Below are 68036 nucleotides of genomic sequence, written 5' to 3'. Positions count from 1 at the left end.
GGTATCGACTGCTGCGCCCGGGGCCCTGCATCGCGCGTCCCGGTGGACGGGAAAGGATCGCTGGGTAACGAATGACCTGCTCCCGATCCGCTACAATGGCCTGAAGAGATTTCACTTAAAAACAGAGAACCGTGGCGCTCTCTTGACTACCAGCACCGCTTGAGTGCCATGCCCTCTGTGCGCGCTCAGAGGCACCCTTTGCACCGCAGGCTTCGCGACTGAACTTTCCCGGCGCGCAACGAGGCGCCATGACCGCCTACAGACTCAACTTGCGCGTCTTCTGGCCGCTGGTGACGTGCGGGTGCACCGCGATCCTGTATGTCTTGCAAGCGCTGAGCAGCAGCCAAGCCGGCGCGGCCCTCGAGGGCTCCGGCTTGGGCGCCCCGCTGCTGAAAGCCTCGCTGCTCCTCTTGCTCCTCCTGGCCTGCTTGGCGCTGCGCTATCGCGCCCGGCTGCCCGGCCGCGCCCAGAGACCCGCCGGCCTGGCGGAGAGCCCCGAGGGTGCCTGGAGTGAACTTCGACGGCGGCGGCAGCAGCGCCGGCGCGACTTGCTGGAGGAGTTTTACGAGCAGCAGTTGCGGCTCTCGCCCCACGTGCTGGGCCACAGCAAGGCGCACGTCAGCCTGGTGGTGGGCGAGCTGGTGCGCGCCGGCAAGGCCCCCGACCGGCTGGCGTCGCGCGGGGACTTCGTGCAAGTGGGCAGCGCCTACGAGCAGCACAAAGTGCGCAGCCCGGACTGCTTCGACGTGCTGGTGCCTCTGCGGTTGCCGCCCCGCCTGGAGTTGCGGGTGCAGCCCCGTCGGGGGACCGAGGCGGGCCTGCTCGGAGCCTTCGTGTGCGCCCTGCAAGTGGCGGCCGGTTGCGCGCACGACGAGGCGGGCAGCGGCCCCTCTCCGCGCGCGGCGGGGGCGCTGAGCGAGGCGCTGTGCGTGGAACTGCCGTCGGCGCAGGGCGGCGGACGCCACCTGTCGGCGGCGCTGGTGCTGCGCTGGTTCCAGGGCCACGTGCAGCGGTGCCTGGGGGCCGTGCGCTCCCGCCTCCAGGAGCGCTGCCGGGTCAGCTTGGCCGTCGGGCCTGGGCGCCCGCTCACCTTGCATATCGCGCCTCGCTCCGACTACGTCTGTTGCCACCTTTCCATGGCCGTGCGCCTCACCCCGGCCATCCCGTTCGGCGAGGCGCTCTACCTCACCCCTTTGCCGTCGGCCCAGCCGCCGGCTCCCGGGAAGCTGGGAGCCTTCTGGACGCTCAACGTCTCCAAACCGGAGCAGAAGCTGCTGGGCTTCTTCAAGGAGCAAGCTCCTGCTGACTCCTGCCACCTCAAGTGCCTGCAGATCCTCAAGGGGCTGAGGGACCTGGGGGGACGCTCTCTGGAGCAGCCTCTGGGCTCTCAGTGGAACCGGATCCTTTCCTCCTACGTCCTCAAGACGGCACTTTTGTGGCTTCTCCTGCGGGGTCCCTTGCAAGCTTGGGAGGACCAGTTCCTGGTGGAGAGGCTGGAGAACCTCTTCCTGTTCCTCGTGGAAAGCCTGCAGAGGCGTGAGCTGTTGCACCTCTTCTTGGGGAACCCCAAGCTCCCCGAAGCCCTGAGCCTGCCCAAAATCCTCAAGGAAGCCGCTCCGGTCAACCTGCTGGCTGACTTTGATGGCCCAACCTTGGACAAGGTGGCCGGCCAGCTCTTAAACACTTGGAAGCAGGCGCCCAAGATGATCAGGATGTACAGTGGCCACAGATACAGGAGAAAACATCCTGCCTGAGAACAGAGCAGAGGACTCTCAGTTTAAGGGAGCACCATTTGGGCTGTGCGTGCCTTTCCTCAATCTGTGGCCTTCATAATATTAATTGCAGAGTTGGAAGGGGTTGTAGAGGTCCTCTAGTCCAACCCCTGCTCAAAGCAGGATTTGAAGTGTGAGAATAAGCATCTACAGAGAGATCACCACCAGCCCTCTGCTTAAACACCAGCAAAGAAGAGACCCACTATCTCCCTAATGGCCTAGCAGCTCTTACCATTAGGATGTCCTAAAGCTTAGCTGAAATCTGCCATTTCCATCCTTTAGGTTCTAGCTGTGCCTTCTGAAGCTTCAGAGAACAAGTTTTCTGTGTCTTCTTAGTGAGAGCCCTTCAGATATTTGAAGACCATTATCCTGTCTCCCGTTATTCTCTTCTCCTGGTGTTAGGGCTTGTTTTCAGACTTGTAACTATCCTCTGAACCAGAGCCTCCATGTCTTGCTGAACTACAACTCCCATTATCCCTGGCCTATTGGCCATGCTTGGTGAAGCTGATGGGAGTTGTAGTTCAGCAACAACCAGAGGACCAGAAGTCTCCCACATCTGTGTTGTCTTAAATGCATGATCATACTTACCATATCTGTAAAACCTCTTCACACCTTTGAATGACGGTTTCTTGGAATCACAGGTGAGAAGAGCCCAGTTGGGATCAGATACTGCTTATAGGTTTCCCATGGGCATCTTGTTGGCCACAGTGAAAGCAGGATGCTGAAGTAGATCGATCATCAGGGCTCTTCTTATGTATGAACAGGAATCTGCTATTGACATCAACAGCAGCCTCTGTTCCATATTCAGTAACAACTTTTGGGGAAGAGAGTTTTGTCAGAACTTATGAAGTCCCTCCCCCTTACAATCCTGATCCTCTCCAGTTGCTATTTTAAAATATATAAAACACATGTTTACTGTAATTATGCATTTGATGTAATGTGTAGTTTGGCCCATAGGTACTTTCCTTTGGAATGTGGTTAAGCCATCACAATGGGTCTGTCCTACTCTCATGTTTTTCACATGGTTTTTGCTGTCTTTCGAATGCACCACATACCAGATGCAGAGCATAACAGAGCACATGGTCTCCTGATTGTGCTTACCTCTGATATCTTAATGCACGCCGGTGCATTTGGGAGCAAATGGTCCACAGTGACAACATGTCACTGTGCTGTTTTAAGAAATGACATCAAAAACAAGTGCAAAAGTTCCCCTTAAATACACAGGTCCGCACTACTGCTGGGTTATTTTAGGGGCTTCAAATTAAATAGAATAGTTCTGATATTGCTAATCAAGTAGTGGGATAATTTTGGGGAAATACTGTGCCTTGCACCCTGAGAGTAAACACAGGTTTGTCTCCAGCCGAGTTCTGCTCAGGGAATTGAAATGACAAATTTGTCATTCTCATTCACTTCAATTGTTGTGCTCATAATAAGACTGAAGTTTGACGTAACTCTGATTTTTGGGGGGAAGTGAGTCTGGTCCATTTCCTCTGGATGCATCAAGGTGCAGAATTTCACCCTAATAACCACTTGCAAGCCTTCTTCCCCCAGCATTTCTTATTACAAGCTGTTGTGGTGAGGTGGGTTCACCTTTTGGACATTTGTATCAGCAAGCTGAAATATATGTTATGCTTGAAGAGGGAACCCGTGTATGGAAGTAGCGTGCAGCAGCTCCTCTGGGCAGCTTCCCTTTCAGGCAGGTACGGGGAACCTGTGCCCCCCCCCCGAGAGATCACTGAACTACAATTCCCATCAGCCTCAGCCAGCATGCCCATTGGTCAGGGAGGATGGGCATGTTCCTGGAGTCCAGGAACAACTAGAAAACCACAGGTTGTTTATCCTTGCTCTAAGGCATTACTGTGGAAGAATTTGGCTGTGTGTGCACTATATCTTGGAAGCACGTGTCCTTAAAGAATTCTGGGCTCTGTTAAGGGTTTGTTAAGCGTTGCTGGGAATTGTAACCGTGTGAAGTGCTCAATTCTTTTGAAGGGAGTGCATGGGCTTCAAATGTTTATACACAGCCGACAAAGCCAGAGTTGTGTACGATATCCAGAACCGCTCTTGGCCTTGACTCGGAATGTGCTTATAGCTACAAGAGCCCTTTATCTCTAGTGTGGGCGAGGATTTTTACATGCCACTGCGCTCAAACTATTTGAAGTGATGTGGTATGCGAACTCACAGTCTGCACTTATCTGAACAGCTCATGTGACCCACGATCACATTTCCCCCCCGCCTAGCTGGAAACAAAATTGGGTGTCCTCTGTCATGTGATTTGGCATTAGGCCTGAGGACCTGAACGATTTTCCTAACGTCTTACATAATGTGGGTCAATCATGAACACCAAAGATGGGATGCCGTGCTGGGTGGTGATGGTCAGGGAGATGTTGGTGATGGGATGTGAAATGGTGACATTTTCCCAAGAGGGCATGAGAGATCTAGCTGTAATCCGAAGGGAAGTCTCATTTTGGGGGACTTAAATACAAATATGCATTCAGAGACCAAAAATATTAGCACTTTATTTTCATAAATGCCCCTTATTTTCATTCTTGCAGTGTGTATAGGCTGTGTTAAGCATTTTTTCTCTGAAACGCCTGAGCAATACTAAGCAAAGAATTGGGTAAAAGAAACAGGTACGCAGATTTTCAATAAACTGCCTTTAAGAAGGCAGATCCAGAACACTTACAGTACCTTAAGAAGTGCTGTCAAACCTAAATCAGTATTTTGCTTTAACCAGCTGCCTTGTTGAAAGCTACTTTCCGGTGTGTGATTTAGAAGAATCCAGCTCAGGGGTGTCTGGGAGGTGTGTATAAACCCTCTTGTTGCTTCTGACAACAAACTTTGTCTGTTGACTGTTCCAGTGAATCTCTTGGTGCTGGGCCAGGCTAAAGTCTTCCCAGATTAAAATCAACAGGAGCTTGGTTTTAACCCCTTAGTGCACAAAAGCACAGCATACCAAAGACTTGAGGACCTCGTGCTATGCTCTCCTGTGCATGGCTCTTGAGAAGCAAGTCCCACTTAGTACAATTTCCTCCTGAGCGAATGAATGTGCATAGGATTGGGGCCATTGTGGGTGGTGGGAGCAGACCCTTCCGCTCGGAACTGCTTGCAGTGCTTAGCCACAAAAAGGAAATAAAACTGAAGGGGGTCTCTGTAAGGGCTCTGGCATCTGCCTGAAGGTGCCAACCCCAGCTGCTTCACATAGAACATTGTCCACATAAATATAGGTACAGTGGTACCTTGGCTTAAGTACTTAATTCGTTCCGGAGGTCTGTTCTTAACCTGAAATTGTTCTTAACCTGAGGTACCACTTTAGCTAATGGGGCCTCCTGCTGCTGCTGCGCCGCTGGAGCGCAATTTCTGTTCTCATCCTGAAGCAAAGTTCTTAACCCGAGGTACTATTTCTGGGTTAGTGGAGTCTGTAACCTGAAGCGTATGTAACCTGAAGCATATGTAACCCGAGGTACCACTGTACAGGGATATTGACATGGTAGCAAATAATGTCATCAATCATAGCTGGCAGACTGGTCTGGTATCAGCACGGAAGTCAGTTTGCTTTCAGTGGTTTGGTTTCCTGCCACCTGAGATGAACTATCGCTGATTCCAGCTGTTTTTGGACTACAATTCCCACCATCCCTGACCACTGCTCCTACTAGCTAGGGATGGTGGGAGTTGTCCAAAAACAGCTGGAGACAAAAGTTTGGGAAACACTGGGCTACCTGGGCCTTTTATGATTTTGGAGGCCCGATGGAACGGCGCCTTACTTTCTGTTTCCCATGTGAGGTTGCAGAATGATGCTTTGTGTCTCGTGCCTTTGTAATGCCAGTTTTGACACCTAAGTTGCTCAGCAGCTTTCTTGACTGGTTTACATGTAACATGTTATTTTATTTTGGAGGTGTAGACACTTTGCACCCACTATTTGCTAATAATTAGTTTCCTTAGGCTTGTCGGCGTTTTGGGGAGCCTTTTCTAGACAGAGGGCCACATTCCTTTGTGGGCAACCTTCTGGGGGCCGCATGCCAATGGTGTGCAGAACCAAAGGCCCAAAATGGGCAAAGTGATGAATGAGGCTTTGTTATAATAGGCTGCATTCCAGCCAAGCGAACAACCTCTGTTTCTACACACACAGCCCTCTCTCAAGCCTTCTGTGCAAACAAGAGGTATTATTAGAGTTCAAGGATGCACACTGAGGAGCATGTAGATCTGGGCTGGTGAGATATGCTGTCTGGGGGAGAGTGCATGGGTTCTGGAGTGTCATATGGAATGGCCTGGAGGATCACATGTGAGGTTCTGAGGTTCCATACTCCTGATGTCTCATGAGCCTTTGCATAGAATGGAAGGTTGCAACAGCAAGAATGCTGCCATCGCTGTTAACAGGGAAGTGCAGTTGGCTTTGGAAATGAAGGGAGATGGGAAGGAAATGTGTTGGAAGACGTAGTTGGAGCAGTAGCCGGGAAAATTGAAATCAAATGTTTGTGGAGGTTGGAGAAGGGACTGGGAAGGAGGTATAAATGAAAGCATTGCGAAGGGGTGGGCGGTTTGAGCACGTGGCAAATTAGTTCCTAAGTCATTATAAAATATTCAGTTGGCTAATACCGGGGTCAGGACCTCCTTACTGGGACTTTCTTAATGGGAAGGCCTTCCTGCTCTGAGACAAGTGTTGTGGCAGGAAAGCTCCAATGGTAGAACACGAGACTCTTAATTTCAGGGTTGTGGGTTCAAGCCCCACGTTAGACCAATAATAATAATAATCCTGCATTGCAGGGGGTTGGACTAGATGACCTCGTGGTCCCTTCCAACTCTGATTCTATGATATTCTTGGCACTTTATAATTGAATTTTGGCTTTGCTCCATCATGTCCAACTTGGGTGTATATGAGGATGTAATGCTCACTTAAGGTGGGGTGGGGAGCCTCAGGCCTAGGGGGGTAAATGCTCCCCCCCCCAGGCCTCTCTGTCTGGCCTTGGGTCTCACTCTGCTCCCCAGCCACACACCTCAAGGAACCTTGCTTTACACCCTTCTTGAGTGATTTGGAATTTGTCCTTCAACTCTGATTCTGCCTCTCAGTTGTGTTAGCTTGGTGAGCTGTGGTTCCTGCATTTCAGGGGGTTGGACTAGATAACCATTGGGTCCCTTCCAACCCGATGGTTCTGTAATTCTGTGGATGAAGGATAGAGAGGTGTGTGCATAGAAACTGGCCTGTGGCGCATAGGTGAAACTTGTTTTCATTGCCCCACCCACTTTCGCCTCTGGCCCCACCCATCACTTGCATGTGGCCCCTGGAAGGCCGCCCAGAAGGATATGTGGCCCCTGGGCTGAAAAAGCTTGGACTAAAGTAAAGAAGGGTTCCAGGAAACCAGTGCCCAGGCGGAGGGAGCCTGAATGTGAATACTTGGATTTAATTATCCAAAGGAGATGCTTGTTATGGTGGACCAGAGTGATCATTTTCAGATGTGCTTGACCACACACCAAAATGTGTGTGTACGTGTACGTGTGTACCTTGCACACATTCATTTTCCTGCTGTTGTTTTTGCATGCCTTACTCTCCAGCCGTTCAGTGTGAGTCATCTCTCCATCTCTGCAGAAATTCATCATTAGGAGTTGTTATGGGTGGGTTGAGAAAGCTGCAGGATGGAGGGCTTGTTTGTCAAATAGTCTCGTAGTCTAATGAGAGACTAAATTGAAGAGCCACGCAAAGAAGCACATCATTTTGGACACTGCTGTGTGGCTTCTTCTTTTTTTACCCCTCCACCCTGCACATCATATTTTGGAAGCACTAGAATCTAAGCCCAGGCTCTTGTTTCTCAACCATCGAGGGATACAAATGCATTTACCTGTACACACTTAACCTGGGAGTAAGCCCCACTGAACACGGCAGGACATCAGAGTGAAACATACATAGAATTTCATTATAAGATAGTCTTGCAAAGCAATCACTTCCTTAGTCTCCTGTGGTGAGCAGTGATTGCCTCCAGGTGACCACATATGTAAACATTTACAAAGGTTAGTTACCCGGTCCACTTTGTGCCACAGATGATTAACATAGGCACTAGTAACTTTTGCATACTGATTTCCAAAATTGATTTCATATTTGCAGTATTATAAGTACTGTACATCTTGCAGGCATGGCTGGTGTTGGTTATAATTTTCTCATTCATAGACTCACTCAGTCTGGACTCTGGAAGTGTTCCTATACCTCTAGAGTTGTGTAGAAGTAACAATCTGGCTCTAGTGACTTTTCCCAAAATCATAATCTTTGGTAAGCAACTCCAAAGGTGGGAGACATGGAGCTGATACCTCTCCCCATTCACGTAGTGAAATAGTTGAAATGAGAACTTGCTTTATGTACCCCCCCCCCCCGAAGAAACCATTCCTCTTTCAGGTTTTGCATCTTGTTGCAAAATAATGCAAACAAAAACTTAACTTCACAACTGACAATTGTGGTATGATAATGGCTATTCGTTATCTGTCAGACCAAGTGTGTTTTGATGCTTATTGGAAGATGCAAAAGCACAGTGTTATTTAATTGTTTAAAATTTGGAGGAGCGAAAAGTGGTGTTAAGATGTTAATTAAGTTTTTTAATGTCATGAATTTTTCTTGTTTATGAAGTTGATAATAATAATAATAATAATAATAATAATAATAATAATAATAATGTGTTCACTTTTTCCAATAAAAAGCTAGTTGTATTTGAATCTTGCCACTAACAATAAACAGCTGTTTGAAGCCTCCTGGGCTTGATTCTTTGCGTGCCAAAAGTTGACTTGCACACAATGGTGAACGTGCTGCAACAGGAAGTTTTCTCAGAGAGGGCCGTTGAACAGGAGTGGCATGAAAGTCTCATCACTTCAAGAACGCGTCTGCAGGAGAAGCACACAGCAGTTTGTGCTTCACTGCTTTTTCTTATTCTCTTCTCAAAACAGTTTCACACCAACCAAGTTTGGGTGTCAGAGGTAGGTGTGTTGCCAGGCACCTAGGGGAATCTGGACAAAGGGCCATGACACCTTTTGCATAAATATATCAAGTGCTCCCTAGACTGGTTTCCAAGTAAGAAAGGAGGCAGGTAGTTGGCTGAGAGTAGACTGAGCTTGGTACAGTGCCCAACTTTCCCTAACAGACCAGCCTCCACTGGGATAGGGATCTGCTAGCAACTCTCAGCACCCTGAACTACAGTTCCCAAGATTATTTGGGGAAATTCATGTGACCAGAGATAAAGTAGAGCTATTGAGTTAATGGGTCTGAAGTCAACGTAAAAATGCTTTTTATTCCCATAGTTCCAAATATTAAAAGGGTGTGTGTGGATTCCTTATGCATGTAATAATGGCAATCAAAGCACCTTTATTTTGTTCTCATATATTTATATAAAAACAATTCCCCCCCCCCTTGATGCATCTATTTTATCAAAAGCTTAGAGTGACTGGCATATTGTTTGTTATGACTAATTGTCTCGACAAGAATAAATTGGACTGGGTATTTTTGTTAGAGCCAAAGACATTCCCTCAACAGTTACCAGATGGAAGCACAATACAACATATAAACGGGCTGGTACTGTACAAGGATGTCACCAGCTCCAATCAACACAGCATTTTTGGCAACAAGGGCTTGCCTTTTTTATTTTTATCAATGACAATTGGATGACGGGGCGGGAAGGAGGGAAGCAACTAGGGGTTTTATATAATTTATTTAACTATGCACTGTAATATAACCACCTTTCTGTCAAGGCAGTTTACAATTTAAAATGTTAGAACGAACGAACGCTTTAAAATATTCTCAGGCCAATATCAGAAGTTGGCCTGGACTCTCTCCCTTCTGCCTTCCCTCAAGGCAGGCCAGCCTGAGTAGCCTAAACCAATTCTATGATCCTAAGCCCCAACAAGCATGGCCAATGGCAAGGGATGATGGGAGTTGTAGTCCACTTCCCCATATCAGAAATTAGCAATATGAACTGAGGGCATTGCTATCAGGGGTGCCAACTTGAATAAATTAATGGTTGAGGGGACAGGTAAGCCTCACCTTGCATAATCGATCACATGACATGGTACACACCCACCATCTTGAGTGGCAATGCCCATCAACTTTGAGGGGGCCTGATCCCCTCAAATATTTTATTGGGGTGGCGGCGAAGGGACCTCAGCCCTTAGGAGTTGGCTTCTATGATTGCCATGCGAGTTTCTATTGGGCTGATAGTTTCTATTCTAACATATAAGTGTGCTTTGGATGTCCATTCTTTATTGTTTTAAAACTTCAGTTATTGTTTTTGCACTGTTCCCAAAACTATTTTTGGCTATGGTATGTTTGCCAATCCCCTTGAGAGGCTTGTAAAAGAGGATTCATAAATAAAATACTACCATTACTACTTACTGTCTGCCCCTTGGCTGTTTTGAATAGGCAAGCCTCTTTCCACATGGCATTATGTGCCCTCAATGGAGTCCTTCTGCTCAGTTGTAGAGGATCTTACTGGCGTGGAACCTAGAAATTCAACTTCCTGAATAAATGAAGCATTAGATCAGCTGTTATAAAGGAAATGAATCATTCCTCTGTTTATCTTGAGATAGTTGTCTAGCCACTGCCTAATGCATCTTGGTTTGGTTTGGTTTTTTGGTTTTTTAAAGTTGATTTCATTCCAGTTCTGGAAATACACACACACACAAACACACACACACTATAATCCATCCAATAATTTGTGTTTAACAACATCTGGAACACCTACTGCGCCCATTACTAGGGTTAACAGGGTTTATAGGATTCAGAGACATTTTGCTAGGCTGGTGCCGAACACGTCAAATATCCTGGGGCGTTCCTTGGAGATGACTCTCGCTGCCTGACAGATGGTCTTGTAATTCATGGCTCTTGTCAAGGAGCCAATCTCACATATTAATCACTCAAAGACATTCTTGCATCCATCTGCAAGGAGTAAGACAGAAAGCCCATGCCGATCTGCAACGTTAAAACACTGACAGCAACAACAACAGTGCCACAAATAAAACCAATATATTATTTTAATTTGTAGCACAGAGTCGGGGTGCGGAGTGGGGAGGCAAGGTTAGAACGCAGGCTTGATATACACCAGTTTAAAAGAATTGAAAACAATACTTATTTTATTGGCGTTTCATTTCTAGAAATGAAGGAAGGAAAAAGAGAAAGAGAAACCAAAGTTACAAAAGAATAACTTCTGATTTTCCATCTGCTGGTTACATAAAAAAGAAAATATGGCTATTTAAAACCTTCAGTCCATTATCAGAGTTGAGGGACATATTCCAGCCAGGCCAAAATACGGAAGGAGAGTGAAAAGTGGGGTCAGTAAGAGGTGTGGCTGGAGAGCGGTTGTGTAGCTGTGTGTCTTGAGGAGAGAAAGGCTTTGCGGGTTGCATTTGTCCCCTGGGCCTTTCATGATGGTTTTGAAACCGTGACTTGGTTTTACCTCAGAAGCTGCTTCAGTGTCTTACTGTCCTAGGATGATTTGGTTTCTTTGTGGAACTTGTGACATGTTTCTGATTCAGTCCAAGGGGAAAGGTTTGGGCACTCACATGAGGCTTACAAGCAGCCCTGTTTAGGGAAGTTAGCAGCCCTGTTTAGGGAAGTTTTTAATGTCTGATCTTTTATCGCGTTTTTAATGTTCTGTTGAGAGCTGCTCAGAGTGGCTGGGGAAACCCAGACAGATGGGCAGGGTATTTTTTATTATTCTTATTCCTACAAGACATTGCTGAATCACTGAAGATCAATCCTTTTATCCAGGCTTCCTCAACCTTGGCCCTCCAGATGTTTTTTATCCTACAACTCCCATGACCCCTAGCTAGCAGGACCAGTGGTCAGGGATGCTGGGAATTGTAGTCTCAAAACATCTGGAGGGCTGAGGTTGAGGAAGCCTGCTTTTATCTGTGCACAAGATGGGTTACATTTGGGATATTTGCCATGAGGCAGTGATCTGCCTGTGGTTGATGCTCCACATATTTATATTATCAAACGAGTGCCGGATTTTCAGTGTGAGTCATGAATTGTTTGAACTTGTCTCCACTGAGAGAACAGTTAAGAGCACAGTAAGTGGGGAATGGCAATACGAAAAAGAGACGAATCGCTGTGATTTATGAAAGGGAATGCAGGGAAGTGGCCACCTGTGGTTTGGAAACCGTATTTAAGATACTTTTTACTGTGCTGCTGAAAGAAAAGAGGATTAAACAAAAACACACACAGGCACCTCCAATTAGGATGTGGCGGATGGCCTGATAACAAGCGAGATCCATCTCGGAAGCTGGACCAATGCTGAGGCAGCTTCTGAGGTAAAACTGGGTCGTGGTTTAACACATCATTAAAAGGACATAGGAAGGGGACAGAATGCAGCCATCTTGTTATTTGCTTTATTAATGTGCAGAATTCAAAAAGCAGAAAATAAAATCAGCAGGAGGATAGTATGGTTCAAGAACAAGAGCAAGGAACCTCAAGTCAAGGGCTGGATGCGGCCTTCTAGGCCTCTCTCTCTGGCTCTTGGGTCTCTCTCCAGGCCAATCCCCTCACTAGTTCCATTGGGCATGCCAAGTGTTTTTGCCTGGCTGGAATATGTCCATGTACTCTGATCATGCTTCTTGCATGTCTCAATGGAGGGTAGAGAATGTGCATGCGTTAGAAATCATGTGGAGACAGATGGTGTTCATGTATTCATCCCATGTCCAGAATGGAAACTAACCCAGGAATACGATCAGTATTGTCTATTGCTGCTGTTTTCAACCCACAAACAATACATGTTTGATTATGTTTCCTCCCTGTCCACTGCCATTTTGATTTCTTTCCATTGGTCAGAATGGGGTAGAATAACATAATGGTAATGTGATTCATTTCATAAAATTATGCCACAAGATAAATAAGCTTTGTTGTTGTTGTTGTTAACAGCACTGCATGCAGCAGAATGGAAACAGCACTGCGTGCAGCAAACATAAGTTGGAAAGAAAACAGATGCCTTCTTACACCTGTAATTCTGCATTAGACCAATGGTCCATCAATGTCATGTCATAGCCAGGGCATTCTTCATCAGAGGAGGACCTGGAGACCCCAGCCTTACACCAAGCCCTGGATCAGGCTTCATATGGGGGGGTGAGGAGTCAGGATCCTGCAGTGATGCCAAGGAGGGGTTATCTGCACCCAGAGTGACATTGAGGCCAAACAGGTCCCAAGCCCAAGGGAAAGGCAGATGGAAACCCAGTGACGCACCTGACCACAAGCAAGGACTATTTGGGCTTTAAGGGGTCCTGGGAAGTGAGACCCTCCTCTCAAGGAGACCTTTGGAGGAAAAGGAGTTGATAGGAGTCAGCTGAGGCTGGAATATGGTTCCAGCAGCTCCAGCTCAAAACCCCCAGTGTTGGGCAGAAAGAGCTGCTGAAACAATGTGGTGTAATGGTTAGTGTGTTAGACTGTGTCCTGGGACACCAAGGTTAAAATCCCCTCTCAGCCATGAAGCTCACTGGGTGACTGTGGGCCAGTCGCCATCTCTTAGCCTAATCTATCTCACAGGGTTGTTGTGAGGATGAAATGGGGAGGTGGAGAACCATGTACACCACCTTGAGCTCCCTGGAAGAAAAAGTGGTATATAAATGTAACAACAACAACAACAACAACAACAACAACAACAACAACAACAACAACAACAACAACAATAATATATGACTCCTTGGGTGGTGTTAAGGCCCAGCCCAACCATGAGGCAAAATGAAGCAGCCACCTGAGGTGGAAAGATCTTCCCAGCAACAGGGCAGGGTGGGGCGGCACTCCCCATTTTGCCTCAGATGGCAAAATGAGACGCACAGGCCCTCCTGGTGTTGGTTTGGCCGCTTAAGTATAAGTGCTTTAGTCTGGACATCAGGAATTGAGGGAATGACAACTGGCAAGGAAGAGCTAAAACAGTGATGGTGAACCTTCCAGATGTTTCTGAAGTACAAGGCACACCATCCGAAACCACTGGCCATGCTGCCTGGGGTTCATCGGAGTTGTAGTCCTCTAGATGATGTTAAACTCTTTGGATCCCCACTCCATCCTATGCTCAGGCTGTGTAGATAAAACCATCTATCCTAAAGACACCACAGACTATGCTGAACTTCATTCCAAGGAAACCAAACCCTGGGCAAAGAGCTTGGAGCCTCTTACTGCTTAGGTGGCGTGTAATAATATATTAAGGAAATGTATGCACAACACTGGTGAAAATCACATACTAAAGTGCCTCCTGATAGGGGAAATGGCTTGCAAAGATGCGTATTACCAGTCAAAACTGCATGAAAAGTGTGCTTATTGGGAGAAATTTGCCATAAAATACTGGTGAATTTTCACGAGGATTTAAAACAAGCAAGCAAACCCCAAATTGCTGCAGAAATGTGGAGGCTGAACTGAAGGCTAGAAAAAATGAGACGCTGAGAGAAACTGAACCTGGTAGGTTCACTGATCCCCTCTGAGGAAGGGTGGCAACAGACTCAGCCATTGCTTGGAGCACGGCTGCCACAACCACCTATGCCCTCCAGAGCCCACTGGAAGAGGAGGGAGGGCCCCACTAGATGGCACTTTGCCCATAGCTCCCTTAAACCTGGAACCAGACCCGGTGGTTCACTAACTCCATTCAATATAAAGTGGGAGTTGGGAAAATTCAGCTCTGTGCAGCTCAGTATTTTTTCCTCTAGATGTCACCCTTCTGCAATCTGGCCCCCAGAGGTGCCGCACTGGCTCCTTTGAAAGCACTCTTCTAGTCCACAAGAAAGAGCGGGAACTAGTGGGAAATCCTACCCTTCTCTGTGTTAAGCAATAGTGTCAACTAACAGCTTATTTAAAACAAAACAAAACCTGGTGTGTATACACACATACAAATAGTTTTGAAAAATCCAAGTTTGTGAATACCCATGAGAAAAGGCATTCACTTTCTGCTTGGCAAACAAAGGCAAAGATGAAAAGGTGCTGAGGAGAGGTCAAATGCAAGGCTGGGGCAGAAGGCCTGAGACCAGCCCACCAGCCCTGCATCCCTTGTGACTAAGGCCACAGTCACAACCAACATTTAAAGTGCTGTGATACCACTTTAAAAGGTCATGGCTCCCCCCCGCAAAGCATTGTGGGAGCTGTCATTTGTTAAGGATGCTGAGAGTTCCCAGAATTCTTTGGGGGAAGTCATGACTGTTTGTCCCCGTAATCAATGTAGCTGCTGTGTTCTGCATCAGCTGCTGCCTCCAGACCAACCCCAAGGGTATAAGTCATACCCAGAACCTGTTCATTAGTGTGATACAGTGAGTAACAACTGCAGTTTTGGTTTGGAAGAGGAAGAGTTTCCAGGTCAGAGGTTACTACAGGTCCCTCCAGACTGGTTTCTTCTTATAAACAAGCAAACGGTATATTCTGCAACGTGCCACTGATGATGTAGCAATAATGAATTCGTGGTGGACCATCCACACATCGTTCTGGATAGCCAACACATCATTGTGCTTTATTAGTTGTTCTGCAATGCTTCCCTAGTGTTGCTGCATTATTGCCATCTGGAGGGGGAACTTTTTCACTACAGTGTCGGACAAAACAAACTGGAATAGTTTATATGCTCTATGTGGGGCTTCCCTTGCACCAGATCCGGAAGCTGGAGTTGGTGCAGAATGTCTGTGGGATAGCTCAGTCAATAGAGGAAGAGACTCTTAATCTCAGGATTGTGGGTTCGAGCCCCATGTTGGGCAAAGCAATTCCTGCATTGCAGGGGATTGGACTAGATGATCCTCATGGTCCCTTGTCAGCACATGACATATCTGCTCAGAAATCTGCACTGGCTGCCAATTTGCTGCTGGGCCAGGTTCAAGGTGTTACTATTAGTATATAAAGCCCTAACAACTTGGGACCAGTTTACCTGCTAGATCGCCTTACTGTTTATATGTTCACTCAATCCAAACACTTCAGTCTGTGGTCCATATTTGTTATCAATCTTTTAATGTGGCAGGACCTACACTTTGGAACTCCCCGCCTATGGATACCAGGCAGGCGCCCTCACTATACTCTTTTTGGCTCCAGCTAAAAACATTTTTGTTTGGCAAACTTATCCAGATATCTGGAATGCTGGTGTGCTTTTAATTTATTGCTGGTTTTAGTTTTCAATAGTTGTTTTGTTTTTTACTAACAGTTTTATTTTTGTATTCTTTTTGAAAGCCACTTTGAGGCCTTTTGCAATCAAGTGATGTGTGAATGTTACGAAATAACATTTTGTTGTGATGTAAAAAGTTACAGCAGGAAGTTACAGGGCACACACTGATTGGCAAACAAAGCAGCATGCCTACCCTAAAACTTTTGCAGGTGCAAAGATTATTGAAAGTATGGGATTGCAGATACCTGCCCCAATGCTTTCATGAACGCAAAATGCACAATAAGACATCTGGATGGGCTCTAAGTATCAAGTAGATTTGGCTTCTGCTGCTGTCATATCACAAATTCAGTACTTAAATGAGTTGAGCTGGATCAAACTGTATGTAAATTTCACATTGGTTACCTCTCTGCATAGTTTTAACACCCCAATCGTTCTCAATCTGTTGTATCCATGACAGTTTGCCAGGGAGCCAAGATTTCCTGTTTGGTTGCCGAAACGTCCCTTCAAACTCCCTCTCCCTCTCTGCGTTGACCCTCCCACGTGTTGCTATTTGGCAACTCCTCCATCTGCCAACAGACAGATGGAGTGCTTCTGTTTCCAGGAGATGCTTCCTCCTGATACATCCTTGGGGTTTTAAACCGAGTTCTCCTTTAAAAAAAAAAATGCACGGAGAGAGAAGGGAATCCAAGTTTCCAAAAAAACCCCACCGTACTTGGGGTGCCAATACAAGCTAGGGGAAATTTGCCACGTGCCAAGGAGAAGCAAGAAGAAATGGGTGTCTGTGGATTCATGCAGTGACTGGGGGCAAGGGGGAACCCACCCCTTCAGGAGGAGAGAGCCTTGCATCCTGGAACAGCAGGCGACAGGGAAGAAGAGAGCGGACCCCAAAGTGAAATCCATTATGAGGACTGCAGGTGGCTGCCCAGTTCGTGAGAGAGAGAGGAGAGATGATTATCCTTACTGAACGAACAAATCATGTCTTTGTTGGCTGTTGAGGGCAGAGAGAGACACCAGGATCTGGATATGCCAGGGCCTGAAGAAGATGGCAGATATATGCAGGTAGGTCTTGAGTAATATTGGGAAGAAAATGATGTGTTCTGGGCAGGAAGCAGGTGCAGCATGGAGGTTAGCTTGTTGGGAGCAAGTGGATGAGTTGCATGTTCAACTAGGCCCTCCAGGCCGCTCCATATGGCCTTCAGATCTTTTGTCAGACCACACCCCTCTCTGGCTCTGCCTTGCCTGGCTGGAAGGTGCCCCAGAATGCTGATCATGCTTCCTGCTTGTCTGGATGGAGGCTAGAGGGAGCTGTGGGAGGGTTTGTTGAAACTAATCTGCTGTACAAAGGTAAAATTTGCATTGTTCGGCCCACTTTTGCTTCTCACCATGTCCACAAATGGCATGTGGCCCTCGGAAGGTTACCCACAAGGGAATGTGGCCCTTGAGCTGGAAAGTGTTCCCTGGCCCTGACCTAAGAGAAACTGGTGACTCCATCTCACACTGGAAGAAAGAGATGAGGAATTAGCACTATGGGGCTCATTCACCTGGGAAGGTAGCTCATCTAGGAGAAGGTACAATATACCTTCCAACATTTTCGTCCCTAAAATTGGGACGTCAGGAGGGGCGTGCATTCCAGTCTGGCACTCTGGTGATTGTCAGCAGGGTCACAGCAGAACACTAGACTGAAAAACGGGACATTCTGGGGTCCGAACAGAAGCTGGGATTGGCTTCTGCGATCCAGGATGTCCCGCTTAAAATGGGACACTTGCAGGGTATGCATACAAGAGGGAACTTAGGAAGAGGCATCATTCAGAGTCAGACCATTGATCCATCTAGCTCAGGATGTCACCAGCCCTACCTGGAGATGCCAGAGATTTCACCTGGGGCCTTCTGCATGTAAACCAGATACCCTACCACTCAGCTACAGTCCTTCCCCTAACTGAAGGGCTGGCCAGCCCAAACAGAGAGACAGCCTCAAACTTCCATGAGTTTCATTGTCTCTCAGACCTGGGACCCAGAGAGGCATCTCCCAATGGCTGTGCTCTTTACAGGAAGGCCTCTACTTTCCTCCATCCTGACATTGGGGTGGGGGCTGGAGGAGGCAGCAGCCCTGGCGGGGCTGTTGAGCTGCTGTTGGCACTTGCCTCCTCGTGTGTGAGCAAAAAGACAAGGTGCGAGCATGCTCAGTTATACAGTATGCATTTGGCAAAGCCTGAACAGCATGCTTCTTTCCTGTCTCCACATTCTTTTCTGCCTGCGTTTCTGGGACTGATAGATCTAAATGTCTTCTGTGTTTGAGAGAGCTGGAATTGTGAGTACTTGCTCTTATCTGGGGTTGCATAGAGTTGTTTCCAGAAGGCAAAAGGATAAGGGGTGTTGTGGCTGAGCTTTGCAGGGAGGGAGACAAGCTTCGGGACTCAGGGCAGTAGCTCAGTGGTGGAACATCTGCCTTGCATGCAGAAGGTCTCAGGTTCAATCCTCAGCATTGCCAGATAGCGCTCAGAGAGAAACCTCTCCCAGAAATCCTGGAGAGCAGCTGCCAGTCCGTGCAGACACTACTGAGCTAGATTGGACCAGTGACTCAATACAAGGCAGCTTCAAAATGCTGTTGTTCCGTTGTCTGTCTTTGTATTGTATTGTCACTCTTGATTGTTAGTCATAATCCCCAAGCCGCCAGGCTCTTTTCTCCCTAAAAATATCTGCCTGGCAGAGGCAATATTTGTGTGGCTGAAGCTTGTGGTCTCCTGACTCAGATTAAACCCTTTTCCTGGGTTTGTGGAAAACACGGTTTTTGCTAGAGGCAGTCTCTGAAAAATACTGGCATTGATATCACACTGGCTTTGAATTCATAAGTGCATATGTGGTGGGAATGCGAGAAAGTGAAGGGTTTCTGGGGAAAAATATATGATGAAGTAAGGAAAATGCTACAATATAGCTTTGTTAAGAAACCAGAGACCTTTATACTAGGGAGAACCAGAAGGGAAATTAAAAGGAAGGATTTCAAACTTTTCCAATATGCAATAACTGCCGCGAGGACGCTGATAGCTCAAAGGTGGAAACAAGAACAAGTACCGACTCTGGACGAATGGAGAAATAAACTAATTGATTATGCGGAATTAGACAAACTAACGGGGAAAATTAGACTTCAAAGAGACCATAAGTTTTTGGAGGATTGGGGAAAATTTAGAGAGTATTTGAAAACTATATGTGAGGAGAATACAACGCTAGTGTGTTTTAAAGAGGCTTTGTGAAAAGTGAGGAACATCGCAAAAATGTAAATAAGGATATAAAGAAATTACTTAAAGGTGATACTATATATTAAGAAATGTGTAAATAGGAGAATTATTATGGATGACTGTCAGAGGAGTGGAGGGAGGTTCAACAAACTAAAATACGTGATGTGGAAAATGGAAAGATGGAAGTTTTTATAGAAAATGTAATAAAAAATATTTGCAAAAAAAAAAAAAGAATTCATAAGGTCCCACGTTCAACACCTGGCACATCCAGGTAGATCTGAGAAGGACTCTAGTCTAAAATGCTGGATAGCTGCTGCCAATCATTAGAGACAATGCCAAGATAGATGGACCAGCACTCTGACTTGGCACCGTGCCATCTCCAAAGGATTCCCACAGTCAGATTCTCAACAGCCTGTTTCCCTGAAGGAAGCACTACCGAAATGCTTAGGATTACTACTGAGTTAGATCTGCATAGGATCGCGACTGAGCCTGTGCTTCTCTGGCCTAGCAAGGTCTCAGTGTCATAATAATCAGATCCCTTTAATAAATGTCCTGAGTGGTCGTTTGACGGCTTTGTCGCTGCTGTCTGTTGACATCCTATGCAAACAGCTTTGGAGAGCTGCTCAGATGGTGGCGGGGGGTGGGGTGGGGGAGAACCATGTAGAAATGTTTTAAGTAATTAAATACAGTGGTACCTTGGTTTAGAACCATAATCTGTTCTGGAGGTCTGTTTGTAAACCAAAACAGGTTGTAACCCAAGGTGGGGTTTCGCCAATGGGTCCTCCCAAAAAAATTCATTCGTAATCCAAAAAAAGGTTGCAAACCGGGACACGCACTTCCGAGTTTGATGAGTTTATAATCCAAAACGTATGCAAACCAAGGTACCACTGTAAATTACAGAAGCAATTAATATTGTTTTAATTAGACTGCACACACCTTTTCTTGCTTTAAAGAATCTGGCTGCAGAAGTGGGCCAAGTACCATGGCAGGGGAGGGGAGCCTGCAGCCCATGCGATATTACTGGACTCCAACACCCATCATCCCTGACCACTGGCTGTGCTGCCTATTATTGATGGAAGTTGGGAGTCCAGCAACATATGAAGGGCATTTACCAACTGCAGGGCCATTCTGTCTACTCAGAAGTAAGTTCCACGGAGTTTAATGGGGCTTACTACTGGATAAGTGGGTGTAGGATTGCTCTGCCTATCATTCTTTCAGTTTATAGTTTTTTAAATTAGTTTTTTATTAAGGATTTTCTTGTGTTACAAAACAAACAAACAAGGAAAAGTACATATAGCTTTCCCGTGTTCAATTCATTGAGTCTTTTTCACGGTTCATTTACATTCAGTATCATAGAATTGTAGAGTTGGAAGGGACCACAGGGGTCATCTAGTCCAACCCCCTGAAATGCAGGAATCTTTTGCTCAAGGTAGGGCTCGAACTCACAACCCTGAGATTAAAAGTCTCATGATCTGCCAACTGAGCTATCCCATATAGTTATGACACTGTTGTCATAGACAAGTTGAAATAGTTAAAGGGTGGTAAAAGAGTGATAAGGGAGGCCTAGACCTATAGCACCTCTCTGTGTCCCATCTGCTTTGCTCCAGAGCAGTGGTTCTCAAAGTGGGTAGGTCTGCCCCCTGGGGGTGATGGGATTATCTGGGGGTGCTAAAAGGCGAGGGAGAGGCAGGGGAGATGTAAATGTCTCTCATACTTTGAAAAGCTGGTATCTCTGTGTCAAGTTCATCAGTTCTGTTGAATTAAACTTAATAGTTTTAACTGGATGTTGAATGAATGTGCAATTACCGTATTTTCCCATTTATAAGACGCCCCCATGTATAAGACGCCCCCTATTTTGGGGAACTCGATTTAAGAAAATGGGGGGAGATGGACCAGAGTATAAGACGCCCCCTAATTTTTGACATTATTTTTTAGGGGAAAAACCTAGTCTTATACATGGGAAAATATGGTAATTGTTGCAGTTTTGAATTTTATTGTGTGATTAGTGGGCCATGCAAACCATTATTCTGAATATATATATTTTAATAGGTTAGGGGGCACTGGGGATGTACCAAGGGGGTAGTGGCTGAAAAAAGCTTGGGAACCTCTGCTCTAAAGCACCGGTGGGGAGCCTCAGACCTGGGGCATCAGTCCACAGGGAATGGTAGTTGCCCCTGCCAGCCCCGATAAACCCTAGTAAACTCCAGATTCTCAGCTTTCATTTTAAAAACAGAGCAAGTTTCTAGCATTCGTGGAACCTGAGATATGAGGCAAAAATGTACAGGCACTATTCTTCTTATGTGTTTGTGAGAAAGTTGCTTGCTCCCAACCCTGGAGCAAAAATTTCTGACTTCCATGGCCTGGGGCCCCAAATACAGCCCCCAAGGCCTCTCTCTATCTGGCCCTCAAAATTCTCCCCAAGCCACATCCCCTTACTTGCCCCACTTTGCGCCCCAAGTGGGTTTTCCACCCTGGCTGAAATGTCTTCTTCAACTCCAATAATGCATCAATCTTGCTTGTCTGGATGGAGGATAGAGAGGGGTGTGGTGTGATGGTTATGTGTTTAGAAACTAGCTCAGGGGTCAGCAAACTTTTTCAGCAGGGGGCCGGTCCACTGTCCCTCAGATCTTGTGGGGGCCGGACTATATTTTTTTTGGGGGGGAATGAACAAATTCCTATGCCCCACAAATAACCCAGAGATGCATTTTAAATAAAAGGACGCATTGTACTAATGTAAAAAACCACTGGTTCCCGGACTGTCTGTGGGCCGGATTTAGAAGGTGATTGGGCCAGATCCAGCCCAATTTACTGTTTGATTGTACTGACGCCTGTAAAAAAAAAAAAACCCCACCCAGGTATTTAAAAATATTCAAAAGGTTATTAAAATCAACAGTAGTTAAACAGAGATAGAACATATGCAATGTCTATATGTCTACATAGCCTTGCTTAAACAAAAAAATGTTTTAAGCAGGTGCTGAAAACATATTGGTAGCAGTGTCTAAGCAAGAATGTTTTTAGCAAGCACTGTAAAGAGGACTGTGGTAGCAATGTCAATAGGCAGGGAGTTCCAAAGGTTAGGAGCTGCCACACTGAAAAAACGATTTCTGACAAGCGTGGAATGAGTATTATGTTCCACAGATCAAAATGGCCGAGCGGTCATATATGGGGTAAGAGGCTCACACAAGTCTTACTGATCCCCCGCTTTATATACTAATAGTAACACATACTGAATATCACTCCAAAATAGCAATGCTCTGGATACACCTTTCTTCACTGCTGTACCCCACCTTCAGCAACAGCTGGGTGCAGAACAAGATTTAATGAGCTCAAGTTATAGGGGAGGATATTTTGGTTAAACATTACGAGGAATCTCTTGTGCACTAGCACCTTTAAATAATGAAATCCATTTCTTGGTGGGCTCAACGATGCTTCAGATTGAATTCTGGGATTTAAAATATTTTTATTCCCTATATTATGTCTTCTTTTTTAAAAAAACTAAAACAAAAAAACTTCCATATACCAGCCTATAGCAACCTGGTGAGATGTATTGGTCTGGAGAAGGCTGCCCTATAGAAATGACTGGGTCACACCCGCTGTTTCAGTTCAGCGCCTGATGCTCCAGCCGCGCCTGCGGTTCTCTCGCTCCCCCTAGCGGCGGGTGCAATATATATATTATATACAGTATTAAAATTAACCATCCTTGCAGAGAATTCCTCTTTCGGCTGCTCTCCTCCGCTGCTTAACGCTGCACGTGTTGCGCGCTGCAGGCAAGGGAGAGAAGCCACCCACTCTCTTCGTTTGCCCTTCCCCGGTTCTCGCTTGTAAAGGTCATTCCCCTTCCCCTTGGCTGGAGAGGTCGGGGGATCAAGAGGTTCCCCCCCTCCCGGGGAGGGGTGTGGCAGAAGGCTGGGAGGCAGATTGCTGACCATGCCTAGAAGGTGGCTTGTTAAAGGAGATAGATATAAAAGAAATCTGAATTAAAGCATCCGGCGAAGGAGGTGCAGAGTGACCACCCGTTCTTCCAGCCAGCCCCCTGGGAATCCAGCTCATGCAACCCCCAGTTAAGCCAATGCAAAAGGAGCAAAAGCAACGAATCGGTGTTGGGAGCCGGCATGGTCAATCAAACAGTCCTCATTGAGCAAGCCAGGCACGTCTGTGTTCTATTGTTGAGGGCAGACGCCATGCACAGCCTGTGCGGGGACTAATGTGAGAGACCCGAGGAAGATGGCGTATATACAGGTAGGTCTGAGCAGCACCAGTGGGGAGAGAGAGAGATTATTGGGGGTGGGGGTAGCTGCAGACCCAGAGGTTGCGGTGTGGGGAGAGGCAGAGGGAGGGCAGCCTTTGCTTGCAAGGAACAGAACTAAAACAATGGCAAAAATCTTAATACAAAAAAAGCTGTCGAGGTTTTCTCCTTAGTTGCTACCTGGCAAAAGGGAGGACCCCCCATTACTCTGAAACTTGAGCGACTCGAGTTGTGAGTTTTCGAGTTGCTGACTTTGCTGGAAGAAATTGCAACCTGTAGCATACATTTCTTTTTTAAAAGTAGCTGGCTGTAATTTTATTCTGCCTTGCCCTCCCTTCCTCCTTTCAATTGTATTGACTAGCAATCGTCAGAGTAGGAAAATAAAAGCCGTTGTTTTTGCTGGCGGTTGGGAGAAGCACTTGGAGGTTAATGGAAGAGCTCCATGGGGGGAAAACAAGGGTGGTTTTTTAATGAGGGAGGTGGGAAATGAGTCCCTGAGATGCTGCTCAAAGTTAATGGCATGATTGCGTGCAAAAATGGGGTTTGGTGAGAAATAGGTCTCTCAATTCATGCTGAAAGTGTGTGTGTGTGTGAGAGAGAGAGACAGACATTTATATATATATATGTATTGTGCATGACTTTAAAAGTACATGGCTGCTACCCCATGGGTCTTTCAATATGTGTGCATATAAATGACATGTGGATAGGTGGTTTTTGTAAAAATACTTGCTACGTGTGTATTAGTGATTCTGGGTGCTCCATGAGGCTTCCCTTCTCTCCTCCCAGAGATGTGGTTGTGTGACGATTTGCATGTATGCTGTGGAAACCTGCAACTGAAGGAGAAGGTGTGTGTGAGAAATGTAAATAGAACACAATTTGCACTCGGGGCTCTGGAGTAAAGCAGGTGAATCCTATTTGTGTGTGAAAACTCCTTTCGGATTTCACTTTGCTGTGACAGTCCAGAATTTTTGACTGCAGGCCATAGGCGTCAATTCCCTGGGGCCCTGGGTGCCTGAGCACCCACAAAATTCTCCATGAAGGAGCTGGGTAGCTGCAAATTTAGGTGCCAGGGCTATGCACGCTGCATGGCACCCATGGCCCCAGGCACCCACGGCCATGGGGCCAAACTGGTACTCCTGCTGCAGGCTATGTGATAGCAACACTGCGTTTCCCCTCCTTTTAAGGGACGCTTAAGGTTACAGTTAAACAAAACAGTATTAAAAAGGTGGTCTTTCCTCCCTTGAAAGCTTTTAAGCAGAGGTTGGATGTCCATCTGTCAAACTCACTGCTGGGGTGCATGGATGAGGTTGCTGGATTCTGCATCGGAAAGGTGGTGAAAACACTATCAAGCAGGAGCTGTCTGCAAGGAGGGCAAAGGGTCCTCAGACGTTTTAAGAAAGAAATCCCCAATTCTTCTGATTGAGTTTATTGTGAGCATTCAATTCACTAAGGAAAACATTTATTAATTAGCTAGCCTTTCTTCCAAGGCAGACTTTCAAATTTCAGCGGTATCTTATGTGAGGCCAAAATTCGGTGGTGCCCCGCCTCTCACCTTCCATCCTGCTCAATTCACTGTGTCATAGTTGTGGTGCTCTGTGGCGCCCCCTAGGCTCGGTTCCCCTTGTGGCGGAACCGGTCATGTGGACCAAATCCATCTCTGAACCTGCCTTATACCAATGCGATATGTCAGGTGAGGGGAACATTTAGCCCCCCTTTCCAGCTGTTGCTGAACCTGCACCACCCCTGACCATTGGTCATGCTTGCTGGGGCTGAAGAGAGCTGTAGTTCAGCAACATCTGGAGGGTCAAATGTTCCTCGCTCCGGATCTCAGTATCAGCTACTCTAACTGGCAGAGGCTCTGCTGGGTTTCAGACAAGGGTAATGCCCAGTCTTACCTGACTATGCTGGGGAATGAACCTGTGATGTTATGCATGCAAAGCAGATGCTCTTCCACTGAGCTGTTGTTCTTATTATTTATTAAATTTGTATGCTGCCCTTCACTTGACGATCCCAGTTCACAACAAAAAAAATACAGAATGAGAACATGAAATACACAAAAAACCAAACCAACCAATAACTCCTCTCCCTCCAACTCATTTGAAAGGCAATAGAATGTTTAACCTGCCAATGGCCTGGTTATAGAGAAATGTATTCACCTGATACCTAAAGATAGGTAGTGAAGGCGCCAGAGAGAAATTCATTTCAATTGATATATAAAGGTCAGTCTATCAAAGCGACACTTTCCAAAAACAATATGCAAACCGAAAGACAGGTATCCTTCAGTATTTGCACTTATCCACATTTTGCAATGCACTTTCCTCACCAAGCAGTGTGTCCAGAAATGGATTTATTTGCGGGAATGTGAAGATAAAAATGAATATATATACTGGTAAAAATAACATAAAAGAATGCATTATATTGGGAAAGTGCTTGCAGAAATGGGTGCACGAGTCAAAACTGCATATAAAGATGTGTTTATTGGGAGAAATTTGAACCTAAACTGCTGGTGGATTTTCATGAGGACTTTTTTCCCCAAGTGTAAATTTTTGCAAAATGTGAAGAGCTGAATTTAAAATTGGGGAAAAGAATGAGAAATTGGGAGAGCCAAAATTGGCAGGTCTTTCCATCCCTTTGGATCACGGTGTGCACACTGGTGATTTAGGTCACCTTGAGTTGGTACAAGGGACTCACTGGTGGGGAGATGGCTGTTGAGTTCAGGTCCTGCTTATGGGGTTCCCAGTAGCATCTGGTTGGTCACTGTGAGGACAGGATGATGGACTAGGTGGGCCTCTGACTTGATCCAGCAGAGCTGTTCTATTCTTCCTCTCATGGTTTATTTGCCTTCTCTGTGGTAGCTAAGCTTGGTAGCAGACTGCTCTTCTCTGAAAACGCCAGATCAACCCTCAAACCTCAGATCAACCTTTTCAGACTTGCTAAGCACCAGGCCACACTGTGGCTTTGCATTGAGCCAGCATTCAATCCCTACAACAGGGACAGGAAACCTGTGGCCCTCCAGATGTTGCTGGACTCCAACTCCCACTGCCTGGGGCTGATGGAAATTGGAGTCCCATAGGATGCTGCCTTATGCTGAGGCAGACTGTTGGTCCACCCAGCTCAGTAATGCCTACACAGACTAGCAGCAGCTCTCCAGTATTTCAGGCTGGGTCATCTGTCAGCCCATCCTCTGGAGATGCCGGGGATTGAACCTTGGACCTTCTGCATACAAAGCAGGTGTTCTGTCACTGAGCTATGACCCTTCGTCAGCAACATCTGAAGGATCACAGGGTCCCCTTTCCTTCCCTAGAAGATTTCTTTAGATGACGCTATCGGTATGCAATGTGCTTTATGGAGTGCCGGAGGTGCAGTTCTCTGTCCCAAGGAGATTGCAACCTGAAATTCAGCAGAGGAAGCAGCAACAGGTGAAGGGGAGGCAGTGGCAAAGCAGAAGGCAATATGCAGATGTATCGTTTTGCATGTGTTTTATTTATTTATTTTAACAACTCCTATACTGCTTAACGGGACGCGGGTGGCGCTGTGGGTTAAACCACAGAGCCTAGGGCTTGCCAATCAGAAGGTCGGCGGTTTGAATCCACACGACGGGGTGAGCTCCCATTTCTCAGTCCCTGCTCCTGCCAACCTAGCAGTTCCAAAGCATGTCAAAGTGCAAGTAGATCAATAGGTACCGCTCCGGCGGGAAGGTAAATTGTGTTTCTGTGCGCTGCTCTGGTTTGCCAGAAGCGGCTTAGTCATGCTGGCCACATGACCCAGAAGCTGTACGCCGGCTCCCTCGGCCAATAAAGCGAGATGAGCACCGCAACCCCAGAGTTGGCCACGACTGGACCTAATGGTCAGGGGTCCCTTTACCTTTTTATACTGCTTAACACCTCAGTCTCTTTAAGCGATGTAAAGTGAGGTGGAAAACGGTACAATGAAGATGAAATCAGTTAAAATTAATTATGAAACCAGAAGAATTTCTTAAAATGCCTAGTGGGATAGCTCAGTTAGTAGAGCACGAGACTCTTAATCTCAGGGTTGTGGGTTCGAGTCCCACCTTGGGCGAAAGATCTGCATTGCAGGGGTTTGGCCCAGATGTAGATCTAGAAAATTTCCACTTCCTGCCTACCTTGAGAAACACCATGCGCCTATTTATGACCTTTAGGTCATCAACCCTCCCATCTCGACTCATGGAGATAAAGGATACTCTATGGTGGTCCCACTCTCTCCGCCCAGTGAGGGTATTTAAAGACGAAACAAGGAGGCAATTGGTCCCTTGCATAGAGTCAAAGCTAATGCGGATAAAGGAAACCAAGCTCAACACTAGAAATACTAATTGCCCGAAGGAAGAAAAGAACTCTGTAAGCCTAGAATTACAAGACCTGAAGAAGAGGCTAATGAGTATAAAGACTGAGATTTCTACCCAAAATATAAGGACAGTAGAGCCTAGAGCACAATATTTAAAGACGTCCAATAGCTCTTTATCCCATAGAAAGACATCAGTGCAACTCCCTGTTCCCTTTTCAAACGACACCAAATTAGATGAGGAATTTGGCACCTCCGACATTTCTATGGCAACAACACCTAAAGAATTCTATGTTGCTGACAATCTGGAGATATCCAGCACCAACTCTACATCTGGACCTTTGCCTAATGTTCCAAAAACTTATCAGAATGATCAACCTTCTCTACTGTACTCCTGGCGAGACAGGATGGACAGATCTTCCGAATTCGAATCTGGCTCTTTGTTGGCCAGTGATCCACATTTTATAACACATACCTCATTAATACTTCCACAGCCACAGATAGAACCAACAATCCTCCAATTAACCCAGGAGGGAGAGGGGGATTGACAGTTAATGAAACACCATGGGACTGTCCCCCCCGCTTGGGGTGCGGTTGGTTGGGTTTTATCTTCTAGGGATACTTACCCTATCAGACCTCCACCTCTTTCCCATACCATTTTGACGCAGGAGTCCTGGCCCAAGGATGACTTCTTATTGAGGGGATGTTACCCATCTATTGGGGAGGCTAGTATGGGATCTAGGATTTCCACAATTGAAGGGCTAGGGAGGAATGGCGGTAGGGCTAGATATCTCTATCGGCGAAGGGTTTCGAGATGCAGTGATCCTCGAACCCCTTCCAATCTACGCCCCATCCCAAGGGATGAGGGTAGGGAGAACAAGGATTACACACCTCCGTCATTGGTGCTGTGCAATGCCAGGTCCATAGGCAACAAAACTGCCACCATGCGTGACTTTTTTGTCTCGCAGGGGATTGACCTGGCTTGCGTGACGGAGACCTGGGTACGGGAAGGCGAAGTAGTCTCCCTACATGAGATAACACCACCAGGTTTCTCTGTCCTCCATCAATCGCGGACTGTAGGTCGGGGGGGAGGAGTAGCATTGTTATTCCGGGAGGATTGCTCTTTCAGAGCTCTGCCATCACCGGCGATCTCCGGCATTGAATGTGTTGGTCTCGTGTGGGGCACCAAGGAGAGCTTGGCTGTCTGGCTGGTGTACCGACCACCCAGCACATCTGCAGCCACCCTGTCAGATCTGCTGGAGGTGGTGGCGGGCTGGGCCTTGGAGTTCCCAAACCTACTGGTTTTTGGAGACTTCAACGTCCATGCCGATGCCGCTCCCTCCTCACAGGCTCTAGACCTAGTGACTTCCATGGCAACACTAGGGCTCTCCCAGTTTGTTTTGGGCCCCACTCATCAAGCAGGCCACACGTTGGATCTGATCTTTGGGGCTGGCATAGATGTGATCATGCTCCCCGCTGTGAAAGTGCCATGGTCTGATCACTACGCTTTAAAAGCCAAGATTGACTTCCCGCTCCTCCCCGGCTCGGGTGGCGAACCTATTTGGGCTCGTCCGCGAAAACTGATGGATCCTGATAGATTCCGACAAGCCTTGCGGAACCCTGCTCCTCCTGGCGACTCATTAGATGACCTTGTTGAGGACTGGAATAACCGGCTCTTGGCAGCCATTGATGAGATCGCGCCTAAGCGCCCTCTGCGACCCCGTCGAAACCGGGCCCCTTGGTTTACTGAGGAGCTCCGGAAAATGAAGCGGGATCTCAGACGGCTAGAGCGAGTATGGCGACGGACTCGTGACGGAGCCTCAAGAACATCTTATAGGACGCTTATGAAAGCCTATGAGATGGCTATGAAAGCTGCTAAGAAATCTTACTTTGCAGCTTCCATTGCATCCGCTAGCTCTCGCCCGGCACAACTTTTTAGAATAATTAGGTCAATAACGTCCTTAGGAGGACAACCAAATTTAAGCACAAATTCGACCCACAGCTGTGAGGCATTCGCGAGCTTTTTTGCGGAGAAAGTCCTGTTGCTCCGCCGTGACCTCCCTGCCAATTTAGATACAGTGACTGAACTGGAGGCCCCTCGACTGACTTCAGGTCCAGTGTTGGACCATTTCGATCGGATACTCCCTACTGATGTGGATAGATTCCTCCAAGTTGGTAGGCCCACCACCTGCCTCCTTGATCCGTGCCCGTCTTGGCTGATTAGGGAGTGTCCAGATGTTGCGCGGACCCCCCTGGTTGAAATTATCAATTTGTCCCTTGACACGGGGACATTCCCAGGGGAACTGAAGGAAGCAGTGGTGCGTCCACTCTTAAAGAAAACTTCATTAGATCCCTTAGACCTATCCAATTACCGCCCAGTTTCAAATCTTCCATACCTGGGTAAGGTAATTGAGAGAGCGGTTGCTGAACAGCTTGGTAGGTTTCTGGAGGAAACATCGGCATTAGATCCATTTCAGTCCGGTTTCCGTCCTGGTTTTGGGACGGAGACGGCTCTGGTTGCCCTAACAGATGATATCCGTAGACAACTGGATCGAGGCGGGTCAGGACTGCTGATCCTTTTAGATTTGTCAGCAGCCTTTGACATGGTCGATCATGATCTTCTGGACCATCGCCTTGCAGACGTGGGGATACAGGGCATAGCCCGTAACTGGTTGTGCTCTTTTATCTCTGGTCGGGGACAGAGGGTGGCACTAGGGAGGGAAATGTCGTCACGCCACTCCTTGGTGTGTGGAGTGCCGCAGGGCGCAATTCTCTCCCCAATGCTTTTTAACATCTTTATGCGCCCTCTTGCCCAGATTATCCGGAGCTTTGGGCTGGGCTGTCATCAATATGCTGATGACACTCAGCTCTATCTACTGATGGATGGCCACACCAACTCGGCCCCTTACACACTGACCAGATGCTTGGAAGCTGTGGCTGGATGGTTTCGTGGGAGCCGATTGAAACTAAATCCTTCGAAGACAGAGGTCCTATGGCTAGGTCGGGATAGCATGGGGATGAGGGACCAACTCCCTTCTCTTGCGGGGGCCCAATTAGTGCCATTGCCTTCCGTTAAGAGTTTGGGTGTAATCCTTGACGCCTCCCTTTCCATGGAGGCGCAAGTCACAGCAACAGCCAAGGCGACATTTTTCCACCTTCGCCGCATCAAGCAGTTGGTCCCTTACCTTTCCCGCCCCGACCTGGCCACAGTGATCCATGCGACAGTCATCTCCAGGCTTGACTACTGTAACTCGCTCTACGCGGGGCTGCCCTTGAAGCTGTCCCAGAAACTCCAGCGGGTACAGAATGCTGCAGCGAGGCTCCTCTCTGCCATGGGAGCATATTCATCCAGTGCTTTTCAAGCTGCACTGGCTCCCGGTAGAGTACAGGGTCAGATTTAAGGTGCTGCTTTTGACCTTTAAAGCCCTTCACGGCCTAGGACCCTCGTACCTACGGGACCGCCTCGCCTGGTATGCCCCACGGAGAGCCTCAAGGTCCATAAATAACAACACCCTAGTGGTCCCAGGCCCTAAGGAAGTTAGATTGGCTTCAACCAGAGCCAGGGCCTTTTCAGCACTGGCCCCAACTTGGTGGAACGCTCTGTCTCATGAGACCAGGGCCCTGCAGGATCTGATCTCTTTCGGCAGGGCCTGTAAGACAGAGTTGTTCCGCCTGGCCTTTGGCTTGGAGCCAATTTGATTCCCTCCGCCCCCTTTTTCTTTTTTCTTTTCCTTCTCCTGCAATGAGGCTCCATTTTAATATTTTAATGTTCCATTATTTTAATGTTGTATTTTATTTTTGTTTTTAAGTTGTAATCACTCATCTTGTTTTTATTATTGCTTGTAAGCCGCTCTGAGCCCGGCCTTGGCTGGGGAGGGCGGGGTATAAATAAAAAATTATTATTATTATTATTATTATTATGACCCTCGTGGTCCATTCCAACTCTACAGTTCTGTTTCTGTGTTTCTATGAAATGGTAAATAAAGGTCATTTCTAAGCACTTGGAAAGCCAACAGGGAGGGGGCCTGTCAAATCTTCTCTGGGAAGGAGTTTGTAGGAAAAGGGAAAGTTGTCTTATACTGAGTGTAGGCTGTTGGTCCATCTAGCTCAATACTGTCTACACTGATTGGCAGCAGCTCTGCAGGATTTCTGACAGGGGACGTTCCCAGCACGACCTGGAGAAGCCAAGGATTGAACCTGGGACCCTCTGCTTGCAAGGCATATCCTCTGCCACTGAGCTGTGGCCCTCCCCACAGACAGTTTAGGCTTAATTATAGGATTAGATGTTGCAGGCACAGGGGGAACCAACATGATGCTTGCCTGGTGCTGTTGGATTCCCAGTGCCCATGAGCCTGCATGGCCAGTGGCTAGGGATTTTGGGAACTGTAGTCCAACAACGCTTGACACCATAATGGATACCTACGCAGGGTGGCATAGAAACTAGCAGATTGTGCCAAAGATGATTTTGAGTGTGAAGGTTCATGTGCATGCAGTTAAAACAAAGTAGTCTTGAGCATGTGCAGAAAATTCCGAACCACAACCATTTCTGACATCTTTGGAATATTTTCTTTTCCTTGCAAATGGTGCAGGGAAGGTAGACTCCAGCATAGAAACATAGATGTCTGCCTTATGCCACACTGTTGGCTCACCTGTCTCAGTGTTTCCTACACGGACTTGCAGCAACTCTGCAAGGTTTTAGACAGCTCTTCCTGGACTGGACTGGAACCTGGGTCCAAAGCAGATACTCTTAATACCGACCTGTGGACTTTCCCCAAGCCTCCTCTCTCTCCCCACCCAATTAACTGTTGTACATCTGAGGCTATATATTTATTCTGTGACATTTACAGCCTACTCTGCATGCCCTAAACCCACACTAGTTTCAATAGATGAATCACTGATGCCACCCCAAGGGGATACTGAATCTGTCCTTTAGATGCAGAGGCAGCGTGGTACTGAATGCCATCAGATGGATAGCAACAAGCGGGAGAGGGCAGCTGCCTTCTCACCTCCTCCTTGGGCCCCTGTGCAGCACTGAAACATAGGGAGCTGCCTTACACTAGGCCAGGCTGTTTGTCTATCCAGTTCGATATTGTCTACACTGACTGGCAGTAGCTCTCCACGGGAGTCTCTGCTAGCGCTACCTGGTAACGCCAGGGATTGAGCGTGTGGATCATCTGCATGGAAAACAGGCGCTGTGCCACAGTAGATTAGATCAGGGCTGGGGAACCTCAGGCCAAGGCAGTGAGTGTGGCCCCCCAGACCTCCCTGTCTGGCCCTCAGAGATCTTCACTGACCACATCCTTTCCTGTTTTGCACCCATTGTGTTTTTGCTTGGCTGGGATGTGCCATTGAACTCTGATGGATGGGCGATGGGGAGGTGTGTCTGTAAACTGACCTACCGTACAAAGGTATAATTTACACTGGTTATTCCTCCCTACTGTAACTGGAGATAAGCCTAGGATTTAACTATGGGGACATTTTGGGTGCATATATGTACCACAATTTTTTTTATTTATTAATTGCCCACGTGTTTATTTGTTGCATGTTTATCCAAGGATCCTAGAGGGGAGCGTCATGCAGGCAGTCTTCCCCTGTATTCTCACAGCAACCCCATGAGGTGGGTGAGGCCAGGGCAATGTGACCAGCCCAGCAGTGGGTTTGATAGCTGAGCAGAGATTTGAAGCCAATACTTCCTGCTTCTATCCCAGTGCTCTAACCTCTATGCTAGAATGGCCCAATGTTGTTATTGGGGCCGCTGTGTGTCACCCGCAGAGCTTCCAAAGTGCTTCATGATGGATTTGGCTTTCCTGACATACTCAATAACGTGCTAAATGCTCAAAGAAGATGTCTTTGGAGATGTAGCCTAGTTTTGTTGTATGGGACTTGATGGAGCCACAGCATTTGAACTTCTATTGTACTGTATAGGGTACATAATGATCTAGAACGGAACATTGTTTTGCGGTACTTGATGGAGCTGTGTGCCATGTTCTGGTTTGATGCCAGAAGGCATGGGGAAAGCAGCAGGCAAGACTGGTCAAAGGTGGCTGGACCATGGACAGCTCCAATTGAGCAACATGTTCCACAAAGGCTGGGAGCAGACAAAGGGCTTTTGTCCTTCTGTCTCCAGACTAGGTTCTCCAGGCAACACCCATTTGAGAGAACTTCTTAATGCCAGTTATTGGGAATAATAAGTAACGCAAGGACTGTTGTGCTCAGTTTCTGCTTGCAGGCTTCCTTCAGGGGTAGTGTTAGAAACTCGGATATATAAGCTGGGTGCCAAATGTTGCAGAGGAGCCCACCTGAGAGGCACTGGAAATGAGTTCTGGTGAGCTCTGGCTGAAAAAAATCCCTGGTTTTCCCCACCAGATGTAAGAAAATATGCAGGGCCTCTGTTTTGCACACCCAGCACAATTGGTGAAGCTGGTGGCAAGACCAGCAGGAGCTCAAAGCTACACACCTAGTGAAATAAGGTTGTGAAGCCTTGAGGTGGTAGATTGGTTTGTACCATTTCAGGTTTCCAAAGGTACCAGAGGAGAGAGGCTGTAGCTCAGTGGTAGAGCAGCAGGTCTCCAGGCCAATCCCTGGCAACTCCAGGAAGCCCTGGGAAAGATCCCTGGCTGAAATTTTGGAGAGCTGCTGTCAACCAGTGTAGGCAATGCTAATCTAGAGAGACCAGTGGTCTCATTTTGGTATAAGGCAGCTTCCTGGAAATGCCGAGGATCGATCCTCGAACCTTCTGCATGGAAAGCATGAGCTTCACCACTGTTCCGAGTAAGTTAAGGCAGAGCAATTGTTGGATAATATCCAGGGACTCCTGGGGGAGGCAAGCAAGAGAAAGAAATGCAGCACAAACCATGGTTTCTAGCTATGTTTTGCGATAAAACCATGGTTTGGTTGGTATGGTGAGATTCCTGAGTGAAGACACTGTTATACTGCTGTATGTTTTTTTCAATGTTTGCTCCATAGTAGACCTTCTGCTGCTCTTCTGGGATCGATAGGAGTTTTCAGTGCATGGCTGAAATTGCCTTTCCATCAAGAATTAAATTTTCAGTAAGCAGCCTCTGTGCAGGTTGAGCAAAGTCTTGGAAATAATTCAGCAGAACCATCCATGGATCAAATTTTATCGCATCATGAGTCATGCATCAAATTACTTGCAATACTTTTTTTTATTAAAAACACACACACACAATGCCAGCATTCACCCGAAATTAAGAAGACATGCTTGGGTGTATGATATTGTGCTCATCAGGATCTGATCAGGTGATGGGTTTAGACACACCCACAGTTAAGCCACAAAAACGTGTGTGCATGCAAAATGTTTCTGTGCATCGGCCATAAATTTGTGTGACGTACGTGGGTTAGATGCACGGACGATGCAATTAGAGGCATGGCCCATTTTCTGTGCTGAGGTACGTCATTTCTGCTTCTCACTCCATCCCTTTGCTCTTATCGAGGCAGAGGTTGCTGAACAAAGTATCCTGTCTAAACATCGGGAAATAAAATCATTGCAAATGAAAATCAACCAAACAGCACACATTCTGCATTTACAAATAACGTGACTGATGTTCTGGCATTAAATAACAAATAGGCATTCAATAATTAGGCATTTGAATAGCACGATTGGCAACCTGATTGCAGCCGTGAGAACCAGTATGTGGTGCAGTGCCTAAAGATCAGAGTTGGGGGGCTTGACGGCCTCCTAATGTATCTGGAACTCCAACACCCATCAGTCCCGCTCAGCATGGTCCAAAGTTGGGTATGAAGGGAGTTGCATACCCGAGGGCACCAGTTTGGAGAAAGCCTGTGTTGAACAAGTACAAAGCAGGTAAGGATTGTAGTCTTAAAACCCAGGAGAACAAAGCCTTAAGCACATTCACTTTGTGGGGGCCTGGTCAAAGCCAGGGCTGACTACCCAGGGGGAAATTTGGGATCAGGTGAGCTCTTTCAGAAGGAAACAGAAATAGCAGCTTGGTAGGGAAAGTGCACAGAATAAATTGATTTCCCCCGGAGATCCTTTTCAACTTCAGTAAAATATGTAGGACAATAAGAGCTGAAAATAGTATCATTTTTCTAGAAATCAAAGCCATGGCACCAAGCAGGGAGGGCAGGTATTTGTAGATCATTAGAGCTTTGCTAAACTGGTCTTGTCTGTTTCATTTTCTTCCCCCTTGCTTCATCATGGATATCTAAAAGGACAGTTGGAACCAATAAATGAGGTGAGTTAATCTGGTGACTCATTCTGCCTTCTCTTGCCTCTCCCCAGGCAGAGGGAGATGGTTGTGCTTTTTCATCTGCTCGTTTGCTTTGTCTGTCTTTGGTTTCTGGCTTGCAAAATCTCTTCCTTGGCAAAGTGCATCTTGATTTCTGTAGGGCACATTCTTTTTCCTTAGTTTCCTTTTCTAGTGCAAAATGCGAATTGCCTTTGCTGATCATGTGGCAGGCTGATTTCAGTCACTTTGGGTGCAGATGTTCCATGCAGTATCTGGTACTAGATTCCAAATCTGGATTGCATGGGAATCTTCACTTTAAAAAGCACAGTTATAGCCCTCATACTTTTAAAGTTAATTGTCACATGTTTCAGTGTGCTTGTGATGTCTCTTGTGCACATAAACACCGCTGTGCACTCTAGAATTTGTTGACTAGAAACCTTTCCATAAATAGAGAATAATTTTTTATTTTATTTAGAACATTTGACCCCCACTCTTCAGTCAAAAAGTCTTCCAGAGTGGCTTACATACAATCAGTTAAGACAGTCCCTGTCCTCAGGTTTACAGCCTAAAAACAACAACACACAAGGAAAGAGGGCAGGGAAGGAAGAGGAAAAAAATCAATCTCGGGCACTGTACCTGTTCTTAAATAGTTGTTCACATAATGACCAGCTAGTGTAGTTTGGCGTAGGAGAGTCCTGATGGTGCTGGTCTGTCACAGCAGAGCTGATGGAGTGAGCCTTATATCCCAGCTCTCCCATTGAAGCAGCCTGCTACCAGGTGACAACCGAGGGAGAGAAGGTTTGATGGAGTTTGTATGTCAGCTTCCTGTCTGTCTGGCTCTTTCTGTCTGAAGAGCATTCATTCCTCCATAATAGCAGAAAATGGGACACTCCCATGGATATTTGCTTCTCCTGCGTGGCTTATAGCAGGGATGGGGAAGTTTGTGCCCTCCAGATGTTGTTGGACTCCAATTCCCATCAGCCCCAGCCAAGTTGTATGCAGTTATCTTTAACTGCAGTTGCCAGCAATTGAACCTGGTCTCTTCTGTGTGCAAACCATCTACTCCACTTTGCACGGTTTCATTGCAGGACCTCATCGTCTGTATCAGCGTTGAGGAGCCCATGGCCTTTAGATGTTGTTGGACTCCAGTTCTCATCAGCACCAGCTGGGAGACCAGCAATGTCTGAAAGACTGCAGGTTCTTCATCCCTGGCTTGCAACTCTGTTCTCCTAAAAGTGTGTGCCTCCTTGCCACTTACCCATACTTGTTCTGTTCCCCCAAATTGATTCCCCCAGATATATACGGGGAGAGGGCTGATGTACTCAGGTCCTGCTTGAGGGCTTCCAATGGTGACATCTGGCTGGCCACTGTGAGATCAGAATGCTGGACTAGATGGGCCATTGGCCTGATCCAGCAAAGTCTTCGTAGGTTCTTATGATTACTTGTAAAACAAAACACAACAACCCCCAAATTCAGTCTGTTGAGTTCAGAATAAAGCATCTTATGTGTCTTATACTGATTTGATTAGTTCATTTCTGCATTGCAGGGAATTGAACCAGATGGTCCCTTCAAATATTATGATTAAATGATTTTGATGGGGTGATATCTGATAGTCATCCTCAGAGCAGGTTCACTGAAATGGACTTACATAAAATAATCTTAACTTTGGGATTTTTTCATGGTGCGTAGGAACAGGTCTCCGTTAGGATTCACGAGTGCCGTGAGCTTGTTATAATGGTGAAATTAACGCACTTTATAAGGACAAAAGAAATAAGAGACAAACTAGCTGTGAGTGGGGGAGAATTAGAAGCTGAGACAGTTGCAGTACAAAGTTGTTGTTTCCACAAATGGATGTTCTGTATGATTTGAATTGCTCTACTCAGACATAAGAATGTTCCTAACGGGAGAGATTAACAGTACTCTTTTCTTTTAATTAAGGATAAAACCTGCCTACCTAAGCAGTGGAGTCATAAATAAAAATATATAAATATTGTGTAAGATACTCAACTCAGTTAGAGCTTAACTGAAGAACAGACTTTAGAACTGACATGAAGCCATTTAAACTTGCGGTGAAAATACGCAAAAAGAAATGTTCATTTTGGTTACTGATGTGTGAATATGTGACAAGAATTTGACGTTCTCAAATTCGCTTATGGATTTGATAGCATATGTTGCATGGCTTTGCTTTTTCCTTTTATAGTATTTGTGGAATGTGTTGGAACAACGACACTCAAAAAATTTATATGCGTGGACCCCCATTCCTCTCAATCAAATAGAAATGGCTACAAATAGAAGACTGCCTTTTGACAGCCCTTAAAAATAGAGGAATATCCTCTGCAAAATAGGATACATGGTCACGCTTTTCTTGTTTATATCTTAAGTTGGGACTGTGGGCTGTATCTAGTGTTACCCTAATCAGAGTATTTCAGTTGAAATGAATGGACAGGAAATTAACTTAAAACTATTGATTTCAGCGGTTGGTTGGAAAAGCCAAAGTTGGTTGGCAAAAAAACCTTAGATAAGTAACTTGCACTTCTTTCACATCAATGGAGTAAACATAGGAAGATGCCTTATACAGACCATTGGTTAACCTAGTTTTGTCTACACTGGCTGGCAGCAGCTCTCCAGGATTACTGGCAGAGGTCTCTGCCAGCCCTACCTGTAGATGCCAGGGATAGGACCTGGGACCTTCTGCTCTGCCACTGAGCTGCCCCCATCCCCCAAATTAAAGAAGGTCTTCAAAAGGGAGCTTATATGTGGAAAAGGCTCCTCCCTAGCGACATTTACATAGGAAGGCATTAATTCCAGGTCCGCTGCAGGAAAGAAAAGCAGCAGAAACAACACACAGGCACACCCAGCTGAAATCCAAGCCCTGCACCTCAATTACAACTGAGTGTTTATGCTTGCCAGCCACCAACTGGTTGTAATTTTTGCTATCTGGTTTCCAACGGCCTCAGGGCCTGTTGTCTAGAATCTTGGATCTCTTGCTGTGCAGATGGACTTGCCGGAACTGTTGCCAGAAGTGTTATGACTGCAGCTGTTGCCAGTCAAGCGATGACGAAGTGGAAATCCTGGGGCCTTTTCCAGCACAGACGCCTTCCTGGTTGTAAGTTTGGATTCTGCTTTTAGGATCCCGCTTGTTCCCCTTTCACTTCGGTTTTTACAAAGATCCCTTCCCATCTGGATTGGTTGCTTGTTTCTAACAGGCACTGACAATTTGCATTTTTTCAAAAAAGAAAAACAACAATATGCATGTTAAATGCAAAGCTGTAGTCTGGCCCTGTGTTAAGGTTGTGAGAGAAATTTGATTCAATTCACGTTTAAAGGTGAGCTACCCGATTTGGATTTCCCATAACAATATGCAGACCAGAACACAGCTATCCTTTGAAATTCTCTCTGAATTTTGCAATGCGGTTCTCCAGCCAAGTAATCTGTACGAAAATGCATCTGCTGAGGGAAAGTGTGCATAGAAATGTATGTATTAATGAAAATAACATAGAAAAATGCATTATCATTAGGGAAAGCCGCTTTGCAAAAATGTGTATATTAGGACTAATTTGCACTAAATTGTTGATGAGTTTTCATAAGGGCTTAAAAAAAGTAAATTGCAAACTGATGTGGAAAACTGAATTTAAGATTGGAAAAATGAAGAACTGAGAGAAATCGAAATTTACAGATTAGCCCATCCCTGCCTTGTCTTTGTGGAGATGCTTCTTTTGAGTCAAGTAGAGGTCACCTCCATTAACGTGTGTGAAGTGTTGGATATCCCGTGGTGTTTTGGTTATTCCTACCCTCCTTTGGATGAATTTTATATTTGTATTCTCTTACTAAATTTCTTATGTATACCACAGTAAGAGTCTCATACCTAGTGTTGCTCAGGAATTATAAGAACCCCCTCCAAATCAGTGTGGTTTTGAAAAGTTCAGTCCACCATCTTGATTCAAAATGGCTTCCAGTTGTGTCCAAGCATAGATCCAAATCTACTCCTTGAACCTCAGGAACCATTATGCAAAATTTGGTTAAAATCAAACCTTTCCTACTGCTGGTGTCATTGGAGGTGAGACAGGTGAACTTTAGGGTAGAAACAGGAGATACAGAGTATAAAAACCCTGACATATAAAAACCATGACTGGACTGTAACCTGCTAAACAAAGACAAGAGTCAATACTGTCTCCATTTCTTTTACTGGCACCACTCCCCTCTGGTTTGTGCCACTTCAGGTGAAAAAGGTTCCTGGCCCTCATGTAGTGACAACCCAACCTTCTTTGTTTGTCTACAAAAGCTATTTATTTTCCAAAACCTTTAGTGAGCAAGGTAACTTGTGCTCTCAGCTAACAAGGCTTCATTGTTTTACCAGTCTATTAATTCATGGGGACTCCAGAGTTGGAACAGAACTCTAGAAATAATTTCATCTCCAACATTCAAGACCGGAGAATAATGATGTTCTTACTGTACCATACAGAGCTGGCAACTTGGCTGTCTTGCTACAACTAATCTAATTATGTTGACTTAGCACACATGGCAGCAACACCTTCCTGTCATTTCCTCTCTAATATTTGCTTTCCTGCTTTGTTGGGAAAAGATAAATTGTAGCAAAGAGCGGCAGGTGATCTTCAGCTTTGCAAATTACAAAATGTGTGACACGGGTGTTCAAAATGATTAAAAAATATATATACTTGGTGAGATTAAACTGAAATTGCAGCTTGGTTCTTCTTTTTTGGTGGCCCACATTAAAGAAAAACTGGGAGCTCTTCTGAATGGAGCCAGGATTTAGAAGTGGATATCTCAATAATCTGGTGCCATGATGCCATCAAGGTCCCACCCACATGTCCAGGTTGACTGGCGGAGGGAGCTAAGGGTCTGCTTCACCAGCACATTTCCCACAGGATCCTGCTGGCTTCAGGGGTCTGTTTCACTAGCACTTCCCTGTGATGAGCATGGTGAAGCAGTACTCTGCAGTGTAGCTTCCTGCCCATCAATTAATGTCACCCTGATGTCAGCTGATGCACAGGTGGGCATGGTTTGGGAGAAATGGCATCATGGGCCAACTTGGGCGTCTGGTGGGCCAGGATTCGCCTGTGGGCTGTAGGTTCCCCTACCTCTGTAGTAGAGAAATAGAATGTGGGGGGGAGAGGAATGAAAATATATTATTGTCTAATTTCAGAGGCATTGAGTGTGATTGTGTTGCCATTTTTACACTCTTCCAACAATTTCTCATAAATTGGACAATTGCAAAACAGAAAAATCCTTCCATTCATCATAAATTCATTTGAATTCGGAAGCTGTGCTTCAGAACAAGCCAGGATATAAATATATATTTGTAGCTTAGAATCTTTAAGGAGTTAAAAAATAAGAAAGAGGTGGCCCTTGGGCCACATCTTTTGTGCCTCACAAGTACCATTTTGTTTGTAAAAGTGGGGGGATTTTTTATGCCCTTTCCTTTTTTAAAAAAATATGCCCATAAACAGGACAAAATGGATCTGATTTTTTGTGGGGTGGGGGCAAGGCAGAGGCATGATATGTTATTGATGATGATGAAGAATGTGCACAATTAAATGATTTGCAGTAATAAACTACGAAACAGAGCTCTCCATACAGGCTTGTGGTGCAAATAATAAGAGAGTATAGCAATGAAGTTTTGAAACACCACGTTCATAGGTTAATTCAATTGAGGGAGGAAATGCAGTGCTCATCCTGGAAGAGAATTCAAGATACAGTGGTACCTCGGGTTAATAACTTACCGTATTTTTTGCACCATAACACTCACTTTTTTCCTCCTAGAAAGTAAGGGGAAATGTCGGTGCGTGTTATGGAGGGAATGCCTACGGGTGGCATGCCTACGGATTTTCCTCCTCTAAAAACTATGTGCGTGTTATGGTCGGGTGCGTGTTATAGAGCGAAAAATACGGTAATTTGTTCTGGAGGTCTGTTCTTAACCAGAAACTGTTCTTAACCTGAAGCACCACTTTAGCTAATGGGGCCTCCTGCTGCCGCTGCTGCACGATTTCTGTTCTCATCCTGAAGCACAGTTCTTAACCCGAGGTACTATTTCTGGGTTAGCAGAGTCTGTAACCTGTAGCGTATGTAACCCGAGGTACCACTGTGTTTCATTTTGACAGGGTGAGCAATCGAAGCGACGACAGGGATGGCGACTCTGACAACACTACAACGAGCGAGCCCCCTCCAACCCCTCAGGACGTTTCACTGGACAGAAGGCGGTCGTCTTCGGATACATCCCGATCCACTTACAGCCTCACAAGACGAATTTCAAGTAGGTTTGCCACGACCCACATTTTTGGCATTTTGGTGACGTGTGTGAGAGAGAGATACCTCCTCAGACCATGAGGCATGGGGCTGCCCCCCAGGGCTGCCCTCCACTCTGTTCATTGGGTGCCTTATAAAGGGGTCCCTGTGTGCAATGTAAGTGCATTACAGGCTTCCAGGTGAGGAGGCGATGCAGATGTGTCCCCTTTATTTGGAGAAGCACTACACAAGTATATCAGCATTTATTTAGGGCTTGTTCTCAAAGTGGCTGTACATGTGGCCTGTGGGGGAGCGGGGAGTGTCTGGAAGGCGCATTGGGGCTGGGGGCAGGTGCAACACAATCAGCACAACCCATCATGATGTTGTTGTGGTCTGAGGCCAGATCCCATGGGCCAAGGCAGGTCAGGAGTTGACTTCATGTAAATCCAGGGCTGTGATGAGGCGCTACAATTACTCCAATAGGGGCTGTGCAATGACATACTTACATTTTTATTATATAGAGAGGGTCCCATCTGCACTATACATTTAAAGCAGCATCATGCCACTTTAAATAGCTATGGCTTCCCCCAAAGAATTCTGGGAAGTGTCGTTTGTTCAGAGTGCTGAGAGTAGTTAGGAGACCCCTATTCCTTTTGTGGAGTTGCAGTCTTCAGAGCGGTTTAACAGTCAATCCCTCTTCCCATGGTATTCTGGAAATTGTAGCTCTATGTGGTTGTAGTGGTTAATGTTGGACCTGGGAGGCCAAGGTTCAAATCTCCACCCTGCCATGAAACTCATTGGATGACCTTGTGCCAGTCACTGCCTCTCAGCCTAACCTACCTCACAGGATAAAGGTAAAGGGACCCCTGACCATTAGGTCCAGTCGTGGCCAACTCTGGGGTTGCAGCGCTTATCTCGCTTTATTGGCTGAGGGAGCCGGCGTACATCTTCCGGGTCATGTGGCCAGGATGACTAAGCCGCTTCTGGTGAACCAGAGCAGCGCACGGAAACGCCGTTTACCTTCCCGTCGGAGCGGTACCTATTTATCTATTTTCACTTTGACATGCTTTCGAACTGCTAAGTTGGCAGGAGCAGGGACCGAGCAACGGGAGCTCACCCCGTCGCGGAGATTCGAACCGCCGACCTTCTGATCGGCAAGTCCTAGGCTCTGTGGTTTAACCCACAGCGCCACCCATGTCCCTTCACCTCACAGGGTAGTTGGGGTTAAATGAGAAGGTGGAGGAAGAAGAAGAGTAGAAGAGTTTGGATTTGATATCCCGCTTTATCACTACCTGAAGGAGTCTCAAAGCAGCTAACATTCTCCTTTCCCTTCCTCCCCCACAACAAACACTCTGAGGTGAGTGAGGCTGAGAGACTTCAGAGAAGTGTGACTGGCCCAAGGTCACCCAGCAGCTGCATGTGGAGGAGTGGGGAATCGAACCTGGTTCCCCAGATTACGAGTCTCTTAACCACTACACCACACTGGCACTGGGTACACCACATTGAGTTCTTTGGAGAAAAAAGGTGGACTATAAATGCAACAAACAAATAATAATAGAGGCATCCTAACACCTCTCAGCACCCATAACAAACTACGCTGCCCACAATTCTTGGGGGGAAGCCATGACTGTTTAAAGTGGTATGATTGCTTTAAATGTATAGTGAAGTTGGGGCCTATATCTCTGCAGTCAGTGTGAATTAGTGCCTTGTCCCACCATTTGCTCTTTGTTACGCAGGTCTAGAGTTGAGGCGTCCAAGTTCTCCACTTATTGACATAAAACCTATCGAGTTTGGGATTTTAGGATCCAAAAAGGAAATAGTTCAACCGTCCATCCTGAGGAAAACCTATACTCCAGATGACTATTTTAGGAAGTTTGAGCCGAGACTATATTCCCTTGACTCTAACAGTGAAGACGTGGACTCCTTGACGGACGAGGAAGTCTTGGCCAAGTACCAGCTGGGCATGCTTCATTTTAGCACGCAATACGATCTCTTGCACAATTATCTCATTGTCAGGGTGATTGAAGCGAGGGATCTGCCTCCCCCAATTTCCTACGATGGCACTAGGCAGGATATGGCCCACTCGAATCCTTACGTGAAGATTTGCCTCTTGCCGGACCAGAAAAACTCCAAGCAGACTGGAGTGAAGCGCAAAACCCAAAGCCCAGTCTTTGAGGAGAGGTACACATTTGACATCCCGTTTTTAGAAGCCGAAAGGCGGACCCTGCTGTTAACCACAGTGGATTTTGACAAATTTTCACGCCACTGTGTCATTGGTAAAGTGTCGATGCCTTTGAGTGATGTGGACCTTGTGAAGGGAGGACATTGGTGGAAAGCTCTGGTCCCCAGCTCTCAAGTAAGTTTCAGAACAAAACACAACATGTTGACTGTTATTACTGTTCTTGGTGGTCTTGGCTGGGTGGTCTTTCCCCCCTCCTTCTGATTGTGATTTAACACTGGCAGTGGTTTAATGGTACAAGGAACAGAGATGTATTTGGTTGTGGCCTTGAAGCTCTTGAATGTTCTCCCTAGGGAAGCCTGACAGGCTCCATCACTATACAGTGGTACCTCGGTTTAAGAACAGTCCTGTTTACGAACGATTCGGTTTAAGAATTCTGCAAAACTAGAAATAGTGTCCCGGTTTGAGAACTTTACCTCTGTCTAAGAACGGAATTCGAACGGTGGAAGGGCACTGGTGGTAGGAGGCCTCATTAGAGAAAGCGCACCTTGGTTTAAGAACAGTTTTGGTTTAAGAACGGACTTCCAGAATGGATTAAGTTCGTAAACCGAGGTACCACTGTATTGTTATAGTGCAGAGCAAGACTGGTAAGACATTTGGCCCAGGGAGGAGGTGTGGCTTGGCTTGACTCCCAAGGGCCAGATGGAGAGGTTTAGAAGGCCGCATTGTACCCCAAGACCAGAAGTTCCCCAACCCTGGGGTATGTGATGAATACTTGGCTCTTTAGGGGGGTATAATGACAGTTGGTGTCATGAAACAGCTAAGAGAGTGAGCTACAATTCAGGCAGGGCCTGATTCAAATTTTGCCTCTGTCATAAACTCCTTAGGTAGCCTTAAGCCAGCTACCCTTTCTCAACCTCAGTCCTACCACCCCATCTGCAATTTCGGAGATAATAATATCGGCTTACTTTACAAGGCTGCAACTTGATAATGCAAGGGAAGTGTTCTGAACACTTGGAAATGCTGTACAAATGTTAAGTTGCTGTTAATAATAAGATCTGTTCTAAGTGCTTGTTTGATTATTGTAGTGCTTTATTATGGTTATTTGTGCAAAACGCTCTTCCTCCATGGTTTTCTGTCATCAGAGGTTTCTACTTATGAATTCTTATTGTCTGACATGTGGGGGCAGAGGAAGATAACTGTGCGTCTTACTGACTGTTTTATATACTGGTGGTCATGCGCCATGCTTAGGTCCTGGCTGGGTGATTCCATCTCATATGCTCTGTGGGGCTCAGGGTCAATCACGGTGTGTGGAGGACGGGGGGGGGGCCTGTTTGGCTTGGATCTCAAGCACAAAGGGGGGGGGGCTCCTCAGATTTAGACACTTGTTCATTTTTTAGCCTTTGATAAGTTTCATAACATGTTTTTATGAGCATTGAACCATAACACAACACTCTCAGCTTAGAGCTGCAAATCTAAGCAAATAGGATTTGTGATTTGGAAAATGCATCATTTTCTTCTGTTAACTGACGTAGTTTTTGTCATGTTGAAGAGTTTAAACATTCACAAATATTAATAAAAATATCTGTTCTGGTAGCACAAAATTAGACCTAGACAATATCCTCTCAGATCAGCCGATTATGTAAATAAACCACTCATGTTTGGGTTGTTGGGGGAGGAAGGTTAATTTGTTTCTCGTGTGTTGTCATTTTTAATTTTGATTATGGCTAGGGGCTTCAAATGCTGGAAGTGGCCCAATTTTCAACATTGTGATATATCATCAGCTAAATATCACAATATCTCGATATATCACGATATATATCTGTGGTGGCGGAGGGCCTTACTGGGCCTCCCCATGGTGGCAGAGGGTCCAGCCATACCTCCCTGCAGCAGCAGAGGGCTTTGCCATGCCTCTCCATGGCAGTGGAGGGTGCACTGTGCTTCCCCGCATCAGCAGAGGTCCTTGCCCAGATAGAGAGGCTTGGAGGGCCAGCGTTTGACCCTTGGTCCAGAGGTTTCCCACACCTGCTGTAAGGGCATTTGTGATCCTTGGACATGGCTTGTAATGCCCTTTGTTTCAAACGCCCCACCTCTTGTCCTGTTTGATTCCTTCTTTGGCACATCTGTTGCAGAATGAAGTTGAACTGGGAGAACTCCTGCTGTCGTTAAACTACCTTCCCAGTGCAGGAAGACTGAATGTAGACATCATTAGAGCAAAACAGCTGCTTCAAACAGATATGAGCCAAGGTTCAGGTACGGACTGGCGCTTTTCCAATAATAACTGCTGCACTTAATCGGAGGTGCTCTGGTACTGCTGAGATGTATAAGATTTCTGAAAGATGTGGATGTTTTCAACAGGGAACAGGATATTGTCCTTCCCCAAAGCAGCTCTGAAAAATCCCAGCCCTAAAGTCCTAATATGAACCAAGCCCCCGCCCCGCGGAAATTTTCAGTGCCAGCATATGCAAATCGACAAAGGAGTAGTGTGTCTCTGAGCATGTGCAGAGAATGTCTGTTCCTCACTGCTGTATCCAGCCTCCACTTGTACTGAGAGGGGTGGGACAAAGCATTCAGAATCAGAGGAGGCTTCTGAGAAGGTTTTGACTTCCACAGTCTTTGAAGAACTTTACCTTTATGACCTTTTCAGACCAGACATTTACGATTTGAGAAATGCCACTGGCACATCCAAATGTCAGTGTTTCTACAGAATAATGGTGGGAAATGTATTTATTTTTTTAAAAGACAGCACCTGCATTTTACCTAAGGGGTGCCTAAAAATAACCATAAGCCGGAAAACAATAAAAACAGTTCAAAACTATGCCCAGTTGAAAATAGAGAGGTCCAAACAGCTGTGCCTCTTGCCTCGTGTGCTGGGCCTCAGGAAGGCACATTTCCGCTTTGTGTTGGGTGAGGTGGTGCCTGCCAAAAAGGCACAAATCCAGCTGGCTTTGTTGGGAGATAGTGCAAGAGGGCACTTTCAAGGGGTCCTCAGCACAGAGCTACCGGTCAGCCTCTACCTCTTCAACTTGCACGGCTCACCCCACAACCCCAACGCACCCCCAGTATGGCCTTCAGCCCTTGTATCACCATGGCAACAACCTAGCTGCTGGAAGGGGCAGGAGAAATCTGGAAGGGGAAGGAGAGAGAATTGGCAGTGGATTGCTGTGCGAAGGGATTGTGAGCTCAATTCTCACAACTCATAATCCCGGACTGAGCATATGCTCAGAGCTCCCAGATTCTTAATTCTTAATGTGTGACCTCCACCCCAATTTTTAATGCACCTGGCTCCAGTTGTGGATCTCGGGGTTCCAGTAGAAAGCAAAATAGATCCCCAAAGCCTGAAGTCTTCCCAGCAAATGCACATGGATCTATATTTAAGCTGTCCCCCCCTTCCATCAATCCTCTTCCAGACTGCATACTGTATAAGTGGGAGACCTGGGGAGATTTTGTGCGTGTGTATGTTTTACTTTCAGTATGGAGAAAATCAGCAGGCAAGTGGCGTTTAGAAGCTGCCCTTTCCCAACCATTCTTGGAATCACCAGAGGAGTCATTTTTGTTCCTCAGAAGCAGAAGGCAAAATGTACCCTGTTTACTTTCAATTGCGAACAACTGAAGGCTGGCCTTGGGGAAGGAAGGTCAGCTACGCTGTTCTTTTTGAGAGAGAGCAGGTTCTTTTCGGAAGATGTAATCTTCATAGGAGCGAGCAGGGAAAGAAGGTTACAGCCGAAAGAGGGAGGCTGAAGACTCACTACTGCTTCTGAGCATTGTTATTATTATTATTAATTATATTTATTACTCGCTCTTTCAGAAAGCAAACAGTAAAAAGTGTAAAGACCAGCATTTAAAAATCCTAAAATGCTCATCAGTAATAAGTATAAAATACATGAAAATTGTCTGTAAAATACAAGAATCCTCTTAAAGGCCTGTCTGTTCCAGCATCCTCTTTTCACACTGGCAACCAGATTACCTACGGGGAGCCCGTAAACAGGACCGGGGTTCAACAACACTCCCCACCTCTGATTCCCAGCTTAGCGGGTAAAGGGCAAGCAGTGCATGGTCTGCAGAGCACAATAATAATAATAATAATAATAATAATAATTATTATTATTATTATTATTATTATTATTATTATTACTACTATTATTATTATTATTATACTCCACCCATCTGGCTGGGTTTCTCCAGCCACTCTGGGCGGCTTCCAACACATATAAAAACATAATAAAACATCAGACATTAGAAACTTCCAAATACAGGGCTTTGCTGCCACTCCCTGTCCTCCAGACTCTGCCACCTGAGGCAAACTACGTCACTTTGTTCAATAATAGGGCTGAACTTTCCAATTAAGGGGTCCCTTGCTCATCGGCTTGAGTCCAGGCTCAGAGCTGGTCAAGAGCTGTATCTGACACCTATTTCTCTCTGAATCCAGTTTAATGGGCTGGCCCTTCCTTGTCTGGGTCAGAGTCCAGGCTGCATTGGGGCAAGGAGTTCACTTGGGCCAACTTAATGCGTGAACTGGGCAATGACAGGAGGTAATGATTTCCGATGAACAAAACCCTCTCTGGAAGATCAAGCTGTGCTTGTTTTCTGTTCAGATCCCTTTGTGAAGATCCAACTTGTTCATGGTTTAAAACTGGCGAAAACAAAGAAGACTTCTTGCAAGAGGGCTACCATTGACCCCTTCTACAACGAGTCCTTCAGTTTCAAAGTGCCCCAAGAAGAACTTGAAAGTGCCAGTTTAGTCTTCACAGGTATGTTCACCTCTTTCAAATGTGGTTTGTAGGCCTGCCATACAGTTGAAGAATTCTGGCTGATTAATTCATGGGACTTTTCGTCAATTAATCAACTAACAGCTAGGGTTGTAAGAAGATAGAGATTTCTGTTGTGATCAACCTTTGTTGGTCGCAATCAACGCTGTCTCCATTCTGCTGCAGCTTTGTTTCCATCAACTACTATGTCATTCATCTCGCTGTCCACTAATTAAGATGCATTACTATTTAAATCAGGTGTGTAACTATATATACGTAACTTAAAGGAAACATCAAAACAATGGGGGAAAGAGTAATTACATATTGTTTGCAGACTTCCTCTTTCTCCCCTGTTGTTGTTGGAATTCTCCAGTATCCCTAGTAACAGTGCAATCTTTACTATATCTAGTCAGAAGTAAATCTTACTGACTCCAGTAGGACTTACCCCAGGTGAGTAGGGTTGGGTTGGCAGCCTAAATCTTCATTTATGTACAAGTGAGGAACAAAATGGTTTTAAAGAATAAACATGCCTTTTGTGTGATACCCACAGTTGGGTCAGGGTGTGACGGAAGCCTCTTCAGCTTCCGAAATCTCCTCCCAGTCTGCTGAGAGTTGTCATCGTCCTCAACATCTGGCAATCAGCACATCAGACATCCCTGATCTTGCCCCACGATGCCCAGAACTTCAGAAAACGAAAGCAAGGTTCTGTCTCAGGTCTCAAATGAAATACCTCTCTTTTGAAGTGGACCAGAACAAAACCACTCACACAAAAAGCAGCCCCCTCTCAGAAGCACCCAACCGAGATCCGAAGGGATTTTATCCTCTGTGCACACCCACCCTAGTAGAAACAGATGTTGCTGTTGAGACGAGATGCTGAAATGAGAATCTATTAGCTTGTTTCCAAACATTTCTGAATGAAAGCGATGCTCATCAGCAATTTAAATCGCAACCGTGATGTACAGAAATTTTCCTCTGCGGAAAAGGCAGCATGCATAGTTTTGAATGCACTAGATCAGGTGTGGGAGGAAGGAATTGTTCCTGTAATCCATTGAGGGCCTTATTCTGAAATAGAAAAAGACAGTCACCTAAGCCACATTCTCCTCCTCCCGCTCTCTCACCCACAATATATAAACATTACCAGCTGTCTGGAGTCAGTTGCCTTTATTAAGAGGAATTGTTTCCCCTGTGTCATTCTTATGATTAGTGTTTTTGCACAGCTTTGGGTTGTGGGGAGGGCGTGTGGAGCGTTTCAGTTCCCACCCAGAAAGCTTTCAGGCCCTGGGCAGGTTCCTAGACTGTTTTTTGGTAAATCCATCCCCGGGCTTCCACAGACTTGACAAGCTGGAACATCTGAAGAGAGGGCAAGTAAGATGACAGAGGGTCTGGAAATCAAGCCTTGTGAAGAACGATTGTTGGGTATGTAGGATCTAGACAAGAACACTGACAGAAGATTTGATAGCCAACTTTAAATATCTGTCACATGGAAGATGGAGCAAGCTTGTTTTCTGCTGTTCTGGAGTGTGGGAACCAAACCAGGGGATTCAAATGACAAGAAAGGAGATGCCAACATTAGGAGGAACTTTCTGATAGTGAAAGCTGTTCAAAAGTGCAATGGACTACCCTGAAAGGGTGTTGGACCTCCTTGGAGGTTGGGTAGGCATCTGCCAGGGATTCTTTAGCTGTGATTCCTATAGCACAGGGTTGGCCTAGATGACCCTTGGGATCCCTTCCGGATCTACAGTTCTATGACTTATCTGTTCATGGTTGTCCTCTTCCCTTTCCCCAGATCCTTGTCACACCTGATCTCCTGTGGGTGTGTTACCTACCAGGCTTGAATTGAGTGTTTTATTCCACTAGACTGGGACAGATTACAGGTGGAAGGACTACCTGTAGCCTTGTTGCTCTACAGTGTCCCTGCCAGCAGGACTGCAGATTGAAGTTAGTTGGGCCATCAGGAATCAGGCGACTTGGGGAGCCAGTAGAAGCTTTGCTGGCCTTAAATAAGAACTTCCTCGGGCTTGTCTCTTCAGTCTGGGCATGTTTTCTGTGAAAGGATGTGTTAAACCAGGGACTGGGAACCTCCAGTCTGTAGGTTCCTGTTTGGCATGCAAGACAATTTCCCCTCAACCCACAACCATCTGCCCCCCCAGCACCTGACATCAGTTAAGGTTGTGGCTGCAAGCTGAATGTTACCTTCTGATTCTCCCTTTGCAAGCGGGACTCGCTGGCAGTGCCAGTCAGCTAATTGGCATGTTCAGTGAGCCCCGCTTTCTCCACACCTTCGAGGAGATATTTCTCCTCTATAGACGTGTGTAAGGATGCTGCCCCTAGATGTTCGCTCAGTGTTGGCTTAAGTAAGGAATTCCATTCACAATCTAAATGTGAATGGTGATCTGAAATAATTTAGTATCTCAGGGCCAGGTTTGAGTAGGGATGGGGGGGAAACACAACAGCTAGATGGACCAATGGTGCTGTATAAGGCAACTTCCTAGGCTGCTATTGTTATTATTATGACGACTACGACGGTTATTGATATTACTATTACTATTGCCTCTGGGAGTGGAAAGACAAAGACTGATCCTGGGTTTCTAGCTGATGCCTGAGTGAATAGGCTTCTGAGGCTATGGAATAAGTACACATTGTAGATTGTGCTTTTGTTTGTTCCCCAGTTATGTGCTCAGGCCTCCTGGCTATGCTTTTATTCACTGTTACAGAGGCCACAGGACCAGCAATGTTTTGTTCTCTTTATTGGCAGGCTGGGTTTGCAGAGCAGTTGCAGGCGAACCGTTTAATTATTGAAAGGCTTTTGAAATATGTAACAGGAAAACAATCTACATGAAATGAAAAGCTTTGGGGGAACATGTGTTAGGATGTTTGTGTGCAAATAAGTTTGTGTAGGATTAGACTGGAGCAGGGGGAGCACTTAGAATCATAGAACTGTAGAGTTGGAAGGGAACCCCAGGGGCTATCTTGCCCTGCCCCCTGCAGCACAGGAATCACAGCCAAATAATCCCTGACAGATGGCCATCCAAACTCTGCTTAAAACCCCCCTGTTTGAAAACCTACCATCCACTCCACTGTCAAACAGCTCTTAACATCAGAAACTTCTTCCTAATGTCTAGCTGGAATCTCTTTTCTTGCAATTTGAATCCATTGGTCCAGTCCTCTGGAGCAGCAGAAAGTAAGCTTGCTCACCTTCTTGGTGCGCCTTCCCTACAAGAGGTCCAGAGAGTGGCAACACGAGAACAGGCCTTTTCTGCAGTGGCTCCTTGTTTTGTGGAATGCTCTCCCTAAGGGGGTTCAGTTGGCACCTTCATTATGCACCTTTAGGCACCGGGTGAAAACGTTCCTCTTCAATAAACATCCGATGCCCTTTCAAATGTGTTTGTGGGAAGGGGAGAAAGGGGTCATTGGTTTGTGTGGGTTTTTTTTGTTTGTTCTTGTTTTTATTATGTGTTTTGTGCTTTTATCTTGTATTAACCTGTTGTGAACCTGTTGTATAGTCTGTGGTGAAGCGCCCTGAGATCTATGGATGAAGGGTGGTATACAAATTTAATCATCATCATCACCACCACCACCATCATTATCATCATATTCCATGTCACAGCCCTTCAGATATATGAGGATGGCTATCATATCACCTCCAGGCTAAAGCATGCCCAACTCCTTCAACCAATTGTCATAAGGCTTGGTTTCCATCTTTATCATCTTGGTTGCCTTCCTCGTGGCTGCGGGAGCTGCTGAACTTCCTTACCAAGGGGAGGGGAAGTGAACCAGCAGGTGGCAGCAGTGCTCCTGGTTGCTTAGCTTCTGTAGCCCAGAAAGAGAGTGGGGAAGGTGAGCCATAGAATAGCCACTTAATCATCTCCAAAACAATAATATACTGTACAGTATAGGATATGCATCACCCAGAAAGAAGAGAGGGCACAGATTCTCATGAAATTTGGCCCATGTTTATTTATACGTGTAGATGCAAACTTGGAAATAGTGGGTGGAATTCAATGCTAGACCTACTCAGAGTAGGCTTATTGAAAAGAATAAACGCAACTAAGCTACATTTCGGGACGTGGGTGGCGCTGTGGGTTAAACCACAGAGCCTAGGACTTGCCGATCAGAAGGTTGGCGGTTCGAATCCCCACTACGGGGTGAGCTCCCGTTGCTCGGTCCCTGCTCCTGCCAACCTAGCAGTTTGAAAGCACGTCAAAGTGCAAGTAGATAAATAGGTACCGCTCCGGCGGGAAGGTAAACGGCGTTTCCGTGCGCAGCTGTGGTTCGGCAGAAGCGGCTTAGTCATGCTGGCCACATGACCCGGACAAACGCCGGCTCCCTCGGCCAGTAAAGCGAGATGAGTGCGCAACCCCAGAGTCGGCCACGACTGGACCTAATGGTCAGGGGTCCCTTTACCTTTAGCTTTTTAAGCTACATCTGTTTTGCATTTTACCCAGTGACTAATCTAAATGGAAAAACAGAGTTGTCTCCAACTAAGTTTTGCTCACACTGGTCTCATATGCTTGTAGGTAAGAAAAAGTTGTTCAATCTACCATCAAAAAGATAGAGAAGCAAGCTGATAGGCTAAAGATACAGGGATAGTCTGGGAATCTGAAGGTCCCTAACAATGTCTGTTTTAACCCTGCAAAACACCTCATTTGTAAGCTGAGTTGCACCCAAACTTCCAACACTCTTTGTGTTGCAGTCTCAGTTCTATCTTTAGTCGAAACTATTTGAGCGGATCAGCAGTTCAAATAATAAAACAACAAAGTCACAACTGAAAAACCGAAAATGAACAAATCTGTAAAAGGGCAAGAACTGTTGTGAAGCTGAAACCATCACACAACAGAATTAAAACCTCACTATAAAACCACACACCCATGCTTTCTAGTTGATAATTTATTTTTAAAAGCATTTTCATTACCAAAACAATACAGATTATACACAAGGTTTGCGTAAGTGCAAGTATTCTGAAGAAGAACAAAATAATAATCCCATGGCGAGGAATGTAGTTGGAACTAAATGCAGCTCAATGAAGACAGTGGTCAGTGGATACGGCATGTTGGTTGTTGGGGAAGGGAAATGAGGGCAGGGTAGTGAATGGAATGGAAAGGAAAAGGACATGGCTGGCTGGCATTTTGGTCAGAAACACTCCACTCTGCATCATTTTATTGCAAGTACCACTTTTGTAGGTAGATAATTGTTCAGCAGTGTTCCCTTTCTCTTTCATTGCTGCTAGACTTATCCTGGTACAAATCTATTGACAGGAAAGAAGGAAGACAATTTCTGGCATGATTTCTGCAGCTCTGCCAGTTCCGTCCACTGCAATCGGAAGTCACTGCTTTCTCTGGGTCCTTTTGGGTGGGATTCAGTCACATAATGTCAAATTCAAGGTTGCACAGTTATGCTTGCTAGAGAGCTCTCGAGATAATTGGTCCAGTCAAGGAGAGATCTGAGAGTTAGGATTGGCATTGCAGCTGCTTCTTCAGTCTTTACACCCTCACCCCCACCCCATCTTCCTTTCTCCCTGCCTCTCTCTTTGTTATCTTCAGTCTTTGGCCACAACATGAAGAGCAGCAACGACTTCATTGGGCGGATTGTGATTGGCCAGTACTCCACAGGCTCTTCGGAATCCAAGCACTGGCGGAGGATGCTGAACTGCCACCGCACGGCTGTGGAGCAGTGGCACACTCTCCGGTCGCGAGCTGAATGTGACCGCGTCTCCCCGGCTTCCCTGGAGGTGACGTGAGGACGCCAACGCTGCTAGCAAGCCACTGAGCAGATCTATACAAGACAAGTCATACACACACACAAACACACACACTTGCACATAATCACTATGGAATCCACAGCAACTCTTAATGGCCGCTGGCAACGAAAAGAATAGTTGCATTAGCCTCCGTGCTACCTATTATTTCACCCACCCCATTGATTGTTTTACTCAGGATCACATATCAACCACTACATCCACATCAGAAGGTGATGCTGTTGTGTAGGACAGTGGAAGCTGCTCAAAGGGTTGTCTGCTAATACATTTTCAGAAATCCTTTGTTGCCTGCTATGTCATAGTGCAGTGCAGATAGCAGACTGGTTAGCTGTGGAAAAGCTTCATGGTTTCCTCTCCACTACGCCATACTCTACATCTCGTGTGAGCAATTGTATCGGAAGGTATCAGATCCTGTGTGTTATCTGTGGTGAATGCGTGGTAGATTACTAGGATGTTGTTTTAGCGGTAGAGTGTATGGTAGAAATTCGTCTAAACCCAGTCCTTCCTTTGTCACTGTACCAGCTTAACCAAATCAGATATAACGTGTGCTTCTGTGTCTGGAGCTGTGCCCTTGGGCAGAATGGGATGGAGGCAGTCGTCTCTTTCCTGCTCAATCACACATGCTAGCATTTTGTAAAATGTTGCATCATTCAAGAACCCGCTGGTGTACTGTTATGAAAGCTGCAGTCCACAGCTGGATCACCCTTGAGCAGGCCCCTTAAAGCCGATTGGTTGGAACCCATCACCTGGTTGCAACCTGATCTAAGTTGGGTTGAAATGGTAGCACTACTACCAGAATTGGGGTGTGTGCATGTTTGACTTAAGAGTGGGTCCTGGGTCTGAAAAGGCTGAAGACTCCTGCGTTGAAGTCAACAAAGCTCATTTTGGAGGAGGGAAATTGTGGGTGGCAGCCTAGTTGCAGTGCTAGTTCCAGAAGTATGCAATGTTCTGGGATATGTGAGCTGCCCAGTTTGTTTTCACGGTTCAGGTTCCATGAGTGCAAAGTGCGTGTGGAGTTGTCCTTTCCCTTGGAAGCGGTGGAGGCACGGAGGAGCCAACCACCCAGCAGAGTGAGGTGGGTGCTGAGGGTGCAAGGAGTTGCACCCTGTAGTCTACCTGCTATCCTCAAGGACAGTGGAGGGTGTTCCAATCAGGTTCAGCCACTGGCCCAATCAGCTTCTGGAAGGAGGCAGGTTCCACTTTGTGCTTTGCCTCACTCAAAACAGCCGTAGTAGGGACTTGTATGCACCACCCTCCCGGCACATCATTAGAAATGGGGCACATGTCCCTCTAAAGGCTATGGCTGAACTTGAAAGTGGAGGCATCTGAAGGTTTCAGAGAACTGTGTCAAATCCCACCCCCACCCCCATTTTAGGAACCTTTTGTGGCAACGTTCACAAAAGCCCTAATGCCATGTGAGTTGCATTTACATGTGATAGTCAAGTTGATCTCTCCACACACCCACCCACTTTGTATTTCAGTGTGTTGAACTGGTCTTGAGTGTAAAGTCAGCAAATGTCTTTGTATTTACCTGCCACATACAGAAAAGGTGTAGGGAAGTAGGTTGAACCTTCTGTAATACTGTAGAGATCAGGGATGGGGATCGCCCTCCCACCAGATGTCAAAGAGAACAACAACTACCAGACTTTTAGAAGACATCTGAAGGCAGCCCTGTTTAGGGAAGCTTTTAATGTTTGATGCACTACTGTATTTTAATATTTTGGTGGAAGCCGCACAGAGTGGCTGGGGAAGCCCAGCCAGATGGGTGGGGTATAAATAATAAATTATTACTATATAACCTCAGGCTGCCAGAGAGGCCCCTCCAGGTGTCTCCACAGGGCACACACCCTCTTGAGTCACAGTGCTCACCTGCCCTGCTTTGCAGCCTCCTATACTTTTGTCTGGCTGGGACGTGTCCTCAAACTCTGATAATGCTTCTTGTGTGCCTAGGTGGAGATGAGAGAAAGGTATATGTGAGTATGAAGAAACTAGCCCACTGTTCTGTTCACCTTTGCCTTTGCCCTCTCCCTGCCACTGGTCATGTGGCCCCTGGAAGGTCACTCAGAAGGAAACGTGGCCCCTGGTCTGAAAAAGTTGCCCCACCCCTGGAATAGATGACCTGAGCAAATTGAATGTATATGAGATTGAACACTTGAACAGCTCATTTGCTGGCATCCGCTGTGGGAGAGGGGATTCCTGTGGGATTTCCGAGAGGCATCTGATTGGTCGTGGGAAATGGGAATTTAGGCTAGATGGGCCTTTTGTCTGATACACAGGCCTCTTAACACTCTTGTACAATTACAAAGAGAACCTGTATTGGGACCCCAAAAAGAATATAAATTTGGTTCTTATAAGGTGTAATATTCCTGTATGAAAATTAACTTAGTATATCGCTGTTAACTTTTATAAGTAGCAAAACCTTTTTTTAAAAAAATATATATATATGCATGGAACCATGGCACATGGAGACAAAAATTTGAGCATTTGCTGCAGTATTCATGCAACAGATGTCTGATGTGTCAGCATCCATCATCAAAGCTGGCACGGGCATACTTTACTTTGACAGAAATGTTCGTGTCTGTTGGCTCTTGGGCCCAATGGAGGGGTTTTGGTTCCTCCTTATTTTAAAACCATAGTTTCCCAAAGCAGTGGATGGACGTGACAAGTCAGCAAATTCTGTCAATCTTGTTAGATGCTTCTGTACATTCTCCCCAACCCCAAACATACTGTCTAAGGAGGTATATTTATGGAAAAAATAAAGATCTGTTTATTTGTGTCAAATAAGAATGAAGTGGTGCTCTTTTTAAGCAACTCATTTCAAGAACGATGACCTGTGTTCTGGATGCCCGCACAACATCCCATTGAGGTAGATTCAGCAGTGAGTTTCTTGGGGCATTGTGGTTATTTGTGCTACAGAATTATAGAACCATAGAATTGTGGGGTTGGAAGGGATCCAAGGGTCATCTAGTCAAACCCCCTGACAGATGACCACATTTGTCTCTATGGCAACAGCACTTTTTCAAGAGGCAGGTGATGTGTACCTGGCTGAGCAGCTAAGGCTGTTACCTTGACAAGGAAACTGATATGGCAGGTTTCCTCTTACAGATTCAACCCACACAGATACAGGATCATTGCTTTGGAAGGGATCATCCAGGCTGACCCCTCCCCCCATTGCGTTTATTTATTTAAAATATTTCTAGGCCATCTTTTAGGGACAAACCCTCCTAAGGTAGATTACAAAAGATTTCAAGAATTTAAAAGAGAGAACTACAACCAGTGCTTTTTTTCTATGGGTACGCAGGGGTACGCATACTTCTAAACATTTTGTGCATCTTTACTGTATTTATTTTTCCTGATTTGAACTATAAAATGGTGATTTTCTTGAGTCAAAATGAGAGTACCCCTAAACATTTTTTTAGAAAAAAAGCACTGACTAAAACAAAAAGATCATCATGTTAACTAAAAAACATTTGCAGATCAGCAGTACTGTATCAGAAGTCTTCTTCTTCTTCTTCTTCTTCTTCTTCTTCTTCTTCTTCTCTGGCGATCACTCGTAGCCGAGTAAGATTGTCTTCCATAAACACGGTTTTAACAATGAGTCCATAAGTGACTGTGAAGGCCAATTTTGGATCCACATGTCCTTCCACAGTGGGGACATTGGTTTCCGGGCTGGAGTTTATCACAGTGTAAATTTGCCAAGCGTGGCTTCCTCTTAGCACGTTTCTCCCTTGCGTCCTGAGTTCGGGTGTCTTCAAAGCCCATGACACCTTTGGTAAAGGCTGTTCTCCAACTGGAGCGCTTGCAGGCCAGTGTTTCCCAGTTGTCAGTGTTTATACTGCATTTATTTAGATTTGCCTTGAGACAGTCTTTAAACCTCTTTTGTTGACCACCAGCATTACATTTTCCATTTTTAAGTTCGGAATAAAGTAGTTGCTTTGGAAGATGATCATCAGGCATCCGCACGACATGACCAGTCCAACAAAGTTGATGTTGAAGAATCATTCCTTCAACACTAGTGATCTTTGCTTCTTCAGTACACTGATATTAGTTCGCCTGTCTTTCCAAGTGATGTGTAAATTTTTTCGGAGAGACCGAAAGTTCTTTATGTTTAATGTTTTATTATATTTTTATATCTGTTGGAAGCCACCCAGAGTGGCTGGGGCAATGCAGTCAGATGGGTGGGGTATAAATAATAGAGTTGTTGTTGTTGTTGAATAGGACGTTCCTGTTGTCATCAGAGAAAATGCTGGAAGGTATGCAATGATCAGGGAAGAAGGGAATTGCAATCCCAGCACCACCAAGAGGCCACGATATTGACAATCCCTACACTGAGGGTGGGGCACATTAGGACTGGGTGTGTGTGTGTGTGTGGAAATTCTGCCTTCTGGGCCTCTCTGTTTGGTTCTTGGAAGTCTTGACAGGCCACACTGCTCCCTAGCCCTGCTATCCACTCCAAGTTTTTTTTGCCTAGCTGGAATGTGCCTTTGAATGCGCCTGCTTGCCTGAGTAGATATGCATGAATTTGAAGAAACGAACCTGCTGCTCAAAGGTAATTTTATTGTTTATTTATTTCCAGTATTTTTAGCCTGCTCTTCATTAAATATTTGCAATCCAAGAACGGGGAACAAAGCGACACAATAGCACACTGTCCAAGTTTCCTGATTTTCCAGGGACAGTGCTGGAATTATGGAAGCCGTTCTGATCTTGGAATGCCCCTATTTTCCCTGCCGCTGATTGAAGCTGTTGAGTGACCGCACATGTGCGGTGAGGCAATCTTGTAGTTAACTGCCCCTGGTTAAGGTTGTTTTTTTTTAAAAAAAAGTTCAAGGGCCTCAAGGTACGAGGCAGTCTTGCTCCTGTACTTGTTGCAGAGTCAAAGAGCCTTGACTCACCTGTCAGTCTCAGTCACCCCTGTAATCCCCTTTTAATAACCACTGGCCCCCTGTGCATCACACACGTCTTCTAAGGATGTTGTTATAAAGATGGGCTGTTTGGGGACAAAGCTTGATACAGAGAGACTGTGTTCCTTCACCCAAACTGGAACTGTGAGAGTATAGGAGGTGGTGTAGGGATGGGAGCACATTCACGTTTTTTTCTGGCCGCTGCTTGGCAGTCCTCGCGTAGCATCTGCGCACCCATGCAGTGGGGAGAACATTTCTGCCTTTAAAGGTCTGTGGCATTGCATGAGCTTGTTCTTCTCCTTTTCATTCCAGTTGGAAGCCTGAGGATTACTGGCCTGGGGGAGCTGTAAATTCCTTCTTGTCCTTGGCAATAGACTCACGCTGGGATCCATCAACCATAGAAAAATCCACAGCGCCTCCCAGCCAAAACAATCTTAATCCAAAGTCTTTTGTTTCATGTTCATCTGTGGCCTTGTTCTTAATGAGATGGCCGACCTATGTCTGAGCTGCAATGCTTCAGGTGGCAGGTGTGGGATAGAAGACTCCTGCTTACAAAATGAATAAATCCCTGCACAGAGAAAGCTAGTGTATCAAGGAGAAGGGCCCTAACCTGACTCTCTTCTTGACAGTCTAGCTTTCTATATTAGGGGAGCAGTAGCAGGGGTAATCAACTGATCACTCACTTCCCAAATATAAAAGACCAGCATGTCAAGGAGAAGGGTCCTGGCCTGGCCTACTTCCTGATGTGTTTGTTTTCTATATTCAGTGTATAAATAAATATAATAAATCCATGCATTCATGCATGTATATATAAAACTAGCATGTCAGGGACAAGTGCTCTAACTTAGCTTTCTCCCTGATGTGCTAATTTTCTACATTCAGGGCGTTTTAGTATTTGTGTGTGTGTTTTTTAAAAAGTGGTTTATATAAAATGTTTTAAAATATTTAAAAATAGCAATAAAACAAACCTTAAAAACAGTAGACAATAAAGTTGCACAGTACTTCAGTTTTGTTCAGTGTTTGTATCTATATTGGAATAAAGAGCTTGTAACCCACTCCAGGACCTTACATTATAGTTTTAAATATAGATAAAATCAACAACTTTAATAAACCATAGAACTTTAGAGTTTGGAGCAACTCAGATGTCATCTCATCCAACCCCCTGCAATGCCAGAATCACTGCTAAAGAAACCCTGACAGATGGCCAAATAAAATAATGATACCAAAAATATATGTATGGATAGGCTCAGCCTCCCCTGAAAATGGTGTAGCTGACATCGAAAATATCACAGCAGAGGCATTTTCAGAGGAGGCTGTGTAATATCAGAGAATACATGCTGCCACACCTAAAATATTGATTTCTCACAAGCGTGGAAAACACACATTATGTGGCACTTGTATAAATGCCAGTTCTGCAGATTGAGTGGGCACATATGGACTGGCAGTTGGGGAGTGGGGTGGGGTCACATGAGTTGCCACTAGACACAGCCACAGTTCGAAGTTTCAGCAGGAAAAACGTTCTTATGTATGTTAAGCTCCACAACAACCCTGTGAGGCAGGTTAGGCTGAGAGGCAGTGACTGACCTCCAAGGTCACCTACCAAGTTTCATGGCTGAGTGAGGATTTGAACCCTGGTCTCCCAGGTCCTAGTCCAATACTAACCACTAACACCGCACTGGCTCTTGGGTAGTAGGAAGAGAAGAAGAAGAAGAGTTTGGATTTGACATCCCGCTTTATCACTACCCGAAGGAGTCTCAAAGCGGCTAACATCTCCTTTCCCTTCCTCCCTCACAACAAACACTCTGTGAAGTGAGTGGGGCTGAGAGACTTCAGAGAAGTGTGACTAGCCCAAGGTCACCCAGCAGCTGCATGTGGAGGAGCGGAGACGCGAACCCGGTTCCCCAGATTACGAGACTACCGCTCTTAACCACTACACCACACTGGCTGCCATTTTGTTTCCTCCCCAATGTCTCCGTATTGTCCCACAACAGAGAGAGAGAGAGAGAGAGAGAGAGAGAGAGAGAGAGAGAGAGAGAGAGAGAGAGAGAGTTCAGAAGGGGGAAGAGGAATGGCAGCCCCCACCCAATATAGTGGAGAATATTCAAAAACACTGTGCAGAGCAATCCCCCCTCCACACACATATGCCTTGGGGGCTGAGAAAAGGAAAAAGAAATCTCATAAATTTCCTCAGGAAAAAAACCACCTTTGAAGAAATGCCATATCTCAGAGTGTGCATCAACATGGGAGAAGTGTAGACAGGATTCATCCCTAACTACCACCTGACACATTAAATTGAGTGCATTGGGTGATTTGTAGGAACACTCCTTACTGGTCTTTTTAAAAATTGTGGTATATTGCCACATATCTTTCACAGTGCTGTGTTCCTTCATAGACCTAGCAGCTCTGAGACTTGGACCTGCCCTCCGCCTTTGACAGTCCTGGCAAGTATTTTTTTAAAAGCACCAAGATGGAAAGCTTTTAAAAGAAAGCTTGAAGTGGCTTTATGTTCTAAAATCCAGCACCATTGCTTTTTGGAACTCCAAATCACCTTTGGGATTTACTTCTAAGTCACCTAGCAATCATCTTAAGGGGTTGTTAGGTCATTTCTACTGCTGGGTGACGAGGGCAAGTTATTCCATTTTAGCCTTAACTTGGTTTTGTCTGGGACCCTCTGGGTTGTTGTGTGGCAGTGTGTTAAGGAAGGGGTTCAAGCACATAGCAGAATCCGCACCTTTGAGGTGCTCTGTTGCGCTTGCGCAGCAGAAATAATCGGACTTCTCGTGGATGACTAATGGGAAGATGCATAAGGACCTTACAAGCAAATGGAGGGTGATTTGATGCAGGCTCATTGTCACAGAACTACCCAGAGACGGATGTGAAATAAAGACTACTTATAGTCCAAACGCCACGCAAGCTTTGCATGAGCAGATCATGATGGATGCTCAATAATCAGGTCATCTGGAGGAGTGAGAAAGAGTGGCCAGTGGTGTGGGAGGTTAGGCCGTGAGGCGTTCGGCCAGCATCCTGTGCAAATCTTGTTGAAAGTTTGCCCTTACAAGGGAGGGAGTTGTCTACAAAGCCTCTTTGCAGCTGCTCCAGTGACTTCAGTAGCACTACAAAGGGAGGAAAAACACGGAGCAGCCACTTCTTTGCAGCTCGGAAGAGGAGACTTGCTCTCAACCAGCTATGAGATCGAGGTGGAATTTCTGCACTACTTTCTCTGGGCTGCTGCTCGCCATCCAGGCTTTCCCACACACCAATATTAAAATCAGCCAAGGTGAGTACCCATCTCCGACGATAAAATACTCAAAACTGCGACACCTGAAGCCAAGGTAATTTTGCTTGGGGTTTTAATCAGGTTGAGGTTTAATCTTGGGTCCTAAATATCACTTCTTGGTTTTTGTCTCCCTCCCCCTTTGAGAAAATCCTCTAAATAGAGCTATAGATAGATAGATTCCATTTATATCACAAATTGCATAAACTTTAGAAAATAAAAGATATGCAGAAGGGTAGAATGTTCAGTGACTCCTATGAATTTGCATACATCCAGTCAAAATTTCCTGTGTAGCACAGCAGCTATTGACCCAAACTAACATAAGTGTATCAGAACACTGTAAGCCCACTATATACGTTTGGTAGCAGCCCGTATCTCCTATATTGATCACTGAAATTAATCCGTCTTCACTTAAAGTTGTTTTCTCTTAGGTTTTGCTCTCTGAAACTAATAAAGTGAGTTAGTTTGCTGTTGAAACATGGTCCCATATTCTCTCATGCCATTCTTTGATAGATGATCTTTGTTTTTTGTAATTAAGTCAGAAAAGTTGGGATTTATGGGTGGCTTATCAGGAATCAAAAGGCTTTGATGAAAAGGCAACATGGAAAGTTATCGATGAAATTGACAGTTTGCTCCAACTTTATCGTTGAATCCAGTTCTGGTGGCAGCCTGTGTTCAGTAGGAGTAGGGAATAAAATTCATTCAGTTTAAAAGCAAACCTGTGTACTTTTCAAAACAGTATGTAAATTGAAACTCAGCTAGCTTTTGAAATTCATACTTCTCTGAATTTTGCAATGCAGTTCTCCAGTCAAGTAATGTGTCAAAAAATACATATACCAGGTTAAAGTGTGCATGAAAGTGTGTGTGTGTGTGTGTGTGTATGCATAATTAATATACCTTAAGAGGCATTCTATTAGAGGAAATCACTTTACAAAATAATATTGGTCATAAATGCATACAAAAATGTGTATATTGGGAGAAATTCACACAAAAATGCTGATCGATTTTCATGAGAATTTTTTTAAATGAAAAACAAACAAACTGATGTAGACGTGTAAAGAACTGAAATGAAGATTGGAAACATGACAAACAGCAATAAATAGAAATTGACAGATTCATTCATCCCTAATGTTCAGATAGCATCTCAGCCGTCATTATGGCTCAGCTAAACTGTTTGAGAGTCTGTGGTATACTTATTCACTGTCATTTCATTTCCAGACCACTATTTGTACAAATTATGTGGATTTATTTGATTGCATAATTAAGTTGTTGTGGAACTTCTGTGTTATTGAAATGCCAAGAAATGAGATGATAAAATGATTTATGGGCATTAGGGATTATAGTGTACTTGGTTTTTTTTTTTATTTAACTTACTCAAATTAATGGGTTGGATTCAGGCTAAAATAGTTGATCTTAATAATAATAATAATAATAATAATAATAATTTTTTATTTATACCCCGCCCTCCCCAGCCAAGGCCGGGCTCAGAGCGGCTTACAAGCAATAATAAAAACAAGATGAGTGATTACAACTTAAAAACAAAAATAAAATACAACATTAAAATAATGGAACATTAAAATATTAAAATGGAGCCTCATTGCAGGAGAAGGAAAAGAAAAAAGAAAAAGGGGGAGGAGGGAATCAAATTGGCTCCAATCCAAAGGCCAGGCGGAACAACTCTGTCTTACAGGCCCTGCGGAAAGAGATCAGATCCTGCAGGGCCCTGGTCTCATGAGACAGAGCGTTCCACCAAGTTGGGGCCAGTGCTGAAAAGGCCCTGGCTCTGGTTGAAGCCAATCTAACTTCCTTAGGGCCTGGGACCACTAGGGTGTTGTTATTTATGGACCTTGAGGCTCTCCGTGGGGCATACCAGGCGAGGCGGTCCCGTAGGTACGAGGGTCCTAGGCCGTGAAGGGCTTTAAAGGTCAAAAGCAGCACCTTAAATCTGACCCTGTACTCCACCGGGAGCCAGTGCAGCTTGAAAAGCACTGGATGAATATGCTCCCATGGCAGAGACGCTGTGAGGAGCCTCGCTGCAGCATTCTGTACCCGCTGGAGTTTCTGGGACAGCTTCAAGGGCAGCCCCGCGTAGAGCGAGTTACAGTAGTCAAGCCTGGAGATGACTGTCGCATGGATCACTGTGGCCAGGTCGGGGCGGGAAAGGTAAACCCAACTAAACACAACTAACTTATTATGGATTCAACTGCTGGGGTGTAAGGTAGAAAAAGGTGAGGAATTTCTGAGCTCCACTGCAGTATAACCAACCTTACTTTGGATGGAATTAGGGATGGAAGGATCTGCTCATTTTGGCTTTCAGTTTCTCGTTTTTCCTATTCTAACATTTGCAGAAATTTGCAATTAAAAAAAACACCTCCTGAAAATTAATCAGGATTTTATTTCAAATTTCTCCTAATAAACATTTTTCAATCAATTTCTCAATTTTTGCATTTTTGTAAACATTGTTCAATTGGCGATCTGCATTGCAAAACTGGGATAAGGGCAAATTTCAAAGGATAGCTGTGTTTCTGTTCTCATGAAATTTTGGAAGTTGTAGATTGAATAGATCTGGCTTCAAATGAGGCCAGAATCGAATTTCTCCCCTATCTCTTGATGCCATGTGACCAAAGATGGAAGGAATTAATTTCACTTTCTTTTGGTGTGTGCGCAGTTCAGCCACTGAAGTTGGTGGAACATATTCTAGAGAAAGTGAGTACATCTGAGCTTCACTGAAATACCATATGATCTCATCCTATGCGGGGGTTTGGTTCTAAGGGTCCTGCGTATACATAAAAATAGCATATACCCAAACTCTTGGAGGCGTCCCACAGCTACCAGGAAGAAAGACACACACACACACACACAAACACAATCCCCATACTCCCAGATCCCACATGCCCAGCACATAAATAAACAAATAATAGATATCATTGCTACTTCTTCATTTCCATCAATACCTATTTGCCCTGTTTTTTCATGTGACATGTAAGTGACTACCCTAACCTATCAAATTTTGCAGACCTTTTAACTTGCATCAGGGACGCTGGTTCCTAGTGGCCGAACCCTTTAAAGGTAAAGGTACCCATGCCCGTACGGGCCAGTCGTGTCCGACTCTAGGGTTGTGCGCCCATCTCACTTAAGAGGCCGGGGGCCAGCGCTGGCCGGAGACACTTCCGGGTCATGTGGCCAGCGTGACAAAGCTGCATCTGGCGAGCCAGCGCAGCACACCGAAACGCTGTTTACCTTCCCGCCAGTAAGCGGTCCCTATTTATCTACTTGCACCCGGGGGTGCTTTCGAACTGCTAGGTTGGCAGGCGCTGGGACCGAGCAACGGGAGCGCACCCTGCCGCAGGGATTCGAACCGCCGACCTTTCGATCGGCAAGTCCTAGGCACTGAGGCTTTTACCCACAGCGCCACCCGCGTCCCCTGCTAAACCCTTTAGGCCCCCTATATTTTGGGGGTAGGGGCTGCCCCCTTATGTCCCAAAAGCACGGAGCTGAGCACCCTTCCTCCTCCTGCCGCAGAGTGGAAGGAAAGTTGAAGCAGCCTCCTGCCAGAGGCAGCACCAAGAAGAGGTGGAGGAGGAGCTGCTGGCCATTGAGCCATGTGGCCGCCATGTTTGTCTCCACCCCTGGCTCCTCCGGACTTCCTGACATCACACACATGACGTTGGGACATCGCAAGGTCACACGCGTGGCGTCGGCCCCCCTCCCCAATCACCCTTGCAAGCTGGTGCCTCTGACTAGCATATTATATTATTTTCTCCTTTTAAAAGTACAGCTAGCAAATAAATCCTGAGGCGAATATGACATCCTTGATTTAACTCAGCGCTGGGAGTTGAAAGCTTACTGGCCGCTCGTCCAAAGACTGGGCCAATGTGGCCACTGGCAACTGAACAGGAAAGGTGCTAATTAGGGGGTTGACCTGCTTCGCCTTCTCTCCTCTTGCACATTTAACCTTAAAATTCTTCCAGGCACCTCTGGTGCACTGGAGCTAATCAAATTAATGTTACCTACTGGGGCAAGTGGGACAGAATTTCAACAAGCTGAATGGTTCAGACAGCTTCATTTTCCATCAGACGATGGGTCGTTTTCTGAAGAGGAATTTGGAGGGGGGAAACCAGCTTGAAAGCTTTGACTGGGGCCTAACTCATCCTTCCAGTAAGGTGTGCAGAACCTTTGGCTGAACTACAACTCCCATCATCCCTGGCCATTGGCTGTGCTTGCTGAGCTGATGGGAGTTGTAGTTTGGCCAGATCTGGAGGACCAAAAGTTTTCCCCAACCTGCCCTTGATATTTAACACTGAGAATGAACCTTCTGTCTCATGTCTTCGTCACACTCCAGAAACATACCCTCCCTGCTTTTAGTGGTGTGATTGATTGATTGATTGATTGATTGATTGACTGACTGAAATATTTATAGACCACACTTTCATTTTTTTAAAAAAGACACAGTCAGGCAGTATACAAACTCACCAAAAGATAAATAACAAACATCAATAAACAGCGGGCAATAAAAAGAAATTCACATTGGAAAGACCTGTCTGAATAGCACAGCTTTTGGGAGATGACTGAAAGAAGGCAGGGATGATATGTGCTGAATCTGTAGTGGCAGGGAGTTCCACAGGGCAGATCCTGCCACACTAAAAACTTGGTCTTTAGTTAAAGGCTGACCGAACTCTAAATTATCAAGGTAGAACATAAGGAATCAAGAGCTCCTTAGGTGCTTTGGATCCCCATTTATAAAACCATAGAATTGGAAGGGAACATAAGAGTCATCTAGTCCAAGCCCCTGCAATGCAGGAATCTTTTGCCCAACATGGGACTTGAACCCACAACCCTGAGATTTAAGAGTCTCATGCTCTACCAACTGAGCTACCAAGGTGGGTTAGATCTTTGTGAATTAGCGCAAGAACCAGGAGCCTAGCTTGGTAGCAAACTGGCAATGAGTCAGGGACATTGGGATGGGTGGGGGACACAGTTCTGGTCCTTCTTTCCCACGTTAAGAGCCGTGACGTCGCCTGCTGAAGTGGTATTTGCTAGAGGGGATAGGAGGACAAGGCTGTTTATCCAGCGTGGTGGGTTTTATCTAATCTCC

The 68036-nt window shown here is 45.8% G+C and overlaps 3 protein-coding genes across 9 annotated transcripts in view; all 3 read left to right on the top strand.

Annotated features, from left to right (window-relative positions):
• The window catches only part of ITPRIPL2 (ITPRIP like 2), a 3650-nt gene extending 957 nt beyond the window's left edge, over nt 1-2693 (top strand). Inside the window, exon 1 of the mRNA XM_081169157.1 lies at nt 1-2693. This exon is cut by the window's left edge and continues 957 nt beyond it. Within this exon, the coding sequence (XP_081025283.1) occupies nt 249-1754 (1506 nt within the window). The 5' untranslated portion in view covers nt 1-248 and the 3' untranslated portion in view covers nt 1755-2693.
• Nucleotides 2694-16301: 13608 nt separating this feature from the next.
• SYT17 (synaptotagmin 17) lies at nt 16302-57553 on the top strand. Of its 7 annotated transcripts, none has more exons than XM_081169592.1 (8): nt 16302-16912; nt 35830-35847; nt 38799-38947; nt 41961-42112; nt 43821-44440; nt 46396-46516; nt 48859-49014; nt 54552-57553. In XM_081169592.1, exons 1-8 carry the CDS (start codon nt 16829-16831, stop codon nt 54746-54748), a joined length of 1497 nt encoding a protein of 498 aa, XP_081025718.1. In that variant the 5' UTR covers nt 16302-16828; the 3' UTR covers nt 54749-57553. The 7 variants fall into 7 exon arrangements, with proteins under 7 accessions (XP_081025718.1, XP_081025723.1, XP_081025722.1 ...); XM_081169597.1 differs by having other exon boundaries at nt 16885-16912; nt 38837-38947; XM_081169596.1 differs by lacking the exon at nt 16302-16912 and adding an exon at nt 17942-18161 and having other exon boundaries at nt 35825-35847; nt 38837-38947.
• Nucleotides 57554-61724: 4171 nt separating this feature from the next.
• CLEC19A (C-type lectin domain containing 19A) overlaps nt 61725-68036 on the top strand; it is a 12875-nt gene continuing 6563 nt past the window's right edge. Inside the window, exon 1 of the mRNA XM_081169775.1 lies at nt 61725-62944. Within this exon, the coding sequence (XP_081025901.1) occupies nt 62854-62944 (91 nt within the window). The 5' untranslated portion in view covers nt 61725-62853. The remainder of the gene's footprint in view (nt 62945-68036) is intronic.

Source organism: Podarcis bocagei (genome assembly GCF_964188305.1).
Source record: "Podarcis bocagei genome assembly, chromosome: 14".
In the NCBI taxonomy this organism is placed as follows: Eukaryota; Metazoa; Chordata; class Lepidosauria; order Squamata; family Lacertidae; genus Podarcis; species Podarcis bocagei.
This window is presented reverse-complemented; position numbering and strand designations above follow the sequence as displayed.

Coding starts and splice junctions, on each gene's coding strand:
- SYT17 (XM_081169592.1), top strand. CDS start 16,829: ATGTCTTTGTTGGCTGTTGAGGGCAGAGAGAGACACCAGGATCTGGAT. Junction 38,948..41,960: donor GCACAGACGCCTTCCTGGTT/GTAAGTTTGGAT, acceptor TCATTTTGACAG/GGTGAGCAATCGAAGCGACG. Junction 44,441..46,395: donor CTCTGGTCCCCAGCTCTCAA/GTAAGTTTCAGA, acceptor CATCTGTTGCAG/AATGAAGTTGAACTGGGAGA.